At 37.2% G+C, this 71703-nt stretch overlaps 5 protein-coding genes, 2 long non-coding RNA genes and 1 pseudogene across 7 annotated transcripts; 4 read left to right on the top strand and 4 right to left on the bottom strand.

Annotated features, from left to right (window-relative positions):
• Positions 1-8477: 8477 nt before the first annotated feature.
• Positions 8478-11203, bottom strand: LOC113693428 (transcription factor bHLH19-like). Its single transcript, XM_027211972.2, has 5 exons — positions 10930-11203; positions 10529-10600; positions 9792-10325; positions 9049-9405; positions 8478-8814 (listed from the first exon to the last, which is right to left on the bottom strand). The coding sequence occupies exons 3-5, from the start codon at positions 10305-10307 to the stop codon at positions 8731-8733; spliced, it is 957 nt and encodes a 318-aa protein (XP_027067773.2). The 5' UTR covers positions 10308-10325; positions 10529-10600; positions 10930-11203; the 3' UTR covers positions 8478-8730.
• Positions 11204-33687: 22484 nt separating this feature from the next.
• Positions 33688-35343, bottom strand: LOC140008939 (uncharacterized). The gene is made up of 2 exons (XM_072053980.1): positions 34119-35343; positions 33688-33816 (listed from the first exon to the last, which is right to left on the bottom strand). The coding sequence occupies exons 1-2, from the start codon at positions 35155-35157 to the stop codon at positions 33779-33781; spliced, it is 1077 nt and encodes a 358-aa protein (XP_071910081.1). The 5' UTR covers positions 35158-35343; the 3' UTR covers positions 33688-33778.
• Positions 35344-41015: 5672 nt separating this feature from the next.
• On the bottom strand, positions 41016-42671 carry LOC140008938 (uncharacterized). Its single transcript, XM_072053979.1, has 2 exons — positions 41447-42671; positions 41016-41144 (listed from the first exon to the last, which is right to left on the bottom strand). The coding sequence occupies exons 1-2, from the start codon at positions 42483-42485 to the stop codon at positions 41107-41109; spliced, it is 1077 nt and encodes a 358-aa protein (XP_071910080.1). The 5' UTR covers positions 42486-42671; the 3' UTR covers positions 41016-41106.
• A 2999-nt stretch (positions 42672-45670) lies between these two features.
• Positions 45671-47523, top strand: LOC140008160 (uncharacterized). Its single transcript, XR_011815561.1, has 3 exons — positions 45671-46048; positions 46146-46514; positions 47229-47523. It is a non-coding gene; the product is annotated as an uncharacterized lncRNA (long non-coding RNA).
• A 42-nt stretch (positions 47524-47565) lies between these two features.
• LOC140008159 (uncharacterized) lies at positions 47566-48279 on the top strand. Its single transcript, XR_011815560.1, has 2 exons — positions 47566-47625; positions 47891-48279. It is a non-coding gene; the product is annotated as an uncharacterized lncRNA (long non-coding RNA).
• Positions 48280-51504: 3225 nt separating this feature from the next.
• LOC113693427 (uncharacterized) lies at positions 51505-54380 on the top strand. The gene is made up of 5 exons (XM_027211971.2): positions 51505-51722; positions 51840-52701; positions 52852-53069; positions 53162-53243; positions 53559-54380. Exons 1-5 carry the CDS (start codon positions 51505-51507, stop codon positions 54378-54380), a joined length of 2202 nt encoding a protein of 733 aa, XP_027067772.1.
• An 8403-nt stretch (positions 54381-62783) lies between these two features.
• LOC113693426 (abscisic acid receptor PYL3-like) lies at positions 62784-63880 on the bottom strand (annotated as a pseudogene).
• A 127-nt stretch (positions 63881-64007) lies between these two features.
• Positions 64008-64826, top strand: LOC113693425 (uncharacterized). The gene has a single exon (XM_027211970.1). The coding sequence runs from the start codon at positions 64008-64010 to the stop codon at positions 64824-64826; it is 819 nt and encodes a 272-aa protein (XP_027067771.1).
• Positions 64827-71703: the final 6877 nt, after the last annotated feature.

Genomic DNA, 71703 nt, shown 5'->3' with positions numbered 1-71703 from the left:
TAATGCAACCAAACCAAGGACTGGTCCTAAGCAAGAAATGACTTAAGGAAACTAGGTTCAACCTTGGACGTCTGGCAACTACTTGCTATTGTTTCTGAGTCTTTCATCATCATCATATTTTTGCTTACCTGAGGTTAATGGAAATTCATTAGCAGATGATGAAAGTTAGATTTTTAAGTTAGGAAGTTGTTACAAGAGTTATAGCACGTGCGCCGGGCGTGCGAGTATTTAGTTCGTCTGGTGTTAAGGTTGCGGTTCCAGGATTTAGAAGTGTTGTGTTCTGTTGTAAAAACTTGATATTTCAAAAGATTTTTTCTGTTTGTTTCGGACTAGAGCTTTATCTGATAATACTTCATCAGAAATGGTTGTTTCTATTTTGATGGAGAAGTTTTCAAAGATAAGTTTTGACTAAAAGGCACGTTCAAGTGCCAGATAGGAAGTTAAGCTTCGGATGGCTTTTTTTCAAATGACTTGACCTTTTCCAAACTTATCACCATAGAGGATAGACCTCTGACTACTTCAAAAGATAAAGTCTGGCACGAAGCAAGCCTATTCTCACGGAAAATTAGCTTTCAAAATTCTATCTTCTTCCGTCCCGTGAAGCTTATAAATAGAACCAGTTGCCAGGCTCATTTTGCACTGCAAAAACTAAGTCTACACTTTAAAACTCTCTCTACCTCCTCCTTTGTCTATCCTTTACAACATTCTTGCTTTTCTGCTGGGTTAGAAACAAGATTTTTTTGCTGGTTCTACGTCCCTCTCACAAAGTAGAGGGAGACTTGTTTAATCCTGGGGAAACGTTTCAATACCCTAAAATAGTTTCTTAGGACAGTGCTTTCAAGCACGACTCAAGTGTTAGCATTGTTCGGGCCGCTTTCTCCAACATGTTCTTGGGTTCAAATCCACTTTTTTCCACCCCACTTCTTAGATCTCACTCATCTCCTATTAGAAAAAATTTTTTTAAAGAAAAAGTTAGTACAATTGTGTATAAAAACGTTAGTATGCAGAAGAGAAACAGTTTTCGATGATTGTAATCTTCTTGTTCTTCTCTCTCAATTGTAATAAGCTCGATTGATGAACATCGATCTCTAATCAATCTCATATGCATGTGGATCAATTATCAGAATTGATTCCTCTTATTCAATTCTCTAATTCATTCCGTCAACAACGATCCTCAGTTTCCTTTTTTTTTTCTTCATATTTCTGCTTTACTGATTTATTAGCTGCCTAATATGCTCTCTCTCTCCGCTCCACCATATATATATATACTAGGGGAGGAGTGCCCGCGCATCGCACAGGTGTTTGGTGCATGTGGTTGAAGAAGGTTTTTTGGTTGGATAAATAATGATACATTGCGATAAATAATTAGAAGCAGGTATGATTATAAGACAAACAACATAAGAGTCTTCCAATATTAGAATCAGGAAGTTCTCGAAGACAAATAATTAGATGCAGCAAGTTCTCAAAGTTGTACGGACAAATATTTATAAAATTGTTTCAGATAAAAACTATGAGATAGATAGCAGAGTAGCTGAATAAAATATCATGTATGTCTACTTATTTAGTGATACGAATAGTAGTAAACTCATGTAGATGTTGTAATAGACAGCAGTTAGATGCGTTGCTTCTTGGTGGTTTCTTTATTTTGGTCCCAACTTCAGCATCTACATGATGAGTGTAGAACATACATGATCGAGGGTCCTCTGCAACTTCCTGCTTCAACTACTCTGACTGCTGAAGTTGAAAGTGGAGGCAACGCAGGGATGCTGTTGCTTTTTCTTGTCGAAATAGCTACTCTTGGTGCTTTTGGCTTAAGGAAGCAAGTAAGCCGAGGGAGTTCTGTGGTGCAGGACTACGCGCTGCTAATGTCCACATTCATCGGTTTTCAAGTGAGTGAGTCATTAACTTACCAATAGAAGGTAATTAAGAACAAGCTGTAGCAGAATGAAGAAAACATGGGACCAAAATGAAGTAGAGGCCAAGTGAAAGCCTCATCAAATCCCAAATTAAGACCCTTGTAAAGATTGTCGGTCGGACCCTCCGCAACTTCCTGTTTCAGTGGGCGGTGATTGTTTCCATGCCAAGGATTTATGCAGTACAAGGGCATAAAAAAATATCTCAATTCCAGAATATGAAAAGGTTGAAACTGAAAAATGTGAAAAGGAGGCATAGAAAACCAACGCAGCCGTTGGGCATTAACTTACCAACGTCTGGCTATTTAATTGAGGCTATAATGAGAAAAAAATGGAGTGTTTCGGCAATAAGCACGGGTGAGAGGGGAAACAACGTGACATTCTGTTTCAGACTCAGGAGCTATTGTAAGCCCACGTTTCTGGTCATTAAATTCAGATATAAATGATAGAGAAGAAGGTCTGAAAGGTGATGCTTCCACACCTGAGCTCTAATAACGATGACAGTTGAGCAAGGTTGGCCTTTCTTATTCCTTTTCACTTGTGGGCTCCCTATACAAGTGATTTCCAAGTTCGACGACCATTAGTCAAACAGCGCACTTATGATGTGTGAAGGCCATTTAAATAATTTCAGAAACCCACAGGCTTATGTGTGTTGTACCAAAAGCAACAAATGGTTGTAGATTAATTGCACATACCATAAATATCCAGATATTTCAACAATATAAAGTTTTAAATGTCTATAAATAAGGGTATTTCGTTTAATATACCTAATCACAAGCTTCCCTCACTTGTACCGATAGCTTGTAAAATACTACAGAATATTTTACATTTCCAAAAAGTCCCTGCCTATGCTGTTGAAATGCAACCCCCTCTTTTACCAAAACTCAATCTTATATAGTATAAGGATATATATATATATATATATATATCTGTGTGTGTGTGTGTGTGTATACCGTTAAAATATATAAAATTAATTATTAAATTATGGTATAATTTCAGATAGTACTCTTTAATTTTCAAAAATTGTTCCTATCTCCCTTAATCTTACGAAATGTCTACAATAACCTTGACACAATGAATAATGTCTCATTCTGCCATAGATATATTTAATAAAGAAAAAACTACAAAAAAAATTTATCATCAAAAACTAAAACCACAGCTGCCCTCTTGACCAACTCTTTGTTGCTTTCCCCTAACCTACGAGCCCAACATTCCTTTCCTTCCTCCCTTCTCCAATGTTCTATTCATCCTCAATTTCATAGTCATTCCACACTGATTTGGTTGGCATAAACATACAAGTTCACTCGGAGTACACATAGCTTTGTTTTGACAAATAAGGAAAGGGAGCAGTGGCGGAACCAGAATTAGGACCGTCAATGGGGTCGGATAAGCTCGAGCTTGACTCACAAAAAAGCTCATTGAACCTAAGTTTTAATTGTACTAGGTAGAGATTGGGTTTAAATATTAAACTCCAACTATATGTGAGTCGAGGTTGGACTCTGCTAGATTCAAATCTGATTAAATCCAGTCCATGAATGAGTATAATTATACATATGTCAAATATATATAATAATATCTATAATTTATAATTATACATATTACAACATAATATGTTAATAATTTATATATAAATTTGTATTAGTTAATAATTATAAAAAAATATATTATATCTAATAATGTATTTAATTATGAGTTTGGCCCGAACTTGATTTGAGCCCAAAACGTATATAATAGTGTGAATTGAGTTAAAGCTTTTTAATATGAGATCGAAGCTTGAAAGTTTGAAATCCAAAAATCTATATAATTTGTGAGCTGCGTAAAGACTTGCTAAATCCCGACTCAAAAAGTCTAATTGACATCCCTAATCAAGATCCTAGAGTTAGGAGGGTCAATTCGATAGCACAAGAATTGTAGTAACAGTAGAGTACTTTAAAACCAATAAACATGTCTATTTTAAAAATTCATTTTTCCTATGCCAAATATGCTTTTAAATCTAAATTGTGTTTATAATTTACGCTGAAAATTACCTTTGAATTAACATCCATATTTAACACTTTGAAGGGCAATGATTATGAACATTTAATTATTTAGGGTGGCAATGTATGATAGGAAAGAGAATTCTAAACATTTTAAGGGGTGCAAATAAGGAGCAATTTTAAAAATTTCTAAACTTAAAACGTAATTTCTTCAAAATTCAGTGAGTGCAAACAGCTCCACCACCTAAAGGGAGGAAGAAGATGGAGCAAGAATGTTCGGAAGATGTCAGTTTTAGTGAATGCCTGAATGGAGTAGCTGATTAGAATTTTAGGAGATTAGCCGCTGGATGGATTTGGGCATTTGGGTTTTCGATGTGCAGGCTTTACATCAAATTATATGGACGTTTTACGAGCTTAATCTTCTTTCCATTTGAATGAAGATTAACAAACTTCATTTTCTTTTCATTGAATGATCTTAAAAGAGCTTAGTACTCTCTCCAATGCAAGACCCTGAACTATTAATTAGTTTGTTGCCATAATGTGCTCATATACTTGTTTTTTGAGGCACATATTATTTTCCAATAATATCTTCAAGTCACAACTCTCTCAAAAAAAAAAAAAGTGACCAAAGATTAAAACAATTTGTATATCAAAAGAATTGTCACATTTTAACTTCATATATATGCCTAAGAAAAAAGGATTCAAAAAAAAAAAAAAAATTCACTGACAACATGTATGTGATAAATTGCACAAGATATGCACGTGCTTAATGTGCATATGCTGCTTGTAACTGTGATTTGGAATTGACGTACTTCTTCTTGGTCTAGGTATATGAAGTTAATTCTTCTTTTTTTTTCCTTAGCAAACTAAATTGTGAGGCATGGGTAAAATTTTGCAGGAAAAAGAATGTGATTCATCCCTAGATAACATTATTTTATCACACTTTAGGATGGAATAAATGCTTTACTAAATTATTTTATTATATAATTTTTGCATATGGGACATGAAAAAAGCAATTTGTAGTTTTGAAGCAGAGCCTAACAACATTTGTAAACTCTAAAGTTCCTTTGCCAAGACCTTCAACAAGATTCATTCTAAAATAAACGAACTTAATGTTCTCTCCAATGCAAAACAAAATAGTGACAGCATGGAATTGAAACGTGCCTTGTTGGTGTAGCTATCTACAATTTTGTTGTTGAATTAATTCGGTCAATTGAAAGCGGGGGATTTGTGAAATTCTAAAGGAAAAAAAGGTGATAAATCTTAGGATTAAGTTGTTATGACACTTTGAAATGTATTAAATTCTTCAATAAAAATTATTTTGTTATACAAAGTCAGCATCCAACGTGAACAAACCCTTCACCTACTTTGTAAATTAAGGAGTTCCACTGCAAAATGCTCAACTACACCCCTAAATAAGTTACCTTAATCTCTCCTGAGCAACAAAAAAAAAAAAAAAAAAATCTTTTGGTAGCAAGATTCTACTCAGTGCTTTTTTTCTTTTTGGTGCTTTATCTTCCACACAGGATATCATCACACTTGGTAGTGTTAAATTCTATCGTTTTGCTGCATAAAATGCACCTCAAAAATCGCAATTTTTTTTCACATTTTGGTGGATCAAATAAAAAAGTTGGGTCAATACTAAAAATTTATATTTTGGTAGCAAGACAAACCTTTTTTTTTTTTTGGGTGCTTCCTCTTCTACATAGGATATCATTAATTCTATTAGTTTGCTGCTTAAAATGACCCTCAAAAAATCACAAATTTGTTTACAGCACCAACAATACAAAAAATGACATCCCCAACTAAAATGCAATGTGTGCCTCCTAACTAATTGATCGCATACAGCCAGCGAGCTCTCATTCTATACAAACCAAATTCTGTGAGGCCCAAAAATGCAGGAATAAACTTATTCTTTTTTCAACATTTTAATATCTCTGGAATGGAAATTATTTTTCAAATTTTTCTTCCTAGCATCCCGGGAAAAAAGACTAGCTATGTATCTTTGATCAACTAAGGAAAATTTTGCCTGTAGATAGCATGGAAATTAGTGCTGCACAATGATACATAAGCCAATTGTTTACATATCTTGCAGTAATATTGTGATCATTGGTTAACGATATGTTTTTGCATTCAAGACTTCGTATTAGAAAACAAAATTTTTAGACAACATCATAATCTGGATTATACATTGTAATTAAAAAATTGAACTATATAAAAAGGAAAACGTATAAATTTCAGCTCCAAAACAACTGATATGCCGACCAAAGATGACAAAATGAATGTGACACGGGAAGGATAATTTATAATTTACTTTTAATTGAATAGTTTGTCCTTGATGATTAGTCTCATAGAGTACAATTATGTATAAATTACTGCACTGTCAGTACATAAAAAGTCAATTCAAATAAAATTATAGCGAATTAGGCATCTAATTATACGTAGCAATTGACAGAGAGCAGAGAGAGAGAGAGAGAGAGAATAACATACTCAACATTTACATAGTATAGGATATAAACAACATATTTTTATATTCTTTTTTCCTTGTGAATTTGATTTTTATGTTGATACTCGTTCAAGGAACACAAAAGTTTTTTTTTTTTTTAAGATGCTCTTGATAATGATGCCAAGGCTAGATGGTGATCTGGATAAGAAATTTCTTTCACGGAATTGACCAGACTAATTTTCTTTAGAAATGAAGGGCGGGTTTTTCAACAACTGTTTTTTATTCTTGGTTTGGATGGAAAATTATAACTATAGCTTTTGGGGTTGTCAAAATAAGAGAACGTGATTGCCCTGTGAACATTGCATTGCTAAATAACAATAGATTCAATGCACCGATTGATTTGAAATCCGAGCTTATTGTAGAACGAGACCCCAAAGTCTTCATAATACAGTTTAGGTGATAAAATATTGTTCTGCTGCTGTCCAATTCATCAATGGCTTCAGCATTTAATCTTTGATATTAGTATTCAGAAAAGCAATCTCCCATGCATTTTTTAATTCTTCTTCTCACGTCATGAGTTAAATTTTGATGCCTTAAATATGAGTATGCATCTGTGTTGTGTAAAATTCCAGGAATAATTTATTTTTAACATTTAATCTCTTTCATCTTCATCTTCAGTTTCAGATTCATGTACCTTGCTCGATAGTCTTAAGCTTTGACTGTTTCTAAGGAATAGTTATTTTATGGATAAGGCAAATCAGACAAACTCTTGAATACATCTATTTTTTTTTCTATGGCTCCAGACTTAGACCGAGTATCAACTTGGCTGAGTTCAGGAGTTAGGGGTCAATGAGTTCGATCGGATTTAATCGAGCGTCGAATTGGATGACATCATAAATATATATTAATTGTAGGTAATTAAAATTATATATAAAAATTCCCTTTAAATTGGTGGTTTACAACTTGTGTACATATTTGATGAGCTTGGATTTAGTCCAAAAGCAATGCACTTAAAAGTTATAGGTAAATTTGTAGTTTAAAACAAAATATAATGGGTGGATTTTATACTTTTTAAAATAATATGGGGTCAAAATGAAATTATTAGAAAAATTTTGGAGCAACCTACCCAACGTCATGTTAGCCGCCGCCCCAATTCCTTTGCTTTTCACTTTATCCTAGTTCCTTCTTTTTCCTCCCATTCAACGTAACTCTTTTTATGTCCTTCATCCCCACAAATCAAACACACATGAAAACTCTCTCTATCTTTGTTAGTTTCCTTTTTCTCTCCTCTTCCCTTCTTTGCTTTATTCTTTTTTTTCCTTCTATTTGATGTCAAATATTTCAAGAACTAAGTTGTAGGAAATCAAGTTAGAAAATTCAGGGAATGAATTTTTTTCTCTTAATCTGGGTTGTTACTTCGTTTCTCTTGGAGTTAGTCAAAGATCAAAAGATGGAAAAGAAAAATAAAGGGAAGAAGCAGCCAATATGAAGAAGCAAGGATAAATTACCATTAAGGAAACAAGAAGAAAACCGGGATCCTTTCGGTTCTAGCGGTTCTCGGTCAAACTCGAATTTTGATCAGATTTGACCGATTCTTAGATTGATATGGTTTTTCAAAGAGACTCGGACCGAATGCTTGGTAGATTCTCAGTTCAATCGATCGGACCGACCGGTCAATCCGAGTTCAAAAACACTCATTTTTTTTAAAAAAGAAAATATGATTGAGAGACTCCAAGCCTTATAAAAATGACGGGGAAAGAAGAGTTGACAGACAAACCCAAGGATCTCATAATCGTTAACTAATGTTTCTACCCAATACGTGCTTGAGACATGGAGACAAACATATTTGCACTTTGTAGTGTGGTACTTCATGTGTGTTTCTTCCCTAAATTTCTAAGATAAAGAAATATTTATGCATATGTATATTACTTAATTTTTTTCAAGTTTTTGTAAATTAAAAATTGGATCTAGCTTTGTTATTAGGACTTTTTATTCCACATTTTAGGCTAGGAGTTCATTTTTACCGTCTCTGTAGAATCCTAAACTGTCTAATTTGCCTTCTCAGGGCAAAACTTCTAAAAAATGTCTTATATTAACTGACTAATAAGTGAACAAAAAGAAAGGCGAATAATAAAAGGATTAATGAACTTATGTTTACATAGAGTTTTGAGAATGTAAAAATACAACGTTAACTTTGACATATATACATAAAAATACAGTGAAATTAAGTAACTATCAACAGATTTAGATTCTTCAATTTCTTTGAATTTTCCTCTTTTGGCAATGTGCTTTATACTCGGGTTCCTTCTCATTTGCCTTTGTGACTCAAAAGTGGACTACAAATTAGGAAACATGCAAGCTCCTCACCTTCCATTTGATCAAATGAACATTACCCTCACTTTGAATGGATGAGCTTTACAATAGCCAGGCGTATGTTGTTTGCAAGATTCTCTTCTGTCATGGAGAATCCATCATTCATCTACAGCCACGCAGAGAAAAACTTAAGGTAGTAAGTTGAAGTTACAGTATACACCAAATGATGTTGAAGTTACAATGAGCATGAGTTCATAACCAAACTTGACTCAAGCCCTAAAAATTCAATGCCTATTTTTGCCTATGATTCTATAATACAAAGTCATGTCTACACCAAATGATCAAGCTTACAGCGTAGTATGCAATTTGGAAATAACCTTAGAAGGTGAAGCGAAAATACCTTAGCAGCGGCAGATATAGCGAGCAAGTTATCAGCAAATGGCATAAAGCTACTGGTTTCGATAACTAAATCAAGCTTTTCCATCTCATGGAGAAAAGCATCCGTGAATCCAGAGCGTCTTCTGCAGCAGGCTTTAACTAGAACATTCCCTTTTAAGATTCTTACTTCAAGATTTGTCAATGACTGATCAAAGCTAGATAATGAAGCTTCTTGGTGAAAATGAATACATTGTTTTTTCTTATAAACAACTAATTCCTGATCATGCTTCCTATTTCTACCTTCTTCAAACGCCTTCAAGCGCTCCTGGAGTTCTTTCAAGTGTTTGATAGTATCTTCAATGACAGAAGACTTGTCCAACTGCAGACAAAAAATTTTGGAGAGCAGCACAAAAAGAGATAAACACTTGCTACAAGATTTGAAGGGTATTCTTTAGCATATTAATCTCTACCACTATCATTAGGAATGCAAGAACTGTACAACGTTGATGGGCGACTTAAAGCCTCACTTTTTGAATCTAAAGTTTAAAATATAAAAACTTTAGTTTATCTTTTCCATAAGATTTGTAGATAATCGAGCCTTAATGCAAATTTTAAGATACATGAAACTTGCGAGTGGGAATCTAGTAGTCCATATATGTTAAGCCTATTGAAAATTAAATCAGGTAAGACACACGGACATGGTCTAGGTATACAAAAAGCATAATTTTGAGGTAAAGAATGGGAAGTAAGTTAAAATGCCGGTACCTTTTTTAGGCCAGGAACTAGAGCTGACAAACATACGAATCTCTGAGATATCTTATCTCGTCGTTTTCTTTCTGCTAAAAGATGTTCTTGCGCCTGAGATGGTGTCCTAGTACCAGCCCTTTTGACAGGAAGTTGATATCTCATTGCAGCATATTGATCAGTTTCCTCTAAGCAAGATGGACAACCAGTGGAGAAGTTCAGAGGCAACATAGTTACCTTTGTATTAGGACTGAAACTTAGCTCTTCGTGGTGCTGATGGTCACCGGAATTTGGAGATTTGAGGTTCCCAAATGAAATCGTATTGGTAGGAGCAAGAGAAGAGGGTCTTTTGAAAGTTTCTTGGTCAGAAGTGGTGCAGAACCTTGAAATAGATGGTTTAAGAATGGTAGTTCGAGAAGTTCTATGAGGACCCGAGTTTGAAGGAGAGGATGAGCAGTACTTGAAGGAGGCAGGACTCGCAAACGAGAGGTAACAAGTATCAACTGATTGGCCAGTAGTTAACTTCATTTTGTTCATCGTATGCTCATCCAATTCCTATTGAAATATGGTGTTGAAATTCTGTTAATAATTGGTGGATTACAAATTCAAAAACCTCGACAAGATAAAGGAATTTGAGGGGATTTCAAATATTTCGTTAAATCACTCGATTTAAACACAGCTTAGAAAATGCAAAAATATATATATAAAAAAAAGATATTTCCCTCCGTAATCCAATAAGTCAAAACTCGAAAACTCACCGACTCGTTTCACAATTTTTCTGGTAATAGATCCATTGGAGAAATTATCAATTGGCCTTCTTGTAACAAGACCTGGAAGAAATTAGCCAAGATATAAATCTTGATAAAATTTGAAGTGGCGAACAATATCTAGCAAGAAGCAGAAGAATTTTCTTTAGATCTCAGTTCATGAAGACAGAAAATCTCGGTAAAGATGATGTGAAGAATTTTAGGCATAAATCTAGTCAAATCGTCCAAAGTTTGAAACAGATATCCTCTAGTACTGTAGAATGAAACAGAAAGCTGAAGATCAAAAGATATGCTGCCATATTCATCTGATTAAGACGTGTGATAATCTAGTTGATGATTGTATGAAGGACAACCGAAATGAATATGGTTGGTGGCAAGGGTTTCTGTCTTACCAGAGCTAGGAGAAAAGTAAGAGCTGATTTTGCGACAACTTTTTGCGATAACTTCTTCGAAGGGGGCTGGTAAGGAATACTTTCTGATTTTTATGGCATTGCAACTTCCATCAAAACCATTGAGAGAACGAGAGAGCTTCAATTATTAAACAGTTGCCAAGTCGCCTTCAGATGATGGTGAAGGGAGAAAAACAGCATTGTTGGAACGTGTGAAAATGATCAAACTGCTTTGACTTCTCCTCCCCCCCACCCCTCAAGAATGGGGCAGGTGCAATTGTGCTGTTGCGTCTGGTTATCCTGTCTATTGCATTAGTTTGTTTACAGTTATATTGTTATGGTGTTTGTACGAGATTCTTTTTTTTTTATTATTATTTTTTTCCAGTAGGGGGAAGGACGGAATTAAAAAGTCGGGGAAGATAGAGGAATCAAAACCAAAAACTTCTAATTTTTGAGACCTCACAAAAATTCATTAGTAGACAAAAAATTCAATGTTTGACTAACAATGATGTAATTGAGTGTAATCTTTGTCAAAAATACCTTGATGCTATTACGTACTTTTAACAAATAAAGTTTAGGTAAATCAAATCTTTTTTTTAACACTCTGTAAGGAATCACATATGGATTAACAACCACCTTAATCAGCCTTTTTCTTTTCTTCCCATTAATTTTATATTTTTGTTTTCTCTTTGTCTTTAATCTGTTATCCCAAGCTTTGTTTGTTTTCAAGTTTCATTTTCGTTAATAAAAGTTTATATCTATTAACACCCCAACACATAGACACACATACAATGAGTATTTTACTTGATAAATATATATTTTACGTATATTTTATTAGTTAGTTTTTGTATGTTTTAACTACTTTTATAATTAATTAACTAGGATTCGAGTGAAAATATGCACATACAATTAATGAGCTAGGTTGTATTTTTACTCACAGTCATAGCATTCTTTTTCCATAAAATCCGTCTCTTTTTTTTTTTTTATACTTCATGGGTGTTAAGAATTATAGGTTTCCTGTGAAAATGTCTTTCCTTTAAAAATAGTGTTGCTTTGCTCCTACTAAAATGTCTTTCCTTAAAAGATAGTGATGTTTAATTATCATTGGAGCAGATGTTCTTCTTGTTTGGCACCAAAAGACCAACAAAAAACTATTATATTCCTCCATCTCTGTGTCGTATTCTTTGATCATCTTCTTTTCGATTCTCCAATCACATGTGCTTTTTAACAATCAAACGGTAGCTTTTTGAACAAATCCCAATGCTTTTGGGGTGAACTTTTGCTTTTAACAATTTAGGCTATCTAAAGAAATGTGAAGATCTCCTTAACCATTAAAATGAGGACAATCCATTGACCAATAATTGATATCTATTGGCTTTTGTCCACAAGAAGGATGCTGAAGCTAGTTTTTCTTCTTGAGATCAACAAGTTATGCTATTCATGCCATGAAAGTATTAGTCATCTTAAAAGCATTGCAATTGAAATTCAAAACAGATCTGGTTCTTGACAATGTTAGAAGGCATGGTTTGGTGCATTTTAACTACTTTTTATCTATAAATATATATATATATATATATATATATATATATATATGCACGTGCACGACACGTGCAATTTGAGATGAATTCCAACATCTTAAAGTAAAAAGAGTCATATGAGATTATTAAACTTACAAACTAATTATGAGGAATTCTCATTCTCTAAATGGAAAATGTTAACTTGCATATATATCTTGCCTTTATCACGGAGAATCTTTTTATTGAACTTTCATGCACTTTTCTCACTTGTTTTAGATTTTTGTGATATGCATTCTAGTTGTGCAAAAGATAATAGGAAAAAGCATGTATTCTTTATAGTTTCTCAATTAATTGCTATTTTTTACACCTAATCTCTTTTTAATTTTTCGGACTATTACGAAAAAGAAATACGAGAAGTTTCATCGTTGTAAGCTGACAATAAGAAGTATGCAAGGTGACAATAAGCAATGTTTTTAAACTCGGACTGGCCAGCGAACCGGAGAGGGGTCCGGTTCATAGTCCGACCGGTCCAACCGGTTCAACGGTTTTTTTTTTTTTGCAACTTTAATACTGAGTACTTCCCAAGTCTTCACTCTATAGTCTACACTGAAACTTGACTGCTAATGTACAATTTAACATGATTATTAATAATTTAAGTCCCTAAAATACATTCATCAATATAACTTAAAATTAAATTTAAGTTGAGATAATAATAAATTTTTTAAAAGTTATACATAAAACCTGGAATGGTAAATATAACTAAAATATCATAATTCATCACAAATTTTCATAATTCATTACAAATATAAATAGATATAGTCCAAATGTTCATCAATTATCACAAACAAAAACACAAAAATAAATAAAATAAATGTTGACGTTATTCCACAATTCTAAAAAAGTTCATAGAAAAGTCCAACTCATAGTCAAGGCAAATAATTTGAATAACAAACTTCCATCATTGGCATGACAAGGCAACAACACCCACTTCACAATTTCATCAATTTAACCTGAAAAAATTTAAAAGTTTATTACAAAAAATATAAATCTAATTGGTGAAACTAAAAAAAAAAGCCAGAAAATTTTGAAAAATAAAGATACAACCAAACAAAAAAAGAATCAATTGCTACTAAACATCACTAATTAACATGTTATATTCCAATCATTATCTTCATCACTATCCAAAAGATGCCTACGCTGAAATGCTTCCAAGTCAATATGATTATCTTCCCCAACTTGACTTTCATCATCTAAATAAATAAATAAAGCAACAATTACGGATTTATCCATATTTATAATAAAATTCAAATTAAAAAAAATACACTTTTAGCACTTCATATTACAAGTTAAAAATATATTTATTTTAATATTAAAACCAACCTTCAACTAGTTGAGAATCATCTCCTACTAATAGACAAACTAATATTACTTATAGCACCAAGACAAAACAACAAGGACAAACTTATATCTTCAAATAATTTACTTGCGTTGCATCCTTTATTTCCTCAAGTATACTCGACTAGAAGAACCAATTTAGACAAATATACATCTCTTACTTTATTTTTATTTATTTCCCTATCAGTTGGTGAAACAAACTATTTTGGATATAATTAAAATGGTTAATCAAAAACATCTTATTGCACATTTCAAATTATTGTCTAGTAAGCATTCCATCGTAGTACGAGAGTAAAGCAAATGAACAATGTAGTACTAGATATTTTCCAATTCCTATTATTCCTGTTCCACCATTCAAACGAAAAATACTTTGTTGTTAGGCATGATCCTTTTGGTTATCTTTAGGCAAGATTTTTTATTTAACTATAAATTAAATCAGGACATGTACACAAGTTACGGCAAATATTTATGGACGGAACAAATGTCATGATGTATTGTCACAAAAACTAAATAAGTGCTCTAATCTCTACATAGATAACAAAAATCAAGAAAAGGCAAAAATCAACTAAACATAATATAGAAAACAAAAATCAAGAAAAGGCAAAAATTAAACTCACAAGATGGAAACGCTCTGGAGTCTTGTCTAAAGATAATAGTGTGATGATCATGTCGTGGGTATTAGGAAGTGGAAGGAATATGAAGAAAAATTAAGAAAAAAAATCAAGAGGAGAACTGGAGATTGGAGAATCTGAGGGGCGGAGGAAGTGAAGCCGAGGCAACTGAAATGAAGTGTGCCGTCTGCACTTTGCTAGGTCTTTTAGGGTTTTTTTTATTTAATCTGATTTTAGTTTTTTAGATAAGTCAAGTAACATTCTACATGTCCTCTGGCTGTGGTTTAGCGGTAAGTGCACCTTATTATGGTCATGGAGACCAGAGTTCGAACGTAGCAGCTTCCACTTTTATTGTTTTGAATTTGAGGCATATTTGAAAATTTTGTTTTGAATTTGAGGCATATTTGAAAATTTGAGAACTTTTATTGTTTTGAATTTGAGGGATATTTGAAAATTTGAGAACCGCCAGTTTGCGGTTTAGACGGATTTTAACAGTTCGTCCAGTTCGGTGTGGTTTTACATTAGGCTTTGGGTTTGATACTGGACCGGACCGGTGACATGGTCGGTTCACGATCGAACCGGCCGAACCGGCCGGCCCGGTCCGGTTCTGAAAGCATTGACAATAAGAATGTCAAAAAGTCGAAGGAGTCAACGTTTGTGTCCATTGTGTAGCTTATCCTTAGTGATTAGCAAAATTAAATAAAGCGTGTAAAAGACCACCTAATAACACAGGACAAATCTATATCCATACTATACTAAAAATACCAACATGATTGTGATTTAGGTTTTCTTAGCATAATTTTAGCCCTTTATAAATACTAGTGATGGATGCACACTCGACGTGTGTGCAAGTGATAAAAAAAATTTCCTGTTGAACTAATGAATGTAGATTTAGTATTTGACAACAAAATCTAGGAGTAGTAAATTAAAAAAGTTAATACAAAAAAATCATAAAAATTAACTAAAAAATTAAATCAAGCAATTATTTATAAGCGGTTATGTTTAAGTGATGAACATGTAGATATTGATTGTGTGATGTTAGTGGTTGAGTTGAAATGGGTTAGTGGTGAGAAGTTATTTTAAGGGTTAAAAAGAAATTATAAAAAGTGATAATTGATTGTTTATACCAAACCACCTGCTCTCACTTTATTATTGTAGAGATGCTTGGACAAACTTAAACGTTGATCAATAGTAGAACAAACGCCCCCGGGGCTTTGGTCTGGTGGTAGTAGCCTAGTTAGATGAGTATCACTACTAAGGATCGAATCCCCGATTGAAACAACTCACACGGCTTGGACAGGTTGATGTGGGACACGTGTGGACTAGTCTGGTGATTCAGGATACCGCACGTGGTCATATGACAAAACAAAAAAAGTAGAACAAACTTTTGAATTAGTTTATGCCTATTGTTTGAACAGTAGGACACATACTTGCATAATTTAATTTATGCCTGTGTTTTGATGTGGATGTATGTGGATGCATATGTCATTTTGTAATTAAAATGTCATTTAGAGAAATTAACCTTAAAAGCCAGGTAAAATAATTAAAAATGACTAATTGAGAGAGAAAGTACTTTTAGGTCAATATAAAAAATTACAGGACATTTCAGGCAAAATTTTTCTAATTTCCTATCAAAATACCTCTTAGGTTATCAAATTGATACTCAATAATTAGAGTAAAAAACTCAAGTGATACTCAATAGGTACAGTCAACTGATTGTTTCATGAGCATCGGAAGAAATAATACGTAAATACGTACGACGTGCAGCACACGTACACCTAAACTAGTTCAAGTACAGGGAAAAACATCATCGACAAGATATGGGAGAAAAAATATCTTTACTTTTTATATTATTTTTTCCCTTGAGAATCTGAATTTGATATTTTGATCCAGATACTCATTCAAGGCCCAAAAAAGTTTATTTTTTTTAGGGAAAATTGTCCAAAATGTCCCTCATATTTTGTAAAATAACTTTTTTCGTCCCTCACTTTTAAAAGTGTAATTTTATGTCTCTTACATATTCATATCGGTCAAATTTAGTCCCTAACTAGGTTTCCGATCATTTTTTGGCCGGAATCCATCATGTGCAAGGCACGTGATCATTTTTTAAGGGTGAATTTGTCAAATTATATTTTACATAATTTGATCTATAGTCCTCCACATTTTATAAAATAAATTTTTTCGTCCCTCACATTTTATAAAATAATTTTTTTCATCCCTCACATTTCACAAAATGAATTTATTAATCCCTCACATTTCAAAAAATGAATTTTTCATTTCTCACTAATTATGTGTGTGAATACATTTTTTTTAAACACATGTATATGTCTATTTGATTTTGCTTAATAATAATAGCATAAACACATGTGTGTAATTGGGCCCAACTTGTGGGCTATCTTCTCTTTTTGTATGATTATGACTAATATTTACCAATAGAATCTTAATTTGCATATTCTTATTGTATTTTGACCGAAAATAGCGTTATTGGCCAACTTGACAATGAATGCAAGATTTTTTACTAGCTAATACCAGATAAAATCAAATGATCACGTATAATAAATGGTATTTATATTGTTAAGTGAAATCAAATAGACACATACATATATTTATGCTATTCGTATTATTAAGCAAAATCAAATAGACATATACATGTGTTTAAATAAAAATGTATTCACACACATATTTTTTTTTTAGGGTTTCCCTTACACACATAATTAGTAAGGGATGGAAATATTCATTTTTTGAAATGTGAGGGATGGAGAAATTCATTTTGTGTAATGTGAGGGATGAAAAAATCATTTTATGAAATGTGAGGGACGAAAAAATTTGTTTTATAAAATGTGGAGGACTATAAATTAGATTATGTAAAATATAATTTGACAAATTTACCCTTAAAAAATGATCACGTGCCTTGCACGTGATGGATTCCGGCAAAAAAATGATCGAAAACCTAGTTAGGGACTAAATTTGACCGATGTGAATATGTAAGGGACATAAAATTACACTTTTAAAAGTGAGGGACGAAAAAAGTCATTTTACAAAATATGAGGGACGTTTTGGACGATTTTCCCTTTTTTTTAAAGACAATGTTATGGATGTTGATGCCTAGACAACAAAGAGAATTAGAAACAACCGAAAAAATAGCTTTCATGGAATTCACCAGACTAATTTTCTTTACAGTAAATATAGATATTGCTATTTACATGCATAAAACACGGGATCTTTGACACCTGTTTCTCGGTTTTGGATGAAAATTTTTAATTATACAGTTTTGGAATGCCAAAATAACAAAAAGTGATAGCCTTGGTAGCCATGCATATTGCCAAAATAACAGTAGATTCAAAGCACCCATTTTTTCTGGGTAAAACATTGTTTCTGCTGCCGTCCAGTTGATCACTGCCTTCAGAATTTAAGGTTTGATATTAATATTCAGGTACACAATCTCCCATGCAGTTTCTTGCTTTCTTTTTTTCTTTTTTTTTTTTTATACTACTCTGCTCGTGAGTATATTTTTACCTAGCTACATATAAATAATATGAGTGCGCATGTCTGAAAAGTCAAGTCTGGGGTTAAGTGGTGTTCAGCTAACATGTTCTATTTCTTAATTTTTGGCCAAAACTTGAACTTCAACAACTCTGATCTGTCCCAGTGAGATGTTAATTTAGTTGGTTTAGGCAAATCAGAAGTATCAACAATTGTGAGATTTATGTGGGGATAGACTAGCTAGGGATCGAAGAACTGCTTGCCCCAAATTTGATAATTGTGAGATTAAAGAGGGGAAAATCGTTCAAAGCATTCTTTATATTTTGTAAAACAAATTTCTTCATCATTTACTTTTAAATGGTAGTTTTACGTCCCTTATAAGATCAAGTTTGTAAAATTTGGTCACAATCTAGATTTTTTACCACCTTTTATCTTGGATTCATCACATGACTTACACATGATTATTTTTTTAGGGGAAAAAACTAAAAAGGTTAAATTTTATTTGTCGTTAAACAAATGATCTGATCCATATTTATTTTAGTTCCTAAAAAACTAAGATCTAACTTGTGAGAACCCGTAAAACCCTAATATTTTTTCTAGGGTTTATTACCCCTTAATTGCATAATTTTTGCATTTTCTGGCTTAGAAATATTTTTCTGGTAGATTTTATGAGTAATTATAGTTTTTAGATGATTTTTCTAGTATTGGAGAATTTTTAGAAAATTAAGAATATATATTGGACGTGGGACCCACTAGTGCGAAAAGTTCAAAAAAATTCGGCCAATAAGATTAAGTTTTGGATACTGTGTAAACTTTATCGGGTGTTATGAGATAAGTAGAGTGTGTGATATGATTGATGTGAGAGGAAAAGAAAAGGATTGACATGCATTAATGGAGTGCCACGTGTCACTTGGTGGTTGGTTGGACTTTATGGTTTACTATTCACATTTTTGACTTTTTTTGACCAAAGGTTAAATATCTTCAAAATTCATTAAAATTTCCTCATTCTTTCTTCACCATAGCCGGCCCTCTCAAGCTCCAAAAGGAAGAGAACTCCATCAACTTTCAAGCTTCTACTTGGTGCAAATCACCCAAAAACATTAGCTTACATCCATTTTACTCCATAAAATCTTTCCTTTTAGTGATAGTGAGTGGTCTAGTGAAGTTGTTTTAAGAGCCAAGGTGTCTACAATCCCTATCTCTCTTGTTACTTGGTAAGTGATGCTAGAACACTCTACTACACCTAATGATGTTTATGTTATGCTTAGAAGTAGCTTGAGTGATGGAATATGTGATTTATTTCTTGATTTGAAGAGTTTTGGTGAAGTTTTCCATTTTATGATGAATTTTCTGGTTTAACATGAATGGGATGTTGTGGCCTTGTATGATGAATGGTAATGGTTTAAAATGACTCTAGTAGGTGTGAATTGTTGATAAATGCAATCAATTTTGGATTTGGATGGAAAAATGGAAAGTTAGGGTTCATAAACCCCTAATTCTGTTCGGTTTTAGATCATAGGGTTAGAGACCGAATTGGACTTTGCTCAAAACATGAAAGTTGTAGGTATTGATGAGTTTGAAGTGCCTGCAAAATTTCAGGTCATTTGGATTAGTGTAGAGTGAGTTATGTCGGAATTACTGTAGCTGTTCTGCTTTGCTCAGAATGTGAAAACTGCGCTTGTAATCGTTTGTTTTGACTGGAATTGGTTTGGATTTTGAAGTTGGTGTCTTCTGATGAAATGTAGATGGATGTCTTAGCTAACATATGCCTTTGGAATTTCGGCATTTGGACCTATATAGGCTGAGTTATAGTAATTACAGCATAGTACGATTTGGGAACCTGCAATTACGGTTCTGGATTTGGTATTCTGCATTTTTGACCTAGTTGTGCTAGGATTTGGACTGAGTGGCCTTCTACAATGTTGTAGCCCTGTTTCTTAGCTTCGAAACGGTGGGTTTTACACCCCTATCCGATAACCGTAGTGAATTTGACGCCATTACCGCATTTTAAGGTCAAACACGGTTTTCCTATCAAGGCTTAAGCTAAAGGCCATTTTGTAATTTCTGGTTATCAATGATGCTTATTTATGCATATGAAACCCTATTGGAATTGTGTTTAGCATTGTTTTGTGACTCGTTCTCGAGTTTCATTGTATGTGTTACATGTTTTAGGGCGTGACGGTAGCTCACGACGTCTTGGTGATCGTGGTGCATGAAACACCACTTACTTGGTTGGTGAGTATACTACTCACTTACTTGTTATAATATGGCTTTGCTCTATGTGTATTTGATGCCTTGAAGGCTTAATTGGTTATTGGAAGTGATTGAGGTGAGGGTGTATTTGACCGCCCTCACCCCTTGTGATTTCATTCATGGCTATTTACCGTATTACTGTAATACTGCACTGGTTATATGGTACATTGAATTCCATTCATGGAAACTGAATTGGTGTCGTTTGGACGATTGTCAAACGGCCTTACTATATTACTGAGCTCAACCCCGTTTGGTAGTCAATTGGATCGAGCCGGCGAGGGTTTGGTCGTGAAAATTGTCATGCCACGGGGACTGTACTGAGGAACCTTGTGGTAATGAGACTCTCGGTTCCGGTAAACTCGAGTATTACCAAAATGACTGAATGGAGTGCGGGCCCGGTTGGGGTATGTTGGGTGGAAGGAATGGAAGTAAAGAGTTGTCTACGGTTGGTTATTCTTTTAACATTGACGGAGGGTCAATGAGGTTGGATCAAGAATATAAGCGAGGAAATGGGCTCTTGAGAGCCGACCGTATCCCTTCACTGATTTGCTTTACTTCGCAATTGCATACTTGAATTGAATGGTTATGCTTATGTGATTTTAACTGCTATTGTGATAGTTGCTCACTGGGCTTTAACTCATTCCGTGTCATTTGTTTTCCTTACAGGAAAATGAAATTTTTGGAAAAGATAGTGATAGTAGGATGACAAGTTGAGCTCTTGTACATGTATTTTTAAATAGCTCCTTGAGGGTAAAAACCCTAAGTGTTTTGTTTCCACCAATGTTTGGTGTGTAAATGGCTTTTGGTACATGTATGAACTAGACGAATATCTTGGTTTGCCGTTTGGCTTGTAAATGTTGATTTCCAATGTACATATATGCTTGGCCGTGGTTTGGATAAATTTCGGCTTCGATTTTCGTTTTTTTTATTTTGTGATTTTGACTTGTAGTGCGCAATGGTAAGTTCCGGAACGTAATAGATCGACGTAAACTGAACCGTTAGTCCTGGCGAGAGCTGGGCAGGCAGTCCGCTAACCCCTTTGGTTCGCCTTAGGGGAAGGTGGGGCTGTCACAGGTGGTATCAGAGCCATATGCCGACAGTTGGGACTTTACGTCCTTCGTCTGGAAAAGCCCCGAGCCTCTCGTTCGTGAAGAGTCACGAAGCGAAACTCTCCGTAGGGGATGCCCGCGTGCGGGTGACAAGCTGATAGGTACCCCGTGATGTGACCTTGAGAACTGTCACAGGTGGTATCAGAGCCTAGGTTTGAATTAGTCTGGGTGTTATAGGAATGCTGGACTTGAGGATTCTATTGTTTATGCCTATTAAGTGTATTCATGTTATTTCTTCCTTTGTTATAGGATGGATGCGAGTGGTGACCCTAGTGCTAGTCCTTCGGGAGTGAGACCTCCTAGAGCACTTCCAGTGATTCCATATCAGATCAGGCAGAAGGGGGCCGTGGTGCGTTGGAGCCCGGCTAACCTTCTTCGACGGTGTGAGTGCCGTGATACTTATGCTTATCCAAACGCCTTAGTTTTGGCGGTAGCGAAGGAGCGTAAGGAGCTTGCTAAGGATAATACTAAGCTGGAAGCTGTGGTTGCTGCGTTGGAAGCTGAGGTGACTCAGGCTAAGGCAACCTATGAGAGGCAAGCCGCACGTATCATGGAGTTAGAGTATGACGTGCATGAGACCGAGGATCGAGTCGATGACCTATGTGATCAATTGAGGGATGCACGCGAGCGTGAGGTTAAGCGAGCTCGCAAGGTCAGGGGTCGTGCTGAGGCGATCCTTAATCTGTGCGACGACGGACTCGAGGAGTCTAGTGATGAGGCCTCGTATGCTGGGGCCGAGGCTGGGGAGGAGTCTACCCCGTCGCCTGGGTCCCAGACCCCGGCAACTGATTAGACTTTGATCTTTGGGCATCATTTGGGATAGTGATGGTTTTGGTATGTACATAGGGATAGGGATAGAACCTTAGCTAACCGTTTTGGATGTAGAGTTAGTTACGTGTAAATTTCTTTTGATAGGCCTATCCTCGGGAGGATCGTTTATGTACGTACGTGTCTTGGCCGTACTTGACTGACTGATTGTATATATGTGTGTTTGTGCTTATGTTTGGACTGTATAAATGTGTTATTGTGCAAAGTTTAGGTGTTACTTATATGTCTTGTTATTACTGTGGTTTAGTATTCTTGCCTAAACCAAGTATACCTTATGGAAGGAACACGGAGTGATCGGGGACGCGGGCGCGGTATTAGACAACCCACACCGGTTAGGGAAACGGGGGAAGCTTCTACTGGAGCAAATCCTGAACCCCAAATAGACCCCAATGTGCAAATAGCTGCCGCTATGCAGCAAATGACAAACCTACTCGCACAAGTAGTACAACAACAGGGCCAGAACCCAAACCCTAACCCCGGAAACCCTGGCCATCATATTGAGAGCGAAGATAGAGCTCTAGAACGTTTTCAAAAGTTTTCCCCGCCAAAGTTTGTTAGGGAACCCGACCCTGACGTTGCTGAGAAATGGCTAAAGAAAATGGTTGATATATTCGCGGCCCTACACTACCCAAACGAACGGCAGGTGACTTTTGCTGTGTTTCAACTTGAAGGGGCTGCCCGTTCCTGGTGGAACGTAATTAGGCAGAAATGGGAACGGGAGCAGACACCGAGGACTTGGGTGAACTTCATCCGAGAGTTTAATGCAAAGTTTTTCCCTCCTGTAGTCCAGGAGAGGAAGGAGGACGAGTTTATCCGACTCCGGCAAGGGGCTCAGACTATGGCGGAGTACGAGAGTCAATTTACCCGCTTGTCCAAGTTCGCGCCTGAGCTAATCATGACTGAGCAAAGACGAATTAGGCGCTTTATTCAGGGTTTGAACGTTGAGATCCAGAAAGACCTCGCGGCGGCTCAAATCACTACGTTTGGCGAGGCAATGGAAAAAGCCCAACGAGTAGAAAGTGCACGGCTACAGGTCCGAAACTTCCAGGCTAAGAAGCGTGATTTTCCTGGGAGTACATCTGGACAAGGTGAGAAGAGCACTCCCTTTAAGTTTGGACGAGGAATGGGTGGTGGTCGACATTTTGGGTCAGACAGAGGGATTCCATTCAGGGGTGGTCAAACTGGGCGAGGACAAAGGGGCAATGTTCAGAGTGGCTCGGCTTCGGCACCTCGTGGTCCCTGCGGGCATTGTGGAAAAGCAAACCACACCGAGGATAATTGCTGGAGGAAACAGGGTAAGTGCCTGTGGTGTGGAAGTGGGGACCATCAACTAGCTACTTGTCCGGTCCTAAAACAAGACGGAAAGGGGAGTCAACTACCGCCGAGGACCAATACTGGACCAGCCAAGGGAGACGGATCCAAACCTAAGGTGCCAGCTAGGGTGTATTCCTTAGAGCCCCATCAGGTCCCAGAGTCTTCCGAGGTGGTGGAAGGTACGATCCCTATTTTCCACCGCTTTACCAAAGTTTTAATTGATCCTGGTGCCACTCATTCGTTTGTTAACCCTGATTTTATGTGTGGCATCGATATAAAACCTGCTAGCTTACCATATGACCTAGAAGTTAGTACACCTACGGGGAATCAACGTTTGGTGACTAGTATGGTTTATAGGGATTGCGATGTTTGGGTAGGTGAAAGGAGATTTTTAGGAGACCTGATTAGCTTGTCTATTAAGGGGTACGATGTGATTTTGGGGATGGACTGGCTAGCCAAATATAACGCCCAACTGGATTGTAAAACGAAAATAGTAGAATTTCGCATTCCTGGCGAGGCAACCTTAAGATTAGATATAAGGGGTAGGTTAGCCTCAGCTGCTCTAATTTCGGGCATTCGAGCTAGGAAACTGATAAGTAGAGGGGCGCAAGGATTTTTGGCCTTTTTAATTAATACCCCTACGGATAAGTTAAACGTGAAAGATGTGGCCGTAGTGAGAGAATTTTCGGATGTATTTCCTGATGAGTTAGTAGCTTTACCTCCGGAAAGAGAGATAGAATTCCGAATAGATCTTTTACCTGGAACTGCACCTATCTCAAAAACCTCTTACCGAATGGCACCTGCAGAACTTAAGGAACTTAAGTTGCAATTGCAAGATCTTTTGGAGCGGGGTTTCATCCACGAGAGTGAGTCTCCTTGGGGAGCTCCTGTTTTATTTGTGAAGAAAAAGGATGGAACTTTGAGGATGTGTATCGACTATAGCGGGCTGAACAACGTTACGATCAAGAATAAATATCCACTGCCCCACATTGATGAGTTGTTCGACCAGCTGCAAGGAGCAGTGGTTTTCTCCAAGTTAGACCTCCGACAAGGATACTACCAGTTGTTGATTAGGAAGGAGGACATTCCGAAAACTACTTTCAATTCAAGATACGGGCATTACGAGTTCGCCGTTATGCCCTTTGGACTGACCAATGCTCCCGCCGCCTTCATGGACCTAATGCATAGGGTTTTCAAACCCTATCTAGACAGATTTGTCGTTGTATTCATTGTTGACATTTTGGTCTACTCTAAGACACGTGAGGAGCATGAGGAGCATTTGAGGGTGGTATTGCAGACATTGAGGGAACATCAGCTGTACGCCAAGTTTAGTAAATGCGAGTTCTGGTTGGAGAAAGTAGCATTTTTGGGTCATGTGATCTCCCACGAAGGTATTTCGGTGGACCCGGCAAAGGTTGAGGCCGTGACAAATTGGAAGAGGCCAGAAACCCCCACGGAAATTCGTAGCTTTTTAGGGCTAGTTGGGTACTACCGACGGTTTATTAAAGATTTTTTCAAACTAGCAGGACCCCTAACTGACTTGACAAAGAAGCATGGCCAGTTTATCTGGAACGGCCGATGCGAAACAAGTTTTCAGGAATTAAAGAAAAGATTGACCATGGCTCCGGTACTGGTCTTGCCAAATGGAGTGGACGGGTTTGCAGTATATGCGGACGCGTCGCGAGAGGGATTGGGATGTGTTTTGATGCAGAACCGGAATGTGATTGCTTTCGCCTCTAGGAAATTGAAGCTTCACGAGCAGAACTACCCGACTCACGATCTGGAATTAGCCGCAGTTGTCTTTGCACTGAAAAAGTGGAGGCATTACCTATATGGGGTGACTTTCGAAGTGTACTCGGACCATAAAAGTCTTAGGTACCTTTTCTCTCAGAAGGAATTGAACATGAGGCAACGAAGGTGGATGGAATTTCTGGAGGACTACGACTGTACAATCAATTACCATCCGGGAAAGGCAAATGTGGTAACAGATGCCTTGAGTCGTAAGGTGCAAGTAGCAGGGCTAATGATTAAGGAGTGGGATTTGCTAGAATCCGTGTGCGAGTGGAAACCCTGTCTAGGGAGCCATAAGGTGATATTTAACAATGTTAGGGTTACCTCCACTCTATTGGAACGCATTAAAGAGGCGCAAAGCGAAGATTTGATGGTACGGAAGTGGAGAGAGAAAGTGGAAAAGGGAGAAACTTCGGACTTCAATTTGAGTCCTGAGGGTATTTTAAAATATCGGAACCGAATAGTGGTACCGAAGGTGGAGTCGTTGAAAATGAAGATTCTGGAGGAAGCTCATCGGTCCAAGTATACAATCCATCCGGGCAGCAGTAAGATGTATCAAGACCTAAAAGGAACCTATTGGTGGGACAACATGAAGAAGGAAGTCGCTCAGTAAGTGCAGAAATGTCTCATTTGCCAGCAAGTGAAGGCAGAGCATCAAAAACCATCGGGTCTGTTACAACCCTTGGAGATACCCGAGTGGAAGTGGGAAAACATCACCATGGACTTCGTTTCAGGTTTACCGAGGACGCAAAGAGAACACGATGCCGTTTGGGTGGTCGTTGATCGATTAACCAAGTCGGCCCATTTCTTGCCGGTGAACATGAAGTATTCAATGGACAAGTTGGCTCGACTGTACATGGATGAGGTTGTAAGACTACACGGTGTTCCTGTGAGCATCATTTCCTATCGGGATCCACGATTTGTATCACGATTTTGGCAGAAGTTCCAAGAAACCCTGGGGACGAAACTCAATTTGAGCACGACCTATCATCCTCAGACGGATGGCCAGTCAGAACGGACTATTCAAACTCTCGAGGACATGTTACGAACGTGCATTCTGGACTTTGGAGGCAACTGGGGTCAGCACATGACCTTGGTAGAGTTTGCGTACAACAATAGCTTCCATTCGTCAATTCAAATGGCTCCGTACGAAACTCTCTACGGACGCAAGTGCCGGTCACCGATTTACTGGGATGAAATTGGTGAAAAGAAAGCACTAGACCCGGCAACCATTCCATGGATGGAAGAGGCTCAGGAAAAGGTCAAGTTGATACGGCAACGACTTCAAACAGCTCAGAGTCGACAAAAGAGCTACGCAGATAACCGAAGAAAAGATTTGGAATTTGAAGTTGGAGATCATGTATTTCTCAAAATCACACCCTTACGAAGTCTTACAACGGGTAAAGGAAAGAAGCTTCAACCGCGGTACGTCGGACCCTACAAGATTCTTCAGAGGGTTGGAGCGGTCGCGTATCGATTGGAACTGCCATCCAGTCTATCTCGAATCCACGATGTATTTCACGTCTCGATGCTAAAGAAGTACCATCCTGACCCATCCCATGTATTGCAACCGGAGAATATCGAAGTAGATGAATCGCTGGCCTACGAAGAGAAACCGGTCCAAGTACTCGATCGAAAAGTCAAAGATCTCAGAAACAAGCGGATTCCACTAGTGAAAGTGCTATGGGGAAACCACGGAGTAGAGGAAGCTACCTGGGAAGTGGAAGAGGAAATGCGAAAGAAGTATCCAAACCTTTTCGGGAATTAAGGTGAGAAATTTCGAGGACGAAATTCTTTTAAGGGGGGGAGAGTGTGAGAACCCGTAAAACCCTAATATTTTTCCTAGGGTTTATTACCCCTTAATTGCATAATTTTTGCATTTTCTGGTTTAGAAATATTTTTCTGGTAGATTTTATGAGTAATTATAGTTTTTAGATGATTTTTCTAGTATTGGAGAATTTTTAAAAAATTAAGAATATATATTGGACGTGGGACCCACTAGTGCGAAAAGTTCGGAAAAATTCGGCCAATAAGGTTAAGTTTTGGATACTGTGTAAACTTTATCGGGTGTTACGAGATAAGTAGAGTGTGTGATATGATTGATGTGAGAGCAAAAGAAAAGGATTGACATGCATTAATGGAGTGCCACGTGTCACTTGGTGGTTGGTTGGACTTTATGGTTTACTATTCACATTTTTGACTTTTTTTGACCAAATGTTAAATATCTTTAAAATTCATTAAAATTTCCTCATTCTTTCTTCACCATAGCCGGCCCTCTCAAGCTCCAAAAGGAAAAGAACTCCATCAACTTTCAAGCTTCTACTTGGTGCAAATCACCCAAAAACATTAGCTTACATCCATTTTACTCCATAAAATCTTTCCTTTTAGTGATAGTGAGTGGTCTAGTGAAATTGTTTTGAAGAGCCAAGGTGTCTACAATCCCTATCTCTCTTGTTACTTGGTAAGTGATGCTAGAATACTCTACTACACCTAATGATGTTTATGTTATGCTTAGAAGTAGCTTGAGTGATGGAATATGTGATTTATTTCTTGATTTGAAGAGTTTTGGTGAAATTTTCCATTTTATGATGAATTTTCTGGTTTAATATGAATGGGATGTTGTGGCCTTGTATGATGAATGGTAATGGTTTAAAATGACTCTAGTAGGTGTGAATTGTTGATAAATGCAATCAATTTTAGATTTGGATGGAAAAATGGAAAGTTAGGGTTCATAAACCCCTAATTCTGTTCGGTTTTAGATCATAGGGTTAGAAGCCGAATTGGACTTTGTTCAAAACATGAAAGTTGTAGGTATTGATGAGTTTGAAGTGCCTGCAAAATTTCAGGTCATTTGGATTAGTGTAGAGTGAGTTATGTCGGAATTACTGTAGCTGTTCTGCTTTGCTCAGAATGTGAAAACTGCGCTTGTAATCGTTTGTTTTCACTGGAATTGGTTTGGATTTTGAAGTTGGTGTCTTCTGATGAAATGTAGCTGGATGTCTTAGCTAACATATGCCTTTGGAATTTTGGCATTTGGACCTGTATAGGCTGAGTTATAGTAATTATAGCATAGTGCGATTTGGGAACCTGCAATTACGGTTCTGGATTTGGTATTCTGCATTTTTGACCTAGTTGTGCTAGGATTTGGATTGAGTGGCCTTCTAAAATGTTGTATCCCTATTTTTTAGCTTCGAAACGGTGGGTGTTACACCCCCATCCGATAACCGTAGTGAATTTAACGCCATTACCGCATTTTAAGGTCAAACACGGTTTTCCTATCAAGGCTTAAACTAAGGCCATTTTGTAATTTCTGGTTATCAATGATGCTTATTTATGCATATGAAACCCTATTGGGATTGTGTTTAGCATTGTTTTGTGACTCGTTCTCGAGTTTCATTGTATGTGTTACATGTTTTAGGGCGTGACGGTAGCTCACGACGTCTTGGTGATCGTGGTGCATGAAACACCACTTACTTGGTTGGTGAGTATACTACTCACTTACTTGTTATAATATGGCTTTGCTCTATGTGTATTTGATGCCTTGAAAGCTTAATTGGTTATTGGAAGTGATTGAGGTGAGGGTGTACTTGACCGCCCTCACCCCTTGTGATTTCATTCATGGCTATTTACAGTATTACTGTAATACTGCACTGGTTGTATGGTACATTGAATTCCATTCATGAAAACTGAATTGGTGTCGTTTGGACGATTGTCCAACGGCCTTACTGTATTACTGAGCTCAACCCCGTTTGGTAGTCAATTGGATCGAGCCGGCGAGGGCTTGGTCGTGAAAATTGTCATGCCACGGGGACTGTACTGAGGAACCTTGTGGTAATGAGACTCTCGGTTCCGGTAAACTCGAGTATTACCAAAATGACTGAATAGAGTGCGGGCCCGGTTGGGGTATGTTGGGTGGAAGGAATGGAAGTAAAGAGTTGTCTACGGTTGGTTATTCTTTTAACATTGACGGAGGGTCAATGAGGTTGGATCAAGAATATAAGCGAGGAAATAGGCTCTTGAGAGCCGACCGTATCCTTTCACTGATTTGTTTTATTTCGGAATTGCATACTTGAATTGAATGGTTATGCTTATGTGATTTTAACTGCTATTGTGATAGTTGCTCACTGGGCTTTAGCTCATTCCGTGTCATTTGTTTTCCTTACAGGAAAATGAAATTTTTGGAAAAGATTGTGATAGTTGGATGACAAGTTGAGCTCTTGTACATGTATTTTTGAATAGCTCCTTGAGAGTAAAAACCCTAAGTGTTTTGTTTCCACCAATGTTTGGTGTGTAAATGGCTTTTGGTACAAGTATGAACTAGACGAATATCTTGGTTTGCCGTTTGCCTTGTAAATGTTGATTTTCAATGTACATATATGCTTGGCCGTGGTTTGGATAAATTTCGGCTTCGATTTTCGTTTTTTTTATTTTGTGATTTTGACTTGTAGCGCGCAATGATAAGTTCCGAAACGTAATAGATCGACGTAAACTGAACCGTTAGTCCTGGCGAAAGTTGGGCAGGCAGTCCGCTAACCCCTTTGGTTCGCCTTAGGGGAAGGTGGGGCTGTCACATAACTCAAATTATATTCATTTTTTCCCTAGAAAGTGAGATAGGATCTAATTTATATTCCTTTTTTACACTAAAAAAAGTAGTATCTAACTTTTTTGACATAAAAAATTTGATTCCAATCTTGATTTTGACCACTTTTATTGGATTCATCACATGACTTACATATGGTCATTTTTTAGGGGTAAAAAGGTTAAATCTCATTTGTAGTTAAACAAATGATCTGGTCCATATTTATTTGTTACTAAAAGAGTAAGATCTAACCCAAATTATATTCATTTCTCCCCTAGAAGTGAGATAGGATCTAATCTATATTCCTTTTTAACACTAAAAAGTGGCAACAAAATGGTTAGAAACCTATGTGGCCACAAATTTTGCCAACTTGAATTTGTAAGAAACGTTAAATTAATATTTTAAAATTTAATGATGAAAAAATTCATTTAGCGAAATGTTAAAAATGTTTTGAATAATTTTTTTCATTTGATCTTACCCTACAAAAAATATGATATATTAATTTTTTTAAAAAAAATCATGTGAATTAATGTCATTGTAAAATATGCTCATTAAATCGCAACCATGCGTCCCCTTTTATTATTTGTAACCAAGGTATTATCAGGTTCTTTCTGTACGTGGGTACGGCATTGATAAAAAGAATAAATAATAGAAGGATGTATATTATTACTGTTTGAAGGAACGAAATTTAGAGAGAGAGTTTTGGGAAGATTTTCTTTATTTCTCTGATGCAGACTAATGATGGTACCGATGCCTATTTATAGGCTTTACACAAGAAGGTCATTGATTATCCTCTCACCTATCAACTACTAACAGATATCTATCAACCACTAATAGATAACAATCATTCCTATCATATCTCTAATTGATATACATTCAAACATTAAGAATATTCACGAATCTTATCTGATACCAATTACAATTCAATCCAACACTCCCCCTCAAGTTGGTGCATAGATGTCATGCATGCCCAACTTGCCGAGTGAGTTGTAAAAGTCCTTAGTCGGCACGGCTTTTGTGAGTATATCAGCTAGTTGATCTTCAGATCTCACAAACGGAAGCCGTATTATTTTTTCTTCAAGATTCTGCTTGATAAAGTGCCGATCGACCTCAACATGCTTAGTGCGATCATGTTGAACTGGGTTATGGCTGATATCGATAGCAGCTTTGTTGTCACAAAATAAGTTCATCTCAAATCTAGGAGAAAAACCGATATCGGCCATCAACCGTTTGAGCCACAGAAGCTCACACATACCTTTAGCCATGCCTCTAAATTCAGCTTCTGCACTCGATAATGCTACCACCTTTTGTCTCTTGCTTCTCCAAGTAACTAGATTACCACCGACGAATGTAAAGTAACCTGAGGTTGACTTTCGATTGGTAGCATCTCCTGCCCAATCGGCATCAGTGTAACCATCAATATTAAGATGACCATTTTTGGAAAATAAGAGACCCTTCCCAGGAGAACCCTTTAAGTACCGAAGAATTCTCATCACAGCTTCCATGTGCCGATTACTGGGTGAATGCATAAATCGGCTGACCACACTAACAGAATAGGCAATATCGGGCCGAGTATGTGACAAGTAGATCAGCTTACCGACCAATCTTTGATATCTCTCTTTGTCAGTTGGTTTCTGATATGGATATTCTCCTAACTTGTGGTTTAGCATAATTGGCGTGTCAGCAGGTTTGCAATCCAGGAGCCCAACCTCTGCCAACAGATCAAGTACATACTTCCTCTGGGATAGGACGATGCCTTGTGCCGATCTCGCCACTTCAATTCCCAGGAAATACTTGAGATTCCCCAAACTCTTCATTTCAAATTCAGCCGCCAGCTGATTTTGTAGTTTGGAGATTTCCTCTTCATCATTGCCTGTGATAATCATATCATCGACATAAATTATTAAGGCAGTTACCTTTCCATGCCGATGTTTTAGGAAAAGAGTATGGTCGGCATTACTCTGCTGAAAACCATACTTCTTCATAGCTAGCGTAAAACGGCCGAACCAAGCACGTGGTGACTGTTTGAGTCCATACAATGCTTTCTGTAATCGGCACACAGTAGTTGTTTTCGATATTGTAGAACACCCTGGTGGGATATCCATGTAGACTTCCTCCTCCAGATTCCCATGCAGGAAAGCGTTCTTCACATCAAACTGATGCAATGGCCAATCCAAATTTGCCGCAAGAGATATCAGTACTCTAACCGTATCCAATTTAGCCACTGGTGAAAAAGTTTCCTGGTAATCGATGCCATAGGTCTGAGTGTATCCTTTAGCCACGAGACGAGCTTTATATCTATCGATTGATCCATCAGCCTTATACTTGATTGTGAAAACCCATTTGCATCCCACCGTCCTCTTCCCATCTGGTAATGGGACCAAAGTCCACGTGTCATTTTTTTGCAATGCCGACATCTCATCCTTAATTGCTTGAGTCCAGTTTGGATCTTTGAAAGCAGCATGCACATCTTTTGGAATGTCAGTTGACGACACATTATTCACAAAGGCTTCAAGAGGTTCAGATAGCCTGTGAGTGGACATATAATTGGCAATGGAATACTTTGATCGCTTTGCATGACTTTCTGGAGAGTACCGAGTCGGTGGCTTACCCCGATTGGATCTGTCAGGTAATACATATCTTGCAGTAGTATCTAACATAACATTAGAATCAGCAGGAGTACTTACCTCAGGAACATTCTCAGGAGACATGCAGTTAGGTACTGAAGAGTGAGGGATTATATCAACAATTTCATCAGTAGCATCAGCATTTCCATCGGCAGCTCCTCCATCGACGGCTCCACGGACAAAATCAATAGGACAGCTAGCAACCGTACTTTCATCAGCAGCTTTATCGGTTCCATCGACAGTGGGCTCCGTGGGCTCGGCAATGGGAGAAACAGTAGCTTCACCGACAGAATCAGTGGGACAGCACGGCCACGCTAATCCTGGCCAATTCTTTTCTTCTGTATCCCTTATCTCCCCCTGAAGGGAAGAATTGGATGCCGAGGAGAAAAATGTGTCCGACTCCAAGAATGTAACATCCATGGTTTCATACATCTTGCTAGTGGTTGGATCATAGCACCGATAGCCCTTCTTGTGCACTGCATACCCCACGAAGACACAACGAACAGCACAGGGATCAAGCTTACTTCGTTGATTCTTGTGCCGATGAACAAATGCTACACAACCAAACGCCCGTGCCGGAAGCATTAGAACCGATGGTAGAGTGAAATGTTGAGACAGTGCTTGCAGCGGTGTCTGGAAGTTGATAACTTTTGAAGGCAGTCTATTCAATAAATAGACTGCTGTTGTGACTGCATCATTCCAATATCGGCGAGGAACATGGGCACCAATCAGTAATGCTCTTGCTATTTCAAGGATATGTCGATTCTTTCTTTCAGCTACTCCATTTTGCTGTGGAGTTTGGGTGCATGATGTTTCATGTATAAGACCATTGATATTAAAGAACTCTTGTAGTGGCCGATTAACATACTCACCACCATTATCAGATCGAAGAATCTTGACTGTTGCTGAAAACTGTGTATGAATCATGGAACAAAATGACTTGAAAATATCAAGAACTTCATTCTTATGTTTTAACAAATACAACCAAGTCATTCGAGTACAGTCATCTACGAAAGTTACAAACCAACGGACTCCAGTAGATGAAGTGATCGGGGATGGTCCCCAAACATCAGAATGTACTAAAGCAAAAGGTGTATTCGACTTATTCAAACTGACAGGATATGAGGCCCTATGACTTTTGGCTAATACACAGGTCTCACATTTTAAATCGGCAGTTTTGATACTCGAAAAAAGTGCTGGAAAAAGGTGCTTCATATACCCAAAAGAAGGATGTCCTAGTCGCTGATGCCACGGTCGAATCTCTCGTTCTTTGGTGTTATCGGTACTCCTTGTCTGATTGGCTCTACCGATACTGAAATCATCAATGTAATATAGATCCCCCCTCCTAGTACCACGACCGATTATCTCCTTTGTGAGAATTTCCTGAAGAAGACAGAAGGTTGGATACATCAGTACCATACAGTTAAGATCAGTAGTTATTTGACTTACTGATAGTAACTTATTTGACAGTGAGGGAATCAATAAAGTATTCGGTAGAGATAAAGACGGAGATAAAGTAACAGTTCCAGCTCCTGTAACTGGATACTGCACACCATTAGCATTGGAAATTTTCGACCGTCGTGGTTGAGTTACGGATGAGAAGTCAGTTGGATCATAGGTCATATGATCAGTGGCTCCTGAATCGACAATCCAATTACTATCGCGTCGATGTGAGGAGTTCATACCTTGATGCTGATTGGTAGAAGACGTAGAGTGCACCTGGGCAATATTGATATCAGCAACTGCAACGGCCACCTTTCCGTTCTGACCAGCAACATTCAGTCGATCAGCTGGCCAATTTCGCCCTTTGCGCTCTTTCCACCATGTTGGATATCCGTGCAACTTGAAGCACGTATCTTGTGTGTGCCCTTTCTTATTGCAGTGGGCACAATTAACTTCCTCAGTTGGCATCTCGGCTCGGGGTACTAAAATCGGCTCATTCTTCCTTCCCTTGGAAGCCATGACAGAGCCGATTGAGTGGTCTCCCCCTGTTATCATCACCGATTGTCTGCTGTCTTCTCGTCGGACATAGGCATATGCCTCTTCTACTGTTGGAAATGGTTTCATCCGCAGAATATCACTGCGAATCTGGTCCAGTCGGTCATCTAACCCATCGAGGAAAGTGTAGACTCTCTCTTCCTGTATGAGAGAATTATACCTGCTGATATCGGCAGCACATTCCATCGGGTTCGGCCGACGAAAATCGATCTCCCTCCACAAACCTTGCAAATCGTTGTAGTACTTTTCGATCAGCCCACCAGCTTGTCTCAGTCTAGTCACCTTCCGCCTCAGATCATACAGTTGGGATGTATCGGTTCCATCAAAGTATGTGGTAGCAATAGCATCCCATACCGCTTTTGCTGTGGGAAAACGAACGAAGGTACCGATCAAGGATGGAGCCATATTATTTATCAACCACCCTTTCACGATAGAGTCTTCAGTTCGCCACCGTCGATACGCTGGATCTGTTGGTGACGGCTGAGGGAGTTCACCATTAATATACCCCAATTTGTCCTTCCCTGAGATATACATCTCGACAATTTGGGACCATAAGGCATAGTTGGTATCATCCAACTTGATGCCGATCTGAGCCGAAGACGAATCCATGCTCGGTGTAGACTTCTGGCAGCTATTCAGGACTTCCATCATCCGAGTGGCAAAATCCTCTAGAACTACGTCAGCTTGTCCTTTCCCACCGTCCGTGAGCGTAGACGATTCGGCCATGGCTGGTTGTTGAAGAAATTATCAGAGTAACACTTTGGAGCAGAGATCCTAGAATCCCTGCTCTGATACCATGTTTGAAGGAACGAAATTTAGAGAGAGAGTTTTGGGAAGATTTTCTTTATTTCTCTGATGCAGACTAATGATGGTACCGATGCCTATTTATAGGCTTTACACAAGAAGGTCATTGATTATCCTCTCACCTATCAACCACTAACAGATATCTATCAACCACTAATAGATAACAATCATTCCTATCATATCTCTAATTGATATACATTCAAACATTAAGAATATTCACGAATCTTATCTGATACCAATTACAATTCAATCCAACAATTACTATATAATTTTGTCCTTCTTGCACAATTTAAATTAGCATGGAGGAAGCTAGAGGACAAAAAAAATCCTCTGACAAAATAGCCGCAAAGGTGCTTGCTGACCGATTCAGGATAGAAGTAAAACTAGCAGGAACCGATTGTAATATATTCATGGCTATATATTAATGATGGGCCAGCAGCTATTTAGTAGGTGTTCAAAAAAGCAATCGATTGTTACTTTATAGACAGACAGCTGAAACAGAGTTCGTAACTGCAACAGTATGTGCCTATTAAGTGATTTAACTAAGGAATATTCTTGAAAAATTACATTTTTAACAAGAAAGAACTATTACAATTTACTATGATAATAGTTTTGATATCAAACTCTTTAAAAGTCCAGTTCTACAAGGACCAAGCATATATATATATATGAGTTTCACTTTCTAAAGAGCTCACAAAGGATGAAATAATTAATTTTCTCCACTGCAAAAATGAAGATCAAGTTGCTGACATAATGATCAAGCCATTGAAGTTATCCACATTTCAGAAACTAAGGAAGCTGCTTGAAGTCTGTGCAATTGATAAGTTCTATTAAACTGAATATTTAAAAAAATTTTCAATTTAAGGAAGGGATTGTTAGAAATATTCACTTGATTTTAATTGATCATGTCAACAGGAGTTTGTTTGTTTAGTGGAGTTTGTTGCATGTGATCACCTTATTAGTAGTTAGACTTTCCGGTTTTAAGTATTTATCCATTTTTTTGAGCTCCATAAATTGAGTAGTTTCATGTTATGGGTTGAGTATCAGTTCTACAAAATAATAAAGTCTAGTTCTTTGTTTATCTTATTATTTTCTCAGCAATTGTATCATATAGGATATAAACATTATATTTTTATATTCTGTTATTCCGGTGAATTTGATTTTTATCTTGATACTCATTCAAGGAGCACAAGAGTTTTTTTTTTTAAGATGCACTTGGTAATGGTGCCAAGACTGGAAGGTGATTTGGATAAGAAATAGCTTTTACGGATATGACCAGACTAATTTTCAAATGAAGGGCGGGTTTTTCGACAACTGTTTCTTTACTCTTGGTTTGGAAGAAAAATTATAACTATTGCTAATAAGAGAACGTGATTGGCCTGTGAACATTGCATTGCTAAATAACAATAGATTGAAAGCACCCATTGATTTGAAATCCGAGCTTACTGTAGAAGCCGAGACTTCAACATATAAATAATATTTGCAGACACTAATGTTTCTACCAATTATGTTCTTGAAACATGGAGACAAACATATTTGCACTTAGGAAGAAACACACGTATGTGTGTGTGTGTGTTTTTCCCCTAAATCTTTAAGATAAAGAAATATTTATGCATATGTATATTACTTAATTTTTTCCAATATTACTTAAAAATTGGATCTAGCTTTGTTATTAGGACTTTTCAATGTACATATATGCTTGGCCGTGGTTTGGATAAATTTCGGCTTCGATTTTCGTTTTTTTTATTTTGTGATTTTGACTTGTAGCGCGCAATGATAAGTTCCGAAACGTAATAGATCGACGTAAACTGAACCGTTAGTCCTGGCGAAAGTTGGGCAGGCAGTCCGCTAACCCCTTTGGTTCGCCTTAGGGGAAGGTGGGGCTGTCACATAACTCAAATTATATTCATTTTTTCCCTAGAAAGCGAGATAGGATCTAATTTATATTCCTTTTTTACACTAAAAAAAGTAGTATCTAACTTTTTTGACATAAAAAATTTGATTCCAATCTTGATTTTGACCACTTTTATTGGATTCATCACATGACTTACATATGGTCATTTTTTAGGGGTAAAAAGGTTAAATCTCATTTGTAGTTAAACAAATGATCTGGTCCATATTTATTTGTTACTAAAAGAGTAAGATCTAACCCAAATTATATTCATTTCTCCCCTAGAAGTGAGATAGGATCTAATCTATATTCCTTTTTAACACTAAAAAAGTGGCAACAAAATGGTTAGAAACCTATGTGGCCACAAATTTTGCCAACTTGAATTTGTAAGAAACGTTAAATTAATATTTTAAAATTTAATGATGAAAAAATTCATTTAGCGAAATGTTAAAAATGTTTTGAATAATTTTTTTCATTTGATCTTACCCTACAAAAAATATGATATATTAATTTTTTTAAAAAAAATCATGTGAATTAATGTCATTGTAAAATATGCTCATTAAATCGCAACCATGCGTCCCCTTTTATTATTTGTAACCAAGGTATTATCAGGTTCTTTCTGTACGTGGGTACGGCATTGATAAAAAGAATAAATAATAGAAGGATGTATATTATTACTGTTTGAAGGAACGAAATTTAGAGAGAGAGTTTTGGGAAGATTTTCTTTATTTCTCTGATGCAGACTAATGATGGTACCGATGCCTATTTATAGGCTTTACACAAGAAGGTCATTGATTATCCTCTCACCTATCAACTACTAACAGATATCTATCAACCACTAATAGATAACAATCATTCCTATCATATCTCTAATTGATATACATTCAAACATTAAGAATATTCACGAATCTTATCTGATACCAATTACAATTCAATCCAACACTCCCCCTCAAGTTGGTGCATAGATGTCATGCATGCCCAACTTGCCGAGTGAGTTGTAAAAGTCCTTAGTCGGCACGGCTTTTGTGAGTATATCAGCTAGTTGATCTTCAGATCTCACAAACGGAAGCCGTATTATTTTTTCTTCAAGATTCTGCTTGATAAAGTGCCGATCGACCTCAACATGCTTAGTGCGATCATGTTGAACTGGGTTATGGCTGATATCGATAGCAGCTTTGTTGTCACAAAATAAGTTCATCTCAAATCTAGGAGAAAAACCGATATCGGCCATCAACCGTTTGAGCCACAGAAGCTCACACATACCTTTAGCCATGCCTCTAAATTCAGCTTCTGCACTCGATAATGCTACCACCTTTTGTCTCTTGCTTCTCCAAGTAACTAGATTACCACCGACGAATGTAAAGTAACCTGAGGTTGACTTTCGATTGGTAGCATCTCCTGCCCAATCGGCATCAGTGTAACCATCAATATTAAGATGACCATTTTTGGAAAATAAGAGACCCTTCCCAGGAGAACCCTTTAAGTACCGAAGAATTCTCATCACAGCTTCCATGTGCCGATTACTGGGTGAATGCATAAATCGGCTGACCACACTAACAGAATAGGCAATATCGGGCCGAGTATGTGACAAGTAGATCAGCTTACCGACCAATCTTTGATATCTCTCTTTGTCAGTTGGTTTCTGATATGGATATTCTCCTAACTTGTGGTTTAGCATAATTGGCGTGTCAGCAGGTTTGCAATCCAGGAGCCCAACCTCTGCCAACAGATCAAGTACATACTTCCTCTGGGATAGGACGATGCCTTGTGCCGATCTCGCCACTTCAATTCCCAGGAAATACTTGAGATTCCCCAAACTCTTCATTTCAAATTCAGCCGCCAGCTGATTTTGTAGTTTGGAGATTTCCTCTTCATCATTGCCTGTGATAATCATATCATCGACATAAATTATTAAGGCAGTTACCTTTCCATGCCGATGTTTTAGGAAAAGAGTATGGTCGGCATTACTCTGCTGAAAACCATACTTCTTCATAGCTAGCGTAAAACGGCCGAACCAAGCACGTGGTGACTGTTTGAGTCCATACAATGCTTTCTGTAATCGGCACACAGTAGTTGTTTTCGATATTGTAGAACACCCTGGTGGGATATCCATGTAGACTTCCTCCTCCAGATTCCCATGCAGGAAAGCGTTCTTCACATCAAACTGATGCAATGGCCAATCCAAATTTGCCGCAAGAGATATCAGTACTCTAACCGTATCCAATTTAGCCACTGGTGAAAAAGTTTCCTGGTAATCGATGCCATAGGTCTGAGTGTATCCTTTAGCCACGAGACGAGCTTTATATCTATCGATTGATCCATCAGCCTTATACTTGATTGTGAAAACCCATTTGCATCCCACCGTCCTCTTCCCATCTGGTAATGGGACCAAAGTCCACGTGTCATTTTTTTGCAATGCCGACATCTCATCCTTAATTGCTTGAGTCCAGTTTGGATCTTTGAAAGCAGCATGCACATCTTTTGGAATGTCAGTTGACGACACATTATTCACAAAGGCTTCAAGAGGTTCAGATAGCCTGTGAGTGGACATATAATTGGCAATGGAATACTTTGATCGCTTTGCATGACTTTCTGGAGAGTACCGAGTCGGTGGCTTACCCCGATTGGATCTGTCAGGTAATACATATCTTGCAGTAGTATCTAACATAACATTAGAATCAGCAGGAGTACTTACCTCAGGAACATTCTCAGGAGACATGCAGTTAGGTACTGAAGAGTGAGGGATTATATCAACAATTTCATCAGTAGCATCAGCATTTCCATCGGCAGCTCCTCCATCGACGGCTCCACGGACAAAATCAATAGGACAGCTAGCAACCGTACTTTCATCAGCAGCTTTATCGGTTCCATCGACAGTGGGCTCCGTGGGCTCGGCAATGGGAGAAACAGTAGCTTCACCGACAGAATCAGTGGGACAGCACGGCCACGCTAATCCTGGCCAATTCTTTTCTTCTGTATCCCTTATCTCCCCCTGAAGGGAAGAATTGGATGCCGAGGAGAAAAATGTGTCCGACTCCAAGAATGTAACATCCATGGTTTCATACATCTTGCTAGTGGTTGGATCATAGCACCGATAGCCCTTCTTGTGCACTGCATACCCCACGAAGACACAACGAACAGCACAGGGATCAAGCTTACTTCGTTGATTCTTGTGCCGATGAACAAATGCTACACAACCAAACGCCCGTGCCGGAAGCATTAGAACCGATGGTAGAGTGAAATGTTGAGACAGTGCTTGCAGCGGTGTCTGGAAGTTGATAACTTTTGAAGGCAGTCTATTCAATAAATAGACTGCTGTTGTGACTGCATCATTCCAATATCGGCGAGGAACATGGGCACCAATCAGTAATGCTCTTGCTATTTCAAGGATATGTCGATTCTTTCTTTCAGCTACTCCATTTTGCTGTGGAGTTTGGGTGCATGATGTTTCATGTATAAGACCATTGATATTAAAGAACTCTTGTAGTGGCCGATTAACATACTCACCACCATTATCAGATCGAAGAATCTTGACTGTTGCTGAAAACTGTGTATGAATCATGGAACAAAATGACTTGAAAATATCAAGAACTTCATTCTTATGTTTTAACAAATACAACCAAGTCATTCGAGTACAGTCATCTACGAAAGTTACAAACCAACGGACTCCAGTAGATGAAGTGATCGGGGATGGTCCCCAAACATCAGAATGTACTAAAGCAAAAGGTGTATTCGACTTATTCAAACTGACAGGATATGAGGCCCTATGACTTTTGGCTAATACACAGGTCTCACATTTTAAATCGGCAGTTTTGATACTCGAAAAAAGTGCTGGAAAAAGGTGCTTCATATACCCAAAAGAAGGATGTCCTAGTCGCTGATGCCACGGTCGAATCTCTCGTTCTTTGGTGTTATCGGTACTCCTTGTCTGATTGGCTCTACCGATACTGAAATCATCAATGTAATATAGATCCCCCCTCCTAGTACCACGACCGATTATCTCCTTTGTGAGAATTTCCTGAAGAAGACAGAAGGTTGGATACATCAGTACCATACAGTTAAGATCAGTAGTTATTTGACTTACTGATAGTAACTTATTTGACAGTGAGGGAATCAATAAAGTATTCGGTAGAGATAAAGACGGAGATAAAGTAACAGTTCCAGCTCCTGTAACTGGATACTGCACACCATTAGCATTGGAAATTTTCGACCGTCGTGGTTGAGTTACGGATGAGAAGTCAGTTGGATCATAGGTCATATGATCAGTGGCTCCTGAATCGACAATCCAATTACTATCGCGTCGATGTGAGGAGTTCATACCTTGATGCTGATTGGTAGAAGACGTAGAGTGCACCTGGGCAATATTGATATCAGCAACTGCAACGGCCACCTTTCCGTTCTGACCAGCAACATTCAGTCGATCAGCTGGCCAATTTCGCCCTTTGCGCTCTTTCCACCATGTTGGATATCCGTGCAACTTGAAGCACGTATCTTGTGTGTGCCCTTTCTTATTGCAGTGGGCACAATTAACTTCCTCAGTTGGCATCTCGGCTCGGGGTACTAAAATCGGCTCATTCTTCCTTCCCTTGGAAGCCATGACAGAGCCGATTGAGTGGTCTCCCCCTGTTATCATCACCGATTGTCTGCTGTCTTCTCGTCGGACATAGGCATATGCCTCTTCTACTGTTGGAAATGGTTTCATCCGCAGAATATCACTGCGAATCTGGTCCAGTCGGTCATCTAACCCATCGAGGAAAGTGTAGACTCTCTCTTCCTGTATGAGAGAATTATACCTGCTGATATCGGCAGCACATTCCATCGGGTTCGGCCGACGAAAATCGATCTCCCTCCACAAACCTTGCAAATCGTTGTAGTACTTTTCGATCAGCCCACCAGCTTGTCTCAGTCTAGTCACCTTCCGCCTCAGATCATACAGTTGGGATGTATCGGTTCCATCAAAGTATGTGGTAGCAATAGCATCCCATACCGCTTTTGCTGTGGGAAAACGAACGAAGGTACCGATCAAGGATGGAGCCATATTATTTATCAACCACCCTTTCACGATAGAGTCTTCAGTTCGCCACCGTCGATACGCTGGATCTGTTGGTGACGGCTGAGGGAGTTCACCATTAATATACCCCAATTTGTCCTTCCCTGAGATATACATCTCGACAATTTGGGACCATAAGGCATAGTTGGTATCATCCAACTTGATGCCGATCTGAGCCGAAGACGAATCCATGCTCGGTGTAGACTTCTGGCAGCTATTCAGGACTTCCATCATCCGAGTGGCAAAATCCTCTAGAACTACGTCAGCTTGTCCTTTCCCACCGTCCGTGAGCGTAGACGATTCGGCCATGGCTGGTTGTTGAAGAAATTATCAGAGTAACACTTTGGAGCAGAGATCCTAGAATCCCTGCTCTGATACCATGTTTGAAGGAACGAAATTTAGAGAGAGAGTTTTGGGAAGATTTTCTTTATTTCTCTGATGCAGACTAATGATGGTACCGATGCCTATTTATAGGCTTTACACAAGAAGGTCATTGATTATCCTCTCACCTATCAACCACTAACAGATATCTATCAACCACTAATAGATAACAATCATTCCTATCATATCTCTAATTGATATACATTCAAACATTAAGAATATTCACGAATCTTATCTGATACCAATTACAATTCAATCCAACAATTACTATATAATTTTGTCCTTCTTGCACAATTTAAATTAGCATGGAGGAAGCTAGAGGACAAAAAAAATCCTCTGACAAAATAGCCGCAAAGGTGCTTGCTGACCGATTCAGGATAGAAGTAAAACTAGCAGGAACCGATTGTAATATATTCATGGCTATATATTAATGATGGGCCAGCAGCTATTTAGTAGGTGTTCAAAAAAGCAATCGATTGTTACTTTATAGACAGACAGCTGAAACAGAGTTCGTAACTGCAACAGTATGTGCCTATTAAGTGATTTAACTAAGGAATATTCTTGAAAAATTACATTTTTAACAAGAAAGAACTATTACAATTTACTATGATAATAGTTTTGATATCAAACTCTTTAAAAGTCCAGTTCTACAAGGACCAAGCATATATATATATATGAGTTTCACTTTCTAAAGAGCTCACAAAGGATGAAATAATTAATTTTCTCCACTGCAAAAATGAAGATCAAGTTGCTGACATAATGATCAAGCCATTGAAGTTATCCACATTTCAGAAACTAAGGAAGCTGCTTGAAGTCTGTGCAATTGATAAGTTCTATTAAACTGAATATTTAAAAAAATTTTCAATTTAAGGAAGGGATTGTTAGAAATATTCACTTGATTTTAATTGATCATGTCAACAGGAGTTTGTTTGTTTAGTGGAGTTTGTTGCATGTGATCACCTTATTAGTAGTTAGACTTTCCGGTTTTAAGTATTTATCCATTTTTTTGAGCTCCATAAATTGAGTAGTTTCATGTTATGGGTTGAGTATCAGTTCTACAAAATAATAAAGTCTAGTTCTTTGTTTATCTTATTATTTTCTCAGCAATTGTATCATATAGGATATAAACATTATATTTTTATATTCTGTTATTCCGGTGAATTTGATTTTTATCTTGATACTCATTCAAGGAGCACAAGAGTTTTTTTTTTTAAGATGCACTTGGTAATGGTGCCAAGACTGGAAGGTGATTTGGATAAGAAATAGCTTTTACGGATATGACCAGACTAATTTTCAAATGAAGGGCGGGTTTTTCGACAACTGTTTCTTTACTCTTGGTTTGGAAGAAAAATTATAACTATTGCTAATAAGAGAACGTGATTGGCCTGTGAACATTGCATTGCTAAATAACAATAGATTGAAAGCACCCATTGATTTGAAATCCGAGCTTACTGTAGAAGCCGAGACTTCAACATATAAATAATATTTGCAGACACTAATGTTTCTACCAATTATGTTCTTGAAACATGGAGACAAACATATTTGCACTTAGGAAGAAACACACGTATGTGTGTGTGTGTGTTTTTCCCCTAAATCTTTAAGATAAAGAAATATTTATGCATATGTATATTACTTAATTTTTTCCAATATTACTTAAAAATTGGATCTAGCTTTGTTATTAGGACTTTTCATTCCACATTTTAGGCTAGGAGTTCATTTTTACCGTCTCTGTATAATCCTAAACTGTATAGTTTGCTTTCTCAGATCAAAACTTCTGGAAAATGTCTTATATTAACCAACTAATAAGTGAACAAAAAGAAAGGCGAATAATAAATGGATTAATGAACTTATGTTTACATACAATTTTTGAGAATGTAAAAGTGCAACGTTAACTTTGACATATACACATGAAAATACAGTGAAATTAAGTAACTATCAATAGATTTAGGTTCTTTAATTTCTTTGAATTTTCCTCTTTTGGCAATGTACCTTATACTCGGGTTCCTTCTCATTTGCATTTGTGCCTCAAAAGTGGACTACAAATTAGGAAACATGCAAGCTTCTCACCTTCCATTTGATCAAATGAACATTACCCTCACTTTGGATGGATGAGCTTCACAATAGCCAGGCCTATGTTGTTTGCAAGATTCTCCTGTCATGGAGAATCCATCATTCATCTACAGCCATGCAGAGACAAACATAATGTAGTAAGTTGAAGTTACAATATACACCAAATGACAACACCAAATGATGTTGAAGTTACAATGAGCATGAGTTCATAACCAAATTTGCCTCAAGCCCTAAAAATTCATTGCCTATTTTTGGTGATGATTCGGCAATACAAAGTCATGATTTGATCCAAACTATATTCATTTTTTCCTTAGAAAGTGAGATAGGATCTAATCTATATTTCTTTTTTACACTAAAAGAATGGGACCTAACTTTTGTGTACATATAAAAACAACTGCATATGGAGTCATGTAGTGATTTTAGACAAAAAAAAATGGTTAGAAACATATGTTGGGATCAAATTTTGCGAATTTGGACATATAAAAAACATAAAATTAACATTTTAAAATTTAATGACTAAAAAATTCATTTGACGAAATGTTATAGACGTTTTGAAGAATTTTCCTATTTAAGAAATTGATCTTACTCTAAAAAAAATGATATCTTATTTTTTTTAAAAAAATCTTACGAATTAATGTATTATAAAATATGCCCATGAAATCGCAACTATGTGTCCCCACTACAACAAAAATGATCTTTTCTGACATGTCTATAAAGACACTTGCTGGTTTGTGCCATTATAACACTTCTATCATGATACTAGTTATCAACTCAATAATATATACTCTAATTTTTTTTATTTTATTTGATATAAAAATAATAATGTATCTTCAGACTTCCTATTATGACACTTGAGAAAATGTGAGATACATCCAAAAAAAATTAAAACACAAAACAACATCGTTTGATTTTGGCGGAAGATTCCTTTGCCAAAACACTTAGTGAAATCTCAAACTTCATTTTGCCTCCCAGTGAAATTTTGCTTCTTCTTTATCTCTCGCACAAACTCCCTCTCTCGACAAACTATCTCTCAAAACTCTTGGCCAAAATTTTGCTTTCCCACAGAGTTTTTTGTGTTGAATCTCTCCGCAATCAAACTACCCTTGCTTTCCCATTGAAGGGATGTAATTGTATGATAAATTTTTGCCCTAAATTGATTTCTCTCGGTTGCCTAAATTTTTGCCCTCCGTCTCTCTCGGCCACTCTCCTCTCCTCTGCTTCCTACCTCCGCCGTCCCGTCACCCCTACTCCTTCCCTCTCATCATCAGGTTTAGGTTCATCAAAACTAGAAAATGGAACAACATGACATCGAAGAGGACAAGTTCGGATTCTCCAGAAATTATTTCTTAGCAAATGAATTAGGCAATTCCGGTAAGAAATCCAGCCGCATGCTCGCAGATATCGATGTCGTCGATGAACAGGTTATACTCTGCAATTTTTCTATATGTAAATTTTGGTTGGTGGTTTCCTGCAAAAAAGAGTTACCTTTTTGGGCCTTTTCCTTACTGAATAATGAAGGAGCTAAGGGAAGCCCTCGCCCATCTCCCCAACATTTCTAATTTCCAAACTGGTGTCCGACGAAAATTAGGGCTCTGAGTCTGAGAGAGACCTTAGATTTGGGGCAGTAATCGCAGCATCTGCAGTTATTCTTTCTTCGATTTCAGCGATCAGCAGCAAATGTCGCCTCCTCCTGGACCCTACTCCGGCACCAGTACTCTTGCCTTGGTAAACCATCCACCTCTGCCAGCTTTAATTTCTCACAATTTCATTGATGTCTGATCTAATTTGGATTTTTTTTCGTTGTCGTATAACTGGTGGCAAGTGGCTTGTGCTTCAGCCTTCACGTTTGGAGTCGTCTATGGAAATCTGAAGCTTAAGTATCTTAAGGTATTATTCTCTATTATTTTTCTATTTTTCTCTAATTTTTTGAAAATTTTCTTTTGTTTACTTTTGTCTGATTTTGAGTTCTTTTTGGGTAATTATTTTTGTCAGTTGGTGATTTGGGTTTACATAATTAGAAATGAACATGTATGGTTTATTTAGATTTGATATTTTTTGGGGAGTTTTACAGTCCCTTTAGGGTACTGTATGGATGAGATTAAAGGACTGTAGCATTTTGTTGTTTTTTAAACTGAGTGTTAGAGGGTGGTTTTAGAGGATAAAGCCGTAGAATGATTAGGCTTTATAAATCATAGCTTGTTTTATTCGCTACCCGAACGTAGACTTGTATAATTTACTTTAGTGCTTGGTAATCACTGGGAACTGATTCAGTTTGTTGAGTGTTATAAGAAGTACTGATAGGCTTTGGCAGCATATATAGGGGTGTATTAATAATAAGTCGTACATGGATATTTGAGAAGCTTGAGTCAAGGGAATTGTAGCTTCTGATGCATCTGTGATGTTGAATTGGTGATACAATCAGCACTAGTTTATCATGTTGTTGGATAGCAGTTAAAAGTTATCTTTTTGTATGAGAGAGTATATAGACGAAATGCCGAAATTTCCTGGGGTGTTATTATATTATTATTGTTGCAATTTTTTTCCTATCATTTTCCAGTCTCAAATGCTCAAGAATTGGAAAAAAAATTTCTGTTTCCCCAGATCACTGGATACACTTTTCTTCATCCTTTCAATTTCTCGGCTGTCTTCTCTTCTTCTGAAGGGTTGGCACTAACCTCTACTAAAGCATAGCCGGACTGCTCCACCCAGAGATGGCTGAAGGAAGTGGAAATGAGGAGACAACTCTTGAGCATACATCAATATGGGCAGTGGTAGTTGTTTGTTTCATCTTGATTGCTGTTTCCATACTTATTGAACATGGTCTTCATCTTCTAGCTAAGGTAAGCCATACATTTCTTAATCTCCTTTCACTTCAAACATTTTTCACTGATCAACAGACGCCTGCAGTTGCTTGATATTTGATGTTCTGGATTCCTATAGTACTTACAGAGGAAGAGGAAAAAGTATGTTCTTCATGCTCTAAGCAAAATCAAATCAGGTAAGGACACTTAAAAAAATCAGTCACACTTGTATGCCCAGTATTCTTTTCAAGTATCATGGGATTATACTACACATACCAGGGTTTATTCTGTACTTTTGAGTAGATAGTTGCAATAACATTTTTTTCCTGACCAATGCTCTGCATGGATATTATGTTATGTGTAGATTTACTGCTCTTGGGATTCATTTCTTTGATGCTGACAGTGAGAGAAAGGTCGCTTGCAAAAATCTGTTTTTGTCTATATTTTCTTGTACGTCTTCAGATTATGCAGAGCAATGGGTGGTGTAGAAAGGTTGAAATTGAATGGGGAAACCATGTCGTATCCAGCAGAGTTCAGGAAGCTGTCCAGGCAATATTAAACTTTGTCAAAAGAGAAGGCCCCAAGGGATGGGATGACCCATGGAGTTAAATATCAACTTTTTTTTCCTTGTTTTTTTGAATTGTTATGTCATTGAATTCAGGCAATGGTGGTCCTCTTTTTAGTTGTTTGATTTTTATATAGGTACGGAATGGCATCTATAGCGAAGTTAGTACATTAGTATAGTTTCTTTTCTTCTGAAAGAACTTATAGTTTCAATGGAAAGTTCAAAGACTTGTATATCTGACATAATTGTGGCATGAATGAAGTGAAGGATTATTTGTTGTTCTAAATTGGATCTTGGTGTTATTGTATGGTGTGATTAATTTCTCTTTACCTATGTATTCCTAGCAATTAAAAGTGTTAGCATAGCGTAGCTTCTAAAGCAATATTCTAATGTGGTACAATAGTTATCCTGACACTTTTAATTATCAAGAAAAATATTTTTGTTGGTAGATGAGATGCTATAACAACATAGTTTTCCTGATACATTTGAATGCTACGAGGTTACCATCACATTGGAAGGGACAACACTCGTCCCAGGTATGAGGAAAAGTAAAATGTCATGTTAGATTATCTATACTGACACCTTTAAATACCGCTAAAAGGCATTTTTGTTGTAGTGCCCCTTTTATTATTAGTAAACCAAGGTATTATCATGTTCCATATGTACGTGGGGATAGTGTTGACAGAAAGAATAAATAATTTTGTACATGGAAAGATGTATAGTAGTAGTATATAATTTTGTCCTTCTTGCACAATTTAAATGAGCATGGAAAGAGCTAGAGGACAAAAAAAAAATCCTCTGACAAAGCAGTCGCGAAGATGACTGCTGACCGATTTAGGATAGAAGCAAAACTGCAAACCCTTTTTTCCCCCTTCTTTGTCTTGGAAGTCGGATTTGGGCAACATCTAAATTTTCAAGTTATGGAACTAAATTACAAAAGGAAAATACATTTATTACAAGAAAGAATTTCCAATTACTATTGGAGGAGGAAAGATACATATTTATTATGTGCAATTGCGTCTTGTTAGTATATTTCTTACGTAATGATGTATAAATATTCCCCTATGTCTATGTACACCAACTTTTTTGGTAGAAAAATTTTAATAAGTGTAATTATAAACAGAATCACGTAAGAACTACAATAACTTTATACAAAACCATGGATACATAAGCAAACTTGACCCAAGTCCTAAAAATAAATATATCATTGCCATTAACAAAAGTCCCTAGTTCTTTTCCGGCAAGGCAGTGATATCAAAGTCTATGTTACTCTGGACCTTGGTACAAGCATCGGATTCAGGTATGTGTTTAAGTGTCTAATACATCAATCATCTAAAGTTAGGATATGGAAACACTTCTAAAGACTCGGACACGGGTAAATGGGTACACCAAAATTTCTTTAGAGACAAAAATGTACGTGGATCATTCTTTAGGATCTCTATGCTTTGTGTAATGATCCTAGATATTCTACATATTTCCTCTAGATATTTCAGATATTCTCTAGTTATTTACAGCTAATAATGTAAAGGGCATGGTTTCCATTTCTGGAAGTTAGTTAGCATATCAGAGAGTTAGTTGGCTAGTTAGTTTCTACACTGCATGCATGCATGCATGATCGTTCTGTTGAGCATTCTATTATAGCTAAGGCATGAAAGGATCTAGATGATGAATCCTGTATAAATAAGCCTAAGGGTAAGACGTGAAGGCCATGCTATCAGATACAACAAATTCATTTCTCTCATCTTCTGCATTTTCTATTTTCCCTCTCAAGACTCTCTTCCTTTTTTCCCTTCTGCTATCTCCCTTCCCATTTCTTGCTGAAGCAGTCATTATAGTGGTATCAGAGCTTTCGATCCTTGGACTAGGAAGCTGAAATCAATATAGCAATGGTAGATGGAACTCGAATGAAGACCATGGAGGAACAGCTACGCAGGCAAGACAGCAGACTCCAAAGAATTCTGGAATCCATGGCCGTAGACAAACAGATCATGGAGGAAAGGTTAGATGTAGTAAGCATAGAGCTGAGCAATAAGTTAGATGCATTCATGGTAGCCATTTCTCAACAGCTCTCTAGTTTGAACCGAGGAAATCCTGAGAAAGGAATATTGGGATCGCCAGAAGGAAGTCACTCCAGGAGCTCAGACATGGTGACTCGAGAGCAAGGATAGAGGAATGCCAGAAGTTTATTCTACGCTAGCGCACCTAAGCTGGAAATACCATTGTTCAGAGGAGACAATCCCAAGGAGTGGATCAGAAAACTTCAGAAGTATTTCCAGCTTCTGCACATTCCTATAGAGCAATGGATAGAGCTAACATAATCCACTTAGAAGGTAAAGCGGAAGTGTGGTATCAGGGCTTCAAGTCTACTAGGGGTAACAAGGTGGATTGGATGGAGTTCTCTGGAGAGTTGTGTAAGCGATTTGGGACATTGGGACAAATGGATCCAGTTGAGGAATTCAATAAGTTACAACTCTCCTCCACAATCCTAGTCTACCAAGAAAATTTTGAGGAATTGCTCTCAGAGGTAATATTTGAGCCCCACATCTTCCAGAAAACTATTACATCTCATGTTTTTTGAGTGGACTACCAGATGAATTAAGATCAATGATGAAGATTCACGACCCCAAGACATTATCCAAAGCATTTGAGTTGGCTAGATTGCAAGAGAATGCCTTTGAAGCCTATCACAAGAAGCTCAAACATCATCCGAAATCCTTCTCTTTGGGGAATACTCCACAGTTTGTTGCGCAGTACACCACTCCACATACCAAACCTGTTATTGCCAATGCTATCAAGAAACAGACTCCTCAGAACTTCAAAAAAAATCACACCAGCAGAGCTGCAGTACAGGAGGGAGCACCATATTTGCTATAAGTGTGGAGAAAAGTTTGGACCAGGCCACCAATGCAAGCAGAAGGAAATCCACCTGATTGTAGCAGTAGAAGATAGTCCTAAGGATTTGGTAGAAGGAGAGATGATTGAGTACCAAAGAGCACAGTCGGCCAAGGGGGTAGAAATGGAGATACATGCGCTGACTGGGAAGATGACTTACAACACTATCAAGCTACAAGGGAGGATCAAAGAAACTCCACTATCAATCCTGATGGATGAGGGAAGCACTCATAGTTTTGTCAAAGGGGCGGTGGCACAACTCTATCCAGAACTGGTCCAACCTATCAAGCCTTTCAGGGTTAGGGTGACCAATGGGGAGTACTTGACTTGTAATAAGATGATTCCAAACATGAGCTGGGAAATGCAAGGTAAACAGTTCACTCATGATATGTTTGTCATTAACTTGGAGCCATATGATGTGATTATAGGAGTGGACTGGATGGCTGCACACAGCCCCATCACCTTTGACTTCAAGCAGCTGAACATGTCCTTTGATGAGAAAGGGGAGAGGATCTTGTGACATGGAGAATCTAAGGAGACTGTCCTTAAACTTCCTAATGATAGTGCTGAGAATGAGAGGTTGAGCACCAGAATCTGGAACCATGCATGCAAACAAAAAATGAAGAGAACTCAGGTAAACACTGTGACTCATCCGGACATTGGTTTTCAACAGTCCCTAAGTGTTTTACTTGAAGACTACAAAGATGTATTTGGAGAACCACAATCCCTTCCCCTTTCCAGAAATTGTGACCATCAAATTCCCTTAGCACCAAATGCCAAACCCTTCAAGCTAGCACCTTATAGGTACCCTTACAACCAAAAAAATGAAATAGAACGGTAAGTGAAGGACATGCTCAGTAGTGGCATTATCCAACTGAGCCATAGCCCGTTTGCCTCTCCAGTTCTATTAATTAAAAAAAAAGATGGAACTTGGAGATTTTGTGTTGATTACAGACAACTAAATGACCTGCCTATCAAAGATACATTTCCAATACCTATCATTGATGATTTACTTGATGAACTATTTGGAGCTAAGATTTTCTCAAAGATTGATCTAAGAGCTGGATACCATCAGATCAGAATGCTTCTTACTGACATCCCAAAAACTGCCTTCAAAACTCACCTAGGATTGTATGAGTTCACTATTATGCCATCTGGTCTTACCAATGCACCTGCAACCTTTCAAAGCCTGATGAACCATGTTTTTGAACCTTACATGAGGAAGTTTGTGTTAGTTTTCTTTGATGACATCCTTATATACAGTCCAGATCCAGACACTCACCTTTTGCACCTCAAAACTATCCTAGAAACACTCAAAGCTCACTCCCTATTTGCCAAGCTTTCCAAATGCATCTTTGGACAGTCTCAAGTAGAATATTTGGGGCATATTATCAATGGAGATGGAGTGCAGGCAGATCCATCAAAAATTAAGAGCATGGTGGAATGGCCTACCCCTACATCACTAAAGGCATTGAGAGGATTTTTGGGACTCACAGGGTACTACAGGAGGTTTGTGAGAGGATATGGACTCATTGCCAAGCCACTCACTGAGTTATTGAAGAAAGAAAACTTCCACTGGAATGAACAAGCAGAGCTATCCTTTCAAAAACTGAAGCGGCTGATGAGTAGCACACCAGTCCTAACACTTCCTAACTTTTCCTTACCTTTTGTTCTGGAAACAGATGCTAGTCATAAGGCTATTGGTGCAGTCCTAATGCAACAAGGGAAACCTATTTCCTATCTCAGTCAAGCTCTGGGACCTAAGAATTTGGGACTGTCCATATACGAGAAGGAGTTGCTGTCCCTTATTACAGCTGTGTCCAAGTGAAGGCATTACCTGTTAGGAAGCCACTTCATCATCAAGACAGATCACCAGAGCTTAAAGGACCTATTAGAATAGAAGATAACTACTCCCCTACAACAGAAATGGCTCACTAAGTTGTTGGACCTGGATTATGAAATACAGTACAAGAAAGGAAAGGAAAACCTAGTGGCTGATGCACTGTCTAGAAGAGGTTATGAAGAGGACAGCTTTACACACAGCATCTCAGTCATGAAACCTACATGGCTGTCTAAAGTCTTGGAGAGTTACCAAGGGGATGGTACTGTGACTAAGTTGACTGAAGGCCTAACTACTTCACCTGATTCTCTCCCAAATTACTCTTTTGCTGGGAATTTACTCAGGTATAAAGGCACGGTGAACATTGGTTCCTTAGGGGATTTGAGACAGAAACTGATAGCCTGCTTTCATGACTCTCTCATAGGGTGTCATTCAGGCAACCTGGGGACCTATCAAAGATTAAAGTGACCATTCTTCTGGCCAGGGATAAAAAGAGAAGTGGAACAATGAGTACAGCAGTGTGATGTTTGCAAGAGGAGCAAGGTAGAAAATTGCAAGACACCAGGACTGCTACAACCTCTACCTATTCCGAAACAAGCATGGTAGCATATTTCAATGGATTTCATTGAGGGGTTACCTAAATCTCAAGGGTATGAGGGAATACTAGTTGCCATTGACAGGTTCACCAAGCACTGCTATCTCCTAGCATTACCACCTAAGTATACAACACAGTCAGTGGCTAACATGTATTTTGAAACATCTATAAGCTACACTGATTACCCCTGAGCATTGTACCTGATAGGGTTAGGCTGTTTACCAGCTTGTTCTGGCAGGAGTTGTTTGGGAAGTTGGGCACGGAGCTGCACTACTCTACTGCTTACCATCCCCAAACAGATGAGCACACAGAAAGGTTGAACAGATGTGTGGAGACATATTTGAGGTGCCTGTGTTTCCATCAACCCCATAAATGGAAGTCCTTGTTAGCTGTTGTTGAATGGTGGTACAACACCAACCACCACACAGCCTTAAAAATGAGTCCCTTCCAGCCTCTGTATGGATATCCACCATCTCAACTAGGCACCAATGCCTTGGAGACTCCAGTAGCTGCTATGGAGCAATGGCTAAGGGACAGAAGAAAGTGGAATGAGCTGCTGAAGGGCAATTTAATCAAAGCACAGAATCGAATGAAGCAGTTTGCAGACAAGGATAGGAGTGAAAGGAGTTTCCAAGTGGGAGATTGGGTCTATTTGAAACTGCAACCTTATAGACAATCGTCTGTGGCAGTCAGGAAGAATCTGAAATTATCTTCAAAATATTATGGACCCTACAAAGCTCTTCAAAAGGTGGGGAATGTAGCCTATAGGTTAGAATTACCTGCTGGCTCCTTGATTCACCCTACTTTCCATGTCTCCTTACTCAAGCCTTCAACCAAGAATCATGAAGTGACTCAGGAACTGCCTTTGACTACTGTGGATGGACAGGTTAAAATTGCCCCTGAGAGTGTTATTGCTACTCGTGAAATCATGAGGAAAAGACCGAAGGTAACTCAAGTGTTGATCAAATGGTTGAACCTAGGCACTGAAGACTCAACTTGGGAGGATGTCACAGTGATACAATCACAATTTCCAGATTTCCAGCTCAATCCTAGTGACTAGGATTCTTGAGGGGGAGATATTGTAATGATCCTAGATATTCTAGATATTTCCTCTAGATATTTCAGATATTCCCTAGTTATTTACAGCTAAGAATGTAGAGGGCATGGTTTCCATTTCTGGAAGTTAGTTAGCATATCAGAGAGTTAGTTGGCTAGTTAGTTACTGCACTGCATGCATGCATGCGTGATCGTTCTGTTGAGCATTTTGTTATAGCTAAGGCATGGAAGGATCTAGAGGATGAATCCTGTATAATAAGCCTAAGGGTAAGACGTGAAGGCTACAACAAATTCAGCTCTCTCATCTTCTGCATTTTCTATCTTCCCTCTCAAGAATCTCTTCCTTTTTTCCCTTCTGCTATCTCCCTCCCCATTTCTTGTTGAAGCAGTCATTACACTTTGTCAAGAGGTTTTTTTTTTTAATTTTTATGAAATTAATGTATGCCAATGTCAATTAGAAAACTACGTGGAGCATTCTTGTTTCGTCTATAAGAGGCAATATACATTAATTAATGGTCAATTGATTCATGTCATCATAATAATAAACAAGACTATTACAATTCTTTAACTTTTGAAAGCAATTGATCACCCAAACAACATACTAGGAATGGTCAAAAATTCTTATTATATCATTAGAAAGAATATTTAATTGAAGAACTAAAAACAAGAGTTGTAGAATTTGGACAGGGCCTTTCTTAACTCTTGAGTATTTTGTTTTTGAACAATAAGAGAACTTGCATCAAATATTTCTCTCAACTGTTTCGAAGACCACAAGATATGCTTTTTCAATGGAAAGGAAAACAATGGCTGAACTAGTGGCTGATTACTCTCTTTAGATAGCAAAAATAGGTGTTAAGGCGATTATACCTCTGATGCGTGTTACAAAATTGATTAAGTACTAATAATGACGAGTCACAAATGGGTTATATATCTGTGAGATGATGGGTCAAGGCCCTGCAGAGTGTGTTCAATATAGTAAGTTTTAGTACGTCACCTCCATGAAACAACAATTTAGCCTTTTCTTTACTGTAATCTACTCTAATCTACACTATTGAAATGAGATAAAAATCTCACATAACACTATTCTTTGCTCCATATAATAAACTCCAATAATATATCTCTCTAATCTATCATATATTTACAATAACAAACAGATAGATGGTAAAAGAATCTTTTCATGGAGTTAGAAAAATAGTAAAACTAATGAAGTAAGGACTCTATTGTTAGAAATTTTATTTATAGATTTGAAAAATAGGAGTTAAAATAAAAGTTGGCAAATTAAAATAGGTCATTATATAAGTTTAGATTACAAAACATAATAGTTTAGATCATAGTTATTAAACCCGGCTCGGGGAGGAACCCGGTGAAAGAAGTGGGTCAACGGATTACTGGTTCAACCAGTGGATGAGTAGTCCAACCAGTGGGTCACTAAATATATTTAAATATTATGTCGCATAATTTTTATGCCATAATAAATATTCAATTAGTCTAATTTATTATAGAATCATTAATTCTTATAAGAATTAACAACCTAAATTTAATTAGTAATCTACCAAATTTTAAGTATAAAATTTTATGTAAGTTTAATTATCTAGTTTATTTAGGAATTTTAAGTGCAAAAGTTTAGATATTTTCCTTTAAAAGGAATTGCTTAATATGTTATTTTTTAAGTCAATTTCATAATTTATAGAGTTTGGGGAATAATAAAATGTTATTATTAAAAAAGTCTAAATAAATTTTCTTTTGGATAAACAAAATAAGAATAAAAGTCTACTATATAATACAAGAATGACAAAATAACAAACAAGTGGGCGGCTAGTCCAGCGGAATTGTATTCAAGTCATGTGCTTGAGGTTGGGTGTTTGAATCTCCATCCATGCATCTTTAAAATATTTTTCCATATGGGCCGGGTTCCTCATAAAATCGGCATCTTTAAAATATTTTTCCATATGGGCCGGGTTCCTCATAAAATCGGCCGGTTCATCAGGTTGACCGGTCAAACCGCCGGTCCATTGAAAAGCCAACAATTTGAATGCAGAAATGATCCTATGAAGAACTCAATCCGGTTTCGTGGGCCGGGTTCCTCATAAAATCGACCGGTTCATCAGGTTGACCGGTCAAACCGCCGGTCCATTGAAAAGCCAACAATTTGAATGCAGAAATGATCCTATGAAGAACTCAATCCGTTCGTGGCCGGTTCATCGGATTGACCGGTTGAACCGTCGGATTGAGTTGTGTTTAATAACTATGGTTTAGATTAATTGTATAACAGTCAACTCATCATTATATAGCCATTATATCCATTATGGCCATTGCATAATAATGTATAGAATTTGTAACCGAAAACATTAATAGATAATTATAATATATTTGTAATTTTTTTTAAAAAATCCCATCAGTTACTATGGAGAGGAATCCATTAGAGCAAAAGTGTATGGCTTCACCAGCGTTTGTGCACCACAACTTGCAACTCCAAAATTTCGATCAAGGTATGGCACCTGATTTTTGGAAGGAGCCACTAGCTTTCCCAAACGAAATATTTGTTGCTACTGATCATAAAATCATCCTACCTGTATCATAAAGTTGTGCACCCTGAGGATGGTCACCTCGGCCACCCCCACATGTCCGAGGTGAACCCACCTCGTCCCTCATCGGAGCTGATCCGTGTCTTGAGCATAACCCTTGAGTTCGGCCGGATCCCTAGTCTACCGCGTAGGTGACCTCGGCACCTCCACCTCAGCTGCATGCTGATGATGTCAAGTCACCTGACATCACCCAGGACCAGTGCTTTATCTGAAAAGCACTGGAGGCACTTAATGGCACCTGCACGATACTCGCCGTCATCATACTCAGAAGGCTACAGTGTCAGGGTCAGGCCTCCTGACAGGGGACAGAGCCGTAATGCCAGAGAGTGGGTCCCACTAGCATGAGCCTTCCGCCCTGTCCTCTACTCTCCTCCTATAAATACCCCACACACACTCCCAACAAGTAAGCATACTGTTCATTGACTTTTACTCTTATTATTCTCGTTCTCATACTAACTTGACCGTCGGAGTGATCCCAGGGGAGAAGCCCCGCCTTCCACTTCGACCGTGTAACTTCACTTCATTCCACCCGAGGTGAAATAATCGAGTTCACCTCACCACCCTGACAAGAGAGCTGATTTCGATTGGACCGATTACCCGCCAAAAATCACCTCTTCACACCCATCTTTTGATCTACTTACAAGAAGCCCTGTCAAGTGCGGTAGGAAAAGAAGAGAATATATATTGCCTTGTTATTAATATGGTAAAATAAAGTAAGATTTCGTGTACGAGGTCCTCAATTAGTTGCAAAATTCTTCAGGAGATTGAAAGTCTGTTGTCTTTTCTTTGGATGGGTTGCCACTTTGCCATTACCTTGTCGGTGCTTTCTCTTCCACATAGGATGCCTTCACAGCCATGTAGTTTAAACTCTACTAATTGTTTTCGAACTACAGCTCGTTTCACAATAATATCTTGAAGATACACTCTATTTTCTAAAAATTCAAAGTAACCCATGATAAAACATTGGCATAGCGAAAGAATTCTCAAATCAAATATACATGGTTACAATATTGTGATCCCACTATTGCATCACAAACATCTCTTTTAAAAAATAATAATAATAGAGAAGGGGTAGAATTTAAAAAGTGGGGAGGGAGAGAATTGAAACCAAAGCCCTAAATCCTAGGGCCATAATTTTTGGTAATTAACCCACCCAAAAGCATTCCAATTTTGCTTTTGTTTCCCAAAAAAAAAAAAATCATTAAAAACATGCAAAATAATAAATTTAATGTGATTCGCATGCACAAAGCATGTGAGTTTTTTTTTTTTTTTTTTTGTGAATTGTGACACTGAGCTAATATGTATTTCTTAGCCTAGTTATCTCTAGTTGTTATGTGGAGTTGATTTAGCTAATCTATACTCTATATAAAAGTGCCTTGGTTGATTTACATTTTAGCGTTTCTTACCTTTATGATCTTCCTAATATGTGCATACTAATTATGATTATAGGTTAACTATAGAGAACAAAATTGTCATATTAATAAGCATATTGAAAAAGGACTTATATAGTCTTACTCTGCTATTAAAGTACGAGTTCTTAATTTGAAATCTTAAGAAATCAACTGGCCGAATTTTTCCTCTCACTAAATGTATCATAACTATAAGTGGAATTAAATTAGAACTACATCATTAGATTCTGATGAACTTCTCTTTTTCAAGTGAGCATGCCAGTAGTTTTTTATCTCGTTGTCTGTTCATCCAGGCAATCTATTAGCAATAGCAAACCATCTACAGAAGAAAAGAAAACATTTATTTGTGAGTAAAAAAGAAAAGAAAAGAAAGAAAACATATTTTGTATAAAGACTCTTTACAATGCCAACCATCAATTACGTGATTTCTAACTTAAACAAAAATTACATGATTTCTATTTCACCTAAAGATTTCATACAATCAGTGTTCACAAAGGTTTGCAAGCTTGCATGCATACATCATTAATTTTGATAGTCGCATTAATTAGGGTATTTGATATACATTAGTACTAGAAATTGTCCTTTCTCATTAACTTCTTGAAAAACATATAAAGATACAAATTAAGAGACTTCTTACCAAACATAAGAGTAAGAATTATATACAAATTCAATTAATTAAATTTAGTAGCACAGTTTAATCCATCGAAGCCTGCAACTCTTTCCGCACCTTAATAAGCCTGGGATACTGTTCCAAGTGTAGTGTAACTCAACAAATGGACTATATTCTTCTTCCTTCTTCATATACTTTCTTTGATATAATGATGAGATTATAGAAAGATTGGATTTGGTGCAATCAAATAAGTTAATTATATTAAATATTTCCATTCTAAATAGCTTGACATTTAAGAGCTATAACATAGAAAACATTTATTTTACTTTCAAAAATCAATTTGGCTAATGGGGGTGGGTGGCTACTCAATAAGAGGGCACTCATGTCTAAAGTTTTGAAAAATATATAGATAATTCGAAAACGTGTCCCAATTCAGAGGAAGTTGTGTGTGTATTTATATGACAATTTAGGTATAGACACCCACCAGAAAATTCCTTTAAAAATTATGGTTTTAATGGAATTGTTTAAGTTAAATGCTCTTGTATTCATTCATTGCTAAGTTAACATCTGATAGTCATAAACCAATGCATAGTAGCTCAATTCTTCAATGTTATACCTTTGTACGGCTAAAGCAAGCAAGCATGAAGTATTGATGTTAAATAAAATAATTTTACTCATAGGACTTAATCAAGATGGTCTACAAAAGTGCACAACCAAAAAAAAAAAGGAAATGAAAGATGGTTTTTAAGGATAAAACTCTAACCATACATTAAAAAAAAAAAAAACAGCACTATAACCATTTAATAATACCCCCAATATGCAAGTGATTGATCAAACATATGATTGTCTATTAGTTTTGTTTGTATCTATGCATTTGCCAAGAGGATTTGGGTTTAAACTGTTCGTTGTATTAGGGACATATTATTATTCCTAAGTTGGCTAAACTATAGCTCTCTTTATCTGTAAAATCACGTGTAATTTTCTATTATTTATAACTATTTAACCACAAGTTAATTTCTTTAAGCTCATTTCTACTATTACAGACTATAGTTCGAACAAAACTTTCTACTTTAACTTAATTTCTAAAGTAAAAGGTTGTAGTTATTATGAACAACATATGGAAGTTCTTTCCAATTTCAAAAGAGAAACTAGGAGAAAAATGCATTACAAAAATTTATTACTGCAATTAGCCATTGCGACTTAGAGAAGAAATTAAAAATAATTGAAGAATTGTGTTTGTGTTATAATCAATGTTTGAAAATTGGACTAGACCAGCCAATTCGACTGGTCAGACCGCAAACCGGCCAAGTCTCTGGTCCGGTTCATTAATATTGTTGACTTTTCATAAAATCGGTCAAAACCGCAAAAAATCGGTCGGACCGTTAAACCTAAATTGAACTGTGAATCGCAATTTTTTCATTTTTTCCCATCTTTTTTTTAAAATAAACCTAAAGTTTAAACACAAAACTTATCTATTGAATCTTTGGTTCTCAACCCTTATTTCTGAAAGAGTAACCAAATTCTCTCTATTTCTCACCCTCAAACTCAAAGATCGCCATTTTCTTTTGTAGTTCGATTGAATTTTGTTTAATTTCAGAAATTCCAATGCATTTTGTTTAATTTTAGAATATGGCTGTGGTTTGTGTAGGATTTAATATTTTTTCCTAATAGGTACAATTGAGATGAATTTATTTATTTGAATTTACAATTTTAAAATTTATTTGTGTTTAAAAATATTTAATTTTTTTATCAAGTGATGTCTTAAATTAGTCCATGGAATAATCTTATTCTATGCACAAGAGTGTGTGTGTGTGTGTGTTTGTGTGTATGTGGCTATATATATATATATATATATATATATATATTATCATCGAAACCGAGGTTGAACCGGTCTGTTTGATTGAACCTCGACCTGGTTATTTCACTGGTTCAATTAGCAGTTCGAGTTTCAAAACATATATATATATATATATATATATATATATATATATATATATTATCATCGAACCGAGGTTGAACCGGTCTGACTAATTGAACCTCGACCTAGTTATTTCACCGGTTCAATTAGCGGTTCAAGTTTCAAAACATTGGTTATAATATAACCTTAATCTTAGATCTGAGCAAGTTTCTTAACATTCCGCATCATGCCTAGTAGATTGAAGGTTTTTAAAGTTGAATATCACTATATATGAGTTTGATACTAAAAGTAGTGACTTTAATCAATTTACAAAAGTAAAAAATAAGTTACATGATTTTTCAATGTGAATGGGTTTAAAAGTAAATACTACAAACCTTATTTCCACTGGAATTAACTTTCTTACAGTTTGCCTAGAAAAGAATAAAGTAGTTTACAAACGTTGGTTATTTGATTATTTTGATAAAATTCTACATGAATAGAGCATATTTTGGTGACAATTGTTGAACTTTTCTATTGTGCAATGAATAAATACTCATTAGCATTTAAAGAAGAAGAAAAAAGGGTAAAAATGGAATGTCTTAAAATTTTGGATAACTTATTGCAAATAGAACTAAATAGCATAATTAGAAAATCATCAAAAGCAATCCAAAAAAAAAAAAAGAATTTTGGTGCAAAAGCAATATATGCAGTTTTATACAATTTAAAAGGAAAATGACATTTTCCAAAAAAGGGAAATAGGAAGAAGAAATATTGGGGAAGAAGGGGAAAGAGGAAGATCAAGAGAAAGGATAGAGGAAGAAGGGTGCAAGGGAAGAGGATGAGAAATGACAATGAAATTTCATAAATTTTAGCTTTAGTTTCTCTTCTTTTTTTTTTTTTTTACTTGTTTTTTGTTTGCCCTTCCATCACCTTTGGTTTAATTTGTATTTCTTTGAAATAGTTTGGTTGAAAAAGCTTTCAGTTAGTTCCTAGAAATTGGTATATTTTGCCCCTTTAGAAGGTGGTCGGAATTGGAGATTAGATCTAAACTAGACTGATTTGTTTTTGTGAGAAACATAAAATTAGCAATTTAAATATGAAAAGTATTTTTTTTTTAAAGTAAAAGGTCTTAAATTCAAGATCTTCTACTTATATTTCCTTCCACGTTACTATCTAATCCAACCCTTTCACCAAAATATGAAAAATGTTAAAATTCTTTTGGCAAAATATTAAAGATGATTTGTCCTATTTTCTCTACAAGAAAAAAAAAAGGGGATTATACAAAAGCCAACACCAATGTTGGTTTAGATTTGTATCCAACTCAAACAACAGCTGTCTTGTAGCAATTAACTTATGCCCAACAAAACACTTCCTTAATTACTAGAATATTGACAATTTTGACTCTTAGACTAATTTTCTTAATTGTATACATGCATCGCACCTGCTTTTTGATAGTTTTCAAAGTGGGGTATCGGTAAAAGTTTGTAAGTAAAGAAATGTGAATAATCTTTAGACAGCAATTTTATCACACTTGGAACACATTAAATTCTTCAATAGATATAAATTTGCATCAAAGGAGGAAAAAAATTCATAATTTTTAAATAAAGCCTAACAAAATTCTTAATTTATGAGTTCCTTCACAAGACCTTAATAAAATGAGCGTACTGTTCCTTCCATTGAACGAGCTCAAGGTTCTTTCCGTTGAACGACCCTACACAGTTTTTTTTTTTTTTTTTTTCTTGTGTGTCTAAAAATAGAGAGTTCAATGTGACTTCAAATCAAAGATGGTGTCATGTAATGAACAAAAGAAGAATGAGAAACCAATGCAGGTCTCTGCAATATGGAGAATCAACTTCCGCCATCCGGCTTCTGAAGCCTTGGAAAATAATAACCCTTGGTAGAAACTTCATTCTTGGCGAATATACCCTATAATAGATCTTCCTAACTTCCTCATCCCGATCGATGCATTTGGTCTAATCTTGCACTGCAGGTTTTCTGAGACATCATCAATTGATTTAAGATTTGACTTGATCACTACTTCAACTAGGTAGCAAGTCTCAGCATTGGCGTTTCCCTCAGGCACATCCACAACAAAAGATTCAATGACAAGAACTCCTGGTCATCCCTGAATCACTTTTGGATGGACTGAAAGAACCGAGGACTAGTTCTTGAGTCTATGATAACCTCCAATGAATCTCACGTTAAGTACATGCTCTTCATCATCAAGAAGCTCTAACCTCTTAGTCTCGGTAGTGGCAGGAACCTTGACTTGACATCCACTTCTCTAAAAGACTTCAAATCTTCAGATTTCCATGAACAACACGTCGGGTGTCTAACAATTTATCCTATTGGGGCTTATCAAAGCTCCTAACCGGAGACCAAACAAGATGAGCTAGAGCTTTGATGTGCCTGATGAGAATGGAACTGCATTTTTTTCATAGTCGGCTGATACCCGTGATGCTTCTTGATATAATTTTTCTCTACTGTGCTACATCTTCTTTGCTGCTTTCATCTTAACATCCAATCATCGACGGCTGCTGGTGAAATTATTCCATCTTCGTAATGCACCAAAACCAAGGACTGCTCCTAAATATTACTCCTTGCTCTCACTTTGATAGTCCTGTTTTTTTTTTCACACAGTTTAAGAAAAAAGTAGTTAATTTTGTTGGAACAATCAATTTAGGTACCTATTTTCCTAAAATACCCTCACATTAATTAGAGTATAATTTTATGAGAACTTGAATTGATGGTAAAAAAGGAATTAACTCTCATTGGGGTAGATTTATAAGTAACAATAACTTACATTGAATAAGGGTATTTTAGAAAAATTAAAATACAACTACATTTTTCAATTAGAAAGTGGATTATAATTTGGAACAGACGAAAAAGGAAAATAGGACTATCAAAGTGGGACGGAGGGAGTAAAAAACAAAGGAAACTAGGTTGAATCTTGGACGTCTTACGACTACTTGTTACTATTGCCGATATATAATACTTATCCATCGCAGTCTTTGAGCTCACAAGAGGTTAAATTTCTCCTCACTGCAAGACTAGTTTCACCAATTCGGTTGGGTGACGTCATCAGGTTGGGTTGGGTGACGTCATCAGGTTGGGTTGGGTGACGTTCAGGATGCCGAGAGCACCTTCTTCCTTCTTCATAAACGCAAAGAACATATTTCTCACCTATCCCAGATGTGTTCTTCCCAAACAACAAGCATTAGATGCAATTAGGAACTTGCAGTTTCCTATTTCCCCCATTTACATACGGGTTGCTAAAGAAACACATGAGGATGGTTCTCCTCATCTACATTGCCTCATCCAATTCGAAGGTAAATTTCGCACTGAATCTGCTAGATTTTTCGATATCAAATCTCCCATCTCAAATTCGATGTTCCATCCGAATGTTCAAGGTGCCAGGAATTCATCAGCAGTTAGGGATTACATATCCAAATACGGTGATTTCGTCGAATGGGGAGAGTTCCGGCCAGATGGCCGGAGCAGATTCTCATCTGACAAAGCAGATGAGGTATATGCCGCTGCGCTTGCCGGGCAAGATAAGGGCATGGCCCTCAATATCATCAAGAGGGGCGATCCCCGATCGTTCATTATCCATTACGACAAGCTGTCCAGCAATCTGGATAGAATATTCCAGAAGCCACCAGAACCATATGTGGCTCGTTTCCAACAGTTTGAACGCGTTCCTTCGTCCTTGACCCATTGGGCCGATGCGAATGTTACTGGGCCTAGTAACAGACCACACAGGCCCATGTCCATAATAATTCGACTGATCCTCTCCTTCGACCCCCATTATCTGCTAGATTTTTCGATATCCAACCCATTGCAACTGATCCTCTCCTTCGACTCTCGTGTCGAAGATGAGCACCCGCACCTTGCCGGTGCTGTTGATCGGAATCTGGGGAGTATACTTGATTTCGCAGTGGTCGATTAGCATGGAGAGCCTACGCACCCGTTGGATAATTGTCGAGGAGAACGCAGGGAAGGAGATCCTTATGGTCTGAGCATCTGATGATGCTCGTGCTTCCATGATATCTGATTTGTAGTATCCAGCAATGGATTGATCAGTTGGTATCTCCATTGAAATGTTCACGTGTTCCTGAAGTTGATGGAGGATAGATGATGAGGAAGGAAGTGTTTGTGTTGTGTTGGTGAAACGGTGTCGTTTATATAGAAGGATGTGTGTTGGAACTGTTTAGGACCTCTACCCATATGACGTCAGCCAACCCAATAGAATGACGTCACTCAACCCATTACAAAGTATCTGTTGTATTGGGTAGACTGGGTTGAGTGGGACCCTTTAATCGGACGGTCCGAGCGTCTTATAATATTACAAAGACGCTCGGGGCGGACACGTGGACGGCGGATGAGGGCAGCATACTAGTATGCGTACGTATGTAATGCATAGGGATTCAATGCAGCAGTGACACGTGTAACAGATTCGCATTGGATCAGTCCATAATAACAGACCACACAGGCCTAGTAACAGACCACACAGGCCCATGTAGTGGCCCAACTGCTCAGCCGAGATATTGTAGCCCACTTGGGATGCAGATGGGCCTGGGTCAGATCCACGATCTGAAAGGTCATCACCTGGCCCAGTCCAATCTCGGAGATTGCATTACGGATCTGGCCCAATGACGTTCCAGGCCCAATTAAGAGATGATTGGTGCTTGGCCTGACTATTGCGGAAGTGGAACGACAAAGTGCAGGCTGCTTGGGAGCATAGTTGCAGTGCCACATGTCCACGTCTTCTTCGGTGAAGAGATCGGACAGTATGTGCACTCTCGGTGTTCGGAACTGGACTTTGTCTGGTACTTTAGCGGTTGCTAGCTTCATATGCGCCTTTATCTTGCAGAAATTGACTCCACTCTTGATGTTGGAATCTTCGAGCTTGTACTTGGCCACCCACGGACACTTGTCATCGTTCAGGGACGAATACGAAGTGCCGTAGTAATGGAGTATGATCGGACATGTGACCGGAAATACGTATTCGGCCTGCAACTGATCCTCTCCTTCGACTCTCGTGTCGAAGATGAGCACCCGCACCTTGCCGGTGCTGTTGATCGGAATCTGGGGAGTATACCTGATTTCGCAGTGGTCGATTAGCATGGAGAGCCTACGCACCCGTTGGATAATTGTCGAGGAGAACGCAGGGAAGGAGATCCTTATGGTCTGAGCATCTGATGATGCTCGTGCTTCCATGATATCTGATTTGTAGTATCCAGCAATGGATTGATCAGTTGGTATCTCCATTGAAATGTTCACGTGTTCCTGAAGTTGATGGAGGATAGATGATGAGGAAGGAAGTGTTTGTGTTGTGTTGGTGAAACGGTGTCGTTTATATAGAAGGATGTGTGTTGGAACTGTTTAGGATCTCTACCCATATGACGTCAGCCAACCCAATAGAATGACGTCACTCAACCCATTACAAAGTATCTGTTGTATTGGGTAGACTGGGTTGAGTGGGACCCTTTAATCGGATGGTCCCACTCAACCCAGTCTACCCAATACAACAGATACTTTGTAATGGGTTGAGTGACGTCATTCTATTGGGTTGGCTGACGTCATATGGGTAGAGGTCCTAAACAGTTCCAACACACATCCTTCTATATAAACGACACCGTTTCACCAACACAACACAAACACTTCCTTCCTCATCATCTATCCTCCATCAACTTCAGGAACACGTGAACATTTCAATGGAGATACCAACTGATCAATCCATTGCTGGATACTACAAATCAGATATCATGGAAGCACAGATTGCTTTCCAATAATGTTTCCAAAGTTAAAAATCTATCCCAAAAAAGAACAAAATATTTGCAGAAGCAAAGATTTGCACCGGCTTGTAACAACCTTGATAATCTTGCTTTCCATTTACTCCTCAGACCTGAAAAAGAAAGAACGGGGGCTTTCTCTCCCAGTATAAACTCCGACGATCAAGTTAGAGAATGAATTCCTTTACTTGGTTCATAAAACTGTGAAATATCAAAAAAAAAAAAAAAAAAAAGTGTCTACCTCTTTTTCATTGTTGCCTCCTTTTACATTTCTTCGTGCAGTGAATCACGTATCTTACTGATTAATACTGTGTGCACATCATCTTAAGACCTTGAAATCGAGGTCTTGTATTGAGGTGTCATGTGGGGAACCTACCCAACACATTTGTCGTGTAACTAATGACTCACCAGTCACTTGACTTGTCCCTGAATAGACATCTGTTAGGATATGCGTCAATTCTGTGATATTTGTCCTTTTTATTTTCCTCTCTTCACATAGCATCCAAAATTTGTCTATGCCACAACTCATCTAGTGTTGCACATAAGAAGATGACACTATGAAAGTCTTGACTTCTCATTCTAATTTTGCAGAGCAAACTTCTGATTAGAAGCTTTTTACACTATTTTTTATACCGCCTCAAAACATTCTAACTTCACATAACCACTGGATCACTTAGCGGTCAGAAAAAGTCTCTTAGAATCTTTTTTGCTGTATTCGAGTCTGTGCCAAATAAATAGAGGTGATAAGGATCTAGAGAGGAGTGGGATGGTTAAAAAAATTCATGATAATAATGTACATTGTACGCACACATATAGCACGCAAGCTGGGGATCAGATATTGCGCAAGTAAAATAATGTTTACGTATTTCATTATCTAGAGCCATCATTATGGTTGAGAATTAGCCATTATACAAGTTATGTATACATCTTATTACGTACCTTTTTGTTATAACTAAAAGCCATTTCTGGCTCCAACCTGGGCATAGGTTTTTGTTTTCAAATTAAATGTCCGGGAACTGGATAGTTTCTGATCATTTGTTTCTATAGTAAAGATGGATGGAATCCCCTGTGGTTGAGCATAATACCTTCGACATCAAAAAGCTTATTTGATCCACATAATTTTCTACTAAATGGACACATGATTGCTGCTCAAACACACTGAAAATCTTGAAGCGTGTTTGAAGCCAAATCGTTTATCCATTAGGCCCGAATACAGGAGTCAGATTGCGAAGAAGTTGCTGCAGCAGACTTAAGATCCTTGGATTTCTCTGATAAATTTCATGGAAAGTAGAGCTTTGCAGTAATGGTACATCTCATTGATTCAATAGCCTTTTCTTATCTAGCTGTTTCAGAGAAACGATCCAGGCAATAAACAACTTTGTGCAACATTCTTGCACCAGGATTTCTAGCAAGTTGATCCTAATCCACCATGCAAGTCAAAACTTGAAGTGTGCCCTTACCCATTTCATCCAGTTTAGGCACAATGGAAATACTTCTGTTTCAAGCAAAAACTGAAAAGCAGTTTGGGCTTGCTCCGGGTCATCAAAAGTCGCAAGGTGACAGAGGATAGCCAAGCTATCGAGCCTCATTTGAGCCAGAGCTTTATCATCAGCTTATGTTTGGAGAAAGTGGTATAGATAATAAGGTATCTTAGCTGCAACAATGAATATTGAGTATTTGACAAAAGAAAAAATTTTAGTATTAAAATACCACATGATTACTCTGAGACGAGGGGCTAATATAGTTAACATATAGATTTTTTTTCTAAATAATCCTTTTCTTGCTTATTATTTGGTATTTTTTCTTTTTCATGTTCTATTAGGTTTTTGTGATTATCAAAGATTTTTTTTTTCTAAACAATCCTTTTCTTGCTTATTATTTGGTTTTTTTCTTTTTCATGTTCTATTAGGTTTTAGTGATCATGCATTTTATATTGTTAAATCACATAATTGTAGTTGCCAAAATTTTGCTATGTTTTCAATATTTTCTTGAAATTGTTTATCTATTTATTGGTCATTTATTTACATGCATTCTAATGTGATTTTTTATTATTTTGTAGGTTTTTTGAAAGAAAAAAAAATGAAAATTGACAAGTGTCCATTTTACCTAATAGTTTATGCATATTTTAATTTATTTATAGTTAATTCTGAGCTCCTAAGATAATGTGAGTGATGATTTTGGCAATATTTGATGTTTTTGAGTAATATTGAGAAGACTAGTGAATTCAACCTTTTTAGTTGTTAATGTTTATCATATATTTGGTAGGGATGAAGGAGCAAGGACAATATGGGGTCATTTAAAAAATTCATCACTGGATTGGATGAGAGCATACGGGGCTGGATAGTGAATTTCAAATCAGATATCAAATCAGATACCGCTAGAATGTTTTGTAAGAGAAAGGATGTTGAGCAGTATACAGTGTTGGATTGAGAGAGTGAAGTTGGATAATTGTGCCAAATACTCGTCAGAAAATTTTTTGAAGAAAAGTGTTTAATAGTATACGGCGCCGGATAGTGAAATTCGCTTCAAATACCGCTTCGTATACTTAAGCGGAAAAAATCTGCAATTTGTGCAACTTGCACAACTTGCATATATCTTTTCATCCTTTTTTCTGGCAGCATCCATGACATTTTGGCAGCAACAGTTTGGGCCCAAAACATCAACTTTTGTTAACTTTGTGTCATTTCATCTCACAATCTTGATTGTTCAACACCAAGCCAAGCTTCTTGTGGAAGATTCAAGAGATTTTGAAGATTATAAATATAGCAGCCTTTAGTCTTAGAAGAAGCTTTTGGGGAGTTTTAGTTTTATTTAGTTTTAGAGAGGGAGAGAGCTTTGGAGCAAAAGAAAGAAACAAAAGGGGTTGTGTCCTGCCCTTCGAGGCAAGACACAAACCCACCACATTCATAGCTTTTTCCATTTCTATTAATTTGTAGGATTAGTTTAGAACTTGTATTGTGCATCCATTCAAGTAAAAGCTGAGCAAGGAGGAAGATTGGGATGAAGAAGAGGCACGGTGGAGGCTCTAGTGACAAGGGTTATCCTCTTTCCCAAACTCTTTATCTTGTATTTAACTCCATGTTCAGTCAATCTACTAGTTTGGATACTATGTTGTTGTTGTTATTTTAAAGTTTATGCCTTGGGTATTTGGTTGACTATCTATGATTGTTATGTGTTGATTTCTTGATTATTTGGGCTATTATTTTAATTGAGTTATTTAGCACTATTGTTCTCAAAATCATGATTAACTGGCCATTGATTGTGATAATCTCAAGATGTTAAATTTGCAATGAAAATTGGAATTTGGCACTAGTTCATGAAAGTATTAAACCTAGGGAGTACACTCACGAAAGTAGAGGTGTACCTTTGTGGCTTGTTTTGTAGTAATTTCATAGAAGCAAATGAGATTATGTTTGATTTCATAACTGTGAAAGTAGGTATAGATTAGCTATAGGTATGGTTGGTACACCAACGAAATCCGGTATCACGTGCACAAAGAAATTACGTCATGTCTTAATTGAGATTTTAGTACTCAATTAGTTGAGAAGTTGCACTAGCATGCGTGGACAGGGATTCCATTACCCGGGGAGTTTTCATTTGTATTTTCTTCTGCTGAGTAGTTTGTATTTGTTGATTTTAATTTGTTGGTTATCTAAATAATAGAGAGACTTTAGTAGTGCCGGTAGTTGTCCGTCTCCTCTATGGGTTCGACCCTAATTATCCTATATTCGCCCACGACCTGTATACTTACGGAAAATCGAGTGTAAAGTAGTTTAGGAGATTGTAAATTTAGAACTTAACTGTGAATTGAACTTTATTGTTATATGTATACCCCGCGTATATCAAAAATCAAGAAAAATGAAAATAGGAAAAAGAAGAAAATCAAAACCTAGCCCAAGTCAAATAAAAAGGAAAAAAAAAGAAAAAATAATTGGAAGCTCCCCAGAAATTTGCTAAGACTTTTCTACCTATCTTTTTCGTTTTCCGTAAGACTCCCCACACACTCGAAGCTAACACTCTACTCCATTACACTAATTACCCTTTCTCCACAAACACCAGCATTGTCCACTCTTCCCAATCTATCTCTCAATCTCATTTTTCCTACTTTTCAAAAAATATATAAAATAAGAAAAATTCATACTAGAATGCATGGAAAATAAATGACATATAGATAGATAAGAATATCAAGAAAATATTGAAAATCTGGTTGTTCCAAAAAAAACTGAGAAAATGTCTTCATGTTACTCCTTTTACATGTTACAAGGAGTATATTGGTATGATTTCATATGTTTTGAGTTTAAATAGCATGTAAAATTCAAAACAACCAACCAGTCCACAAAAAAAGTCACAAAATCACAAGGTGGCATGCAAATATTGAGATTTTCTATGAAATCCACTTGCCAAGTCTAAAGCTAAACCAAATAAATGTAGGAAAGAAAGGACCTTAGACCTTAGTGATGATTAACCGCTGTGGTGGTGGCTAGGAACTTCAATCAGCCCTGTCTTTGCTCCTTAGCTCTTCTTTCTTCTTCTTCTGTTTCTTTCTTTCTTTCTTTCTTTTTTTGGTTTTTTTCCTTTTATGCGTTATGTGTGCAGGTGTGAATGTATTTGTGCGTGATTGTGTGTGTGCACGGACACAGAGAGGGAGAGAGTCGAGTGAGAAGAAAGAGTGTTAGTGTGTGTAGTGTGTGAAGAGTCAGTGTGCGCTAGTGTGTGTGTGTGTGTGTGTGTGAGAGTCTTGGGGAAAAAGAAAAGGGCAGGTAGGTAGTTGTTAGAAGCTCCCAATTATTTCTCTTTGTTTTTCCTTTTTCTATAACTTGGGCTGGATTTCTCTTTTCTTGATTTTCTTCTTTTGCTTATTTTCATTTTTCTTGATTTTCATTTTTTTTCTTCTTTTCAAAAAACCTATAAAATAAGAAAATTCATATTAGAATGCATGAAAATAAATGACCAATAAATAGATAAAATTTTCAAAAAAATTATTGAAAAAATAGGAAAATTTTGGTGTTTACAATAATCTGGTTGTTCCTA

This window comes from Coffea arabica, chromosome 6c (genome assembly GCF_036785885.1).
Source record: "Coffea arabica cultivar ET-39 chromosome 6c, Coffea Arabica ET-39 HiFi, whole genome shotgun sequence".
Lineage (NCBI taxonomy): Eukaryota > Viridiplantae > Streptophyta > Magnoliopsida > Gentianales > Rubiaceae > Coffea > Coffea arabica.
The sequence above is the reverse complement of the archived record's forward strand: the minus strand, read 5'-3'. Positions and strand labels throughout refer to the sequence as shown.

What these genes read in the sequence shown, in the direction of transcription:
- LOC113693428 (XM_027211972.2), bottom strand. Translation starts at nt 10,307, where the DNA reads ATGAACAAAATGAAGTTAACTACTGGCCAATCAGTTGATACTTGTTAC. An exon ending in TAGTTCCTGGCCTAAAAAAG is followed by an intron (nt 9,406 to 9,791) that starts GTACCGGCATTT and finishes TTTTGTCTGCAG; the next exon opens with TTGGACAAGTCTTCTGTCAT. An exon ending in CTATATCTGCCGCTGCTAAG is followed by an intron (nt 8,815 to 9,048) that starts GTATTTTCGCTT and finishes GCGTGGCTGTAG; the next exon opens with ATGAATGATGGATTCTCCAT.
- LOC140008939 (XM_072053980.1), bottom strand. Translation starts at nt 35,157, where the DNA reads ATGGCCGAATCGTCTACGCTCACGGACGGTGGGAAAGGACAAGCTGAC. An exon ending in TTCTACCAATCAGCATCAAG is followed by an intron (nt 33,817 to 34,118) that starts GTATGAACTCCT and finishes TGTCTTCTTCAG; the next exon opens with GAAATTCTCACAAAGGAGAT.
- LOC140008938 (XM_072053979.1), bottom strand. Translation starts at nt 42,485, where the DNA reads ATGGCCGAATCGTCTACGCTCACGGACGGTGGGAAAGGACAAGCTGAC. An exon ending in TTCTACCAATCAGCATCAAG is followed by an intron (nt 41,145 to 41,446) that starts GTATGAACTCCT and finishes TGTCTTCTTCAG; the next exon opens with GAAATTCTCACAAAGGAGAT.
- LOC113693427 (XM_027211971.2), top strand. Translation starts at nt 51,505, where the DNA reads ATGAAGAGAACTCAGGTAAACACTGTGACTCATCCGGACATTGGTTTT. An exon ending in TGCTGTCCCTTATTACAGCT is followed by an intron (nt 52,702 to 52,851) that starts GTGTCCAAGTGA and finishes TATGAAATACAG; the next exon opens with TACAAGAAAGGAAAGGAAAA. An exon ending in GTGGAACAATGAGTACAGCA is followed by an intron (nt 53,244 to 53,558) that starts GTGTGATGTTTG and finishes TTGTTCTGGCAG; the next exon opens with GAGTTGTTTGGGAAGTTGGG.
- LOC113693425 (XM_027211970.1), top strand. Translation starts at nt 64,008, where the DNA reads ATGCCGAGAGCACCTTCTTCCTTCTTCATAAACGCAAAGAACATATTT.